This window comes from Anabrus simplex, chromosome 14 (assembly GCF_040414725.1).
Source record: "Anabrus simplex isolate iqAnaSimp1 chromosome 14, ASM4041472v1, whole genome shotgun sequence".
Taxonomy (NCBI): domain Eukaryota; kingdom Metazoa; phylum Arthropoda; class Insecta; order Orthoptera; family Tettigoniidae; genus Anabrus; species Anabrus simplex.
This window is the reverse complement of record NC_090278.1, coordinates 79,973,390-80,045,478: the sequence shown is the minus strand read 5'-3', so window position 1 is coordinate 80,045,478 and position 72,089 is coordinate 79,973,390. Positions and strand designations below refer to the sequence as shown.

The window sequence follows — 72,089 nt, the reverse complement described above, 5'->3', positions numbered from 1 at the left end:
CCACTGTCGGCAGCCCTGAAGATGGTTTTCCGTGGTTTCCCATTTTCACACCAGGCAAATGCTGGGACTGTACCTTAATTAAGGCCACGGCCGCTTCCTTCCCACTCCTAGCCCCTTCCTGCCCCATCGTCGCCATAAGACCTATCTGTGTTGGTGCGACGTAAAGCAAATAACAAAAAAAAAGTCTTCACTTTGCCGGACTTCATCATTTCAAGCCATTCCATAAACAGTATGGTAGATGAATTCTTACATCAAGTTTGGCCCTATTTCATTCAAATTTATACCTATGGATCCAAGACATCTACTGTAACAGGATACGCCTATTTCTGTCCTCTTATATCAACTACCGAACAGCGTTCTCTACCCGAACCAGCAACCATCAACACGGCAGAAATGATCGCCATACATTCAGATGTACAGTATGCATTTAACCAGAATTTTTCTAAAATCCTGATTCTTTCCCGTTCTCGTAGCACTCATCAGTGACTAGAACATCCTCGGCGGTCTATAAAAACCCCCACGTATATTTATGACATCCTACTCATGGTAACATGTGCAAGACACGATGGCTTCACGATGCACTTCTTATGGATAAAAGGACACACAGGAATACAACACAATAAACGAGCCGATCATCTTGCAAAGATCAGTATTACTGAAGATCTGTTTAACGGTATCCAGCTTCTCTATACGGACTTCCTTCCATCGCTACGTCAACGATCTGTCGTAAAGTGGTCGGCGGTGTGGACAGATTCACGGGCTCAAAGAAGACGACATTATGCAATCATCCAACCAAAAGTTCCCACCAGACTTTTGTTTTAATATTTGCGTCTTCAGAGGCGCCACCTTACATCCATCATCCGCATGCGTTTGGGACACGGCTGGTACCCCAGCCATTTATATTGAATCCGTGTGCTGAACTCTCCCATGTGTGACTGTAATCCGTCGTGTGTTGCAGATCTGCACCACTTAATAATGGCTTGTAAACACCATCAAGTTGCTCAAAACTGCCTAAATAAAAGACTCCACGAACTTTGAATTACCCTCCCTACCAGTGTTACAGTGTTCTTATCCCCTTTAAAGCATGAACTGTGTTTAGTTCTAGTTCAGTATCTTCGTAAAACAAATGTGACCATATGAACGTTTCTGGGACCATCAGAAAGTGTTGAATGTTTCTTTAGTATGTTTATAAGTGTTTTCTCTTTCAGTCGTGACTGTTTTATTTGTTTATCATCTGCTTCTCTTATGTATTTCATTCATTGTGTTATTCATGTATATGTGTATGGTGACTGCATGGCCGCAAGACCGAAAGCCAAGAATAAAAATGTATAGTATAGTCTGCCCTACACAAAGGTTATATTATGAATAAAGCCCGGATTTTGATGCAGTAACAGGTTAGATTGCAAAATAATTTTGTTAGTAGGAAGTGTCGACCACCCGCTCTTCCATAATGTAGCAAGAGTAACATAAATTATAGGGGATCTGATTGGCCGTATCCCTAATGTTTATGCAAACCCCATAGCATAATCGTTGTGAAGGTAGGCTATACTTGCTGTTCGCTTCAGTAAGTTTGCATTCTAATCTATTAATGTATAAAAATTCGGGCTCCAGTTATGAGTCTCGCATAAACCTTAGGGGTTGAGCCCATCAGAACCCCGAGAACTCATGTCACTCTTGAAATACTGGTGATGACTTCGACTGAATTTACGGACAGTGACCATGAAAGTGATGAACTTTTCGAGGCAAGTGATGTTTCAGAAAGTGATCGGTGTGATAATAGTAACGACAGCGATGCGTGTAATCTTTGGGGACGTGATAATGTGTTGCCGTGACACAGACCTCATTGGCATGTACAAACTTCTAATACTGCTTGGAGATCGAGCCGTACAAGTGATGGTAGGCCTGCCTAAATTCCCTCCTAGGTCATTAAGTGGATTTCTAAGCCATGCCAATAAGCCTTTTACAGAATCACAGTACTGACAATAATTGTTACAGACCAGCTACTAACCTCCATTACGAATGAGACTAACGAATAGGCGAAACTAAACATTCAGAGAAACACTCTACTTCAGAAGCGGTCTATATTGTGTTCAAGGAAGGAAGTCACAGTAAAAGGACTGCAAGTTTTGCAGTAATAGGAAAATTGCGTTGGGGAGGTGAGAAACCGTTGACTTCTCCAAAACCTGTGAGAAGCAACCAGGACTGTGCTTCGAAAAGTATCACACCCTCAAGAAATTCCGATGAAAATGTGGGAGACGCCTATCTTTGTCTTTCTTATGTCTTTGTGCACAATATTTTTGCATTTTTAACTTGTACAAAGTTGTAAAAATTTAAATAAGTGTTTCATTATACATCTCCCAGTACGACGAAAACTCAGTGAAATAATTACAAGTTGGGAGAAATTATGGGTAGGAAAATATTCGATGGCAAGGGGTTAGGGGTTGAGCCCATCAAAACCCCCAGAAGGTATGTTACTCTTGCTACATAATGGAATAACGGGGTAGACGACACTTCCAAATGACCAAATTAGTTTGCATTCTGAACTATTTCTACCTAAAAACCTGAAGTCAAAATTATCTCTGAAGGACCGAGCTATGCTGTGGTACATTTCACTAAACTTAGTTTTGAATAATAATTTCCACGGAATTGATATCAAAACTTCTTGACGCCATCTTTCCCAAAATGAGTGGCTGATTTGTGCGTCGAAAGGGAAATCTGCCTGCTCATTCACTCGTTTCCTACACCCACCCAAAAATCCACCAAGCCTTCGATACAACTCCTGCACATATTTTATTACGTAACATGAACCATTACAAAACTCACCTCATTGATAAGGTTTGAAATCATATACTTACGAAGCTCTATAGCGTTAGCGGACAATACCGCTACGCCCAGTACAATCAAACGCAAGAGATGCATCCTAGTTCCTTAGAGCTCTGCCTGCGACTGTCATGAAATACCCCGTTCAGTTCTTGTTTGCAGTATTTTATAGCGTGCAAATATGTTGCCAGGACAAAGCATTTCTTTGTATTCACAAGGTCGCCTACTTTTCTACGGAGATAATATTAATAATTGTTATAATCATTTGACCCAGTTACAGAGCTAATGAGAATGAATCTTTCTTTTTCGCTGTCGGCTGTTTTAACACGAAGAACTGGTACAGATGTTGCAATGTAGTACTTTTACCAGGATGATGATAATAACAATAATTGTTCCGGAGATATCGTGGACAGCGGAGTTGTAAGATGGTGCCAGCATGAATGGATGGATAGAGAAAAGATCAAATTTTAATATAAAACTCAAAAATTCTTAATTTTATTTTTTCCCTTAGTTTTTCAGACTTTAAACTTTGTTAAATAACAACAAATAATCAGGTACAATAAGAAGTGAGTTAGATACCTCAAACTTTACAGAGCGATCAATTACCAATCCAATCAATTATAAGTGAGGAGACCGAGCTACAAAATTTACAACATTAGAAAGAGCACCTTTGCTCCACACAATTACTCTCCAAACTCTACAAGATACAAAGCCTCTCCAAGGTACAATCTACCTTTTACCAAAAAACAGATATTAGACACTGTATTCTACACTCAACAGTCAAATTACCATTTCAATAGGAAACTAAATAATAGTAGTTAACTTTAACAGGGGGAATAAGTACCCATTCTACCTGGCCTCAGTGGAGAAGAAAAGGTTAAAGTTTTGGGCCCAAAATCAAAACGTTAGGAGGCGAACTCCTTTGAAATTCAGTTGAAAATACTTAAAACCCTATGTGGGCTTATGGTCCAAAGTTACAGAGGCTAAGCCTATACTACGGAGATGACTAGATGGAGAGAAGGTTTTTAAATCACAAAAGGAAAATTTTAAAATTTCTGAAATCATAGTCACCTCAGTACCAAGTTGAAGGGCAATACAAGAGGGTTTGCTGCTTTACACTCTTTAATCCCTAAGTTAGACTAAGGTCTTAGACCTGCTTGAAAATGTACATAGAAAACGTTATGTTAAGATTTACATTAAGAAAGAATCTTTGAAACCTTCCTCTCGAGTTACCTGTCTGAGATTATTGCATTAGTAAAAGACGTCTGCCATTACCTTGAGCTGGAGGGCGTCCCGGGGATGAGAAAGGCTAGCTCCATGCCTCCTCTACAAACACACTCTAAAACTTTTGACTGGAGCCATCGTAAGACAACATGGCCCGAAACGTCCCCAGATTTTATAGCGCAGAGGAAGGTTCCAGAATTCTTTGGGCCGAATCCCTGGACACATCCACAAATACCATTTCATATATTTCATTTTTGTTCCGAACTGAAGTGCAATTATAAGAAATAAATTGACAAGAGTGGCCACCTTTCCAATGCAATATCAAATAAATAACATTACATTAGTCTTGGGACTAGTTTCAGCCACTGAGTGGCCATCTTCAGCTAGGGGCTTTACGTCGCACCGACACAGATAGGTCTTATGGAGACGATGGGATAGGAAAGGCCTAGGAGTTGGAAGGAAGCGGCCGTGGCCTTAATTAAGGTACAGCCCCAGCATTTGCATGGAACAGATCATCTGATAACTAAAACATATGTGTGTGTAAGATAAAGATAATGTTGCAGGAATAATTATAACATTAAAATACATATAATAACAAAAATGATGGTTGTAATCTTCTTGTCATAATATGATGTTGTCTTTAAGTTGAGTTAGGACCTCAGGCAATCTGTGTCGTTCCGACGTAAAACATATACACATCAGTAAATACCGTTATGCCTTTCAGCTTTCAGTCTGCAAGCCTTTGTGAATTTACTAAACGTCGCCACAATCCTCTATTTGCAATTGGTGTTGTAGCCTCATTTAGTTCTATACCTATTATCTTTATATCGTTCAAAACTGAGTCTAACCATCGTCGTCTTTGTCTCCCTCTATTTCTCTTATCCTCCATAACAGAGTCCATTATTCTCCTAGGTAACAAATCCTCCTCCGTTCGCCTCACATGACCCCACCACCGAAGCCGGTTTATGCGTACAGCTTCATCCATCGAGTTCATTCCTAACTTAGCCTTTATCTCCTCATTCCGATCATCCTCTTGTCATTGTTCCCACATCTACGTACCAGCAATCATTCTCGCTATTTTCATGTTTGCTACATCCAACTTATGAATAAGGTATCCTGAGTCCACCCATCTTTCGCTCCCGTAAAGCAAAGTTGGTCTGAAAACAGATCGATGTAAAGATAGTTTCGTCCGGGAGCTGACGGCCTTCTTACAGAATACTGTTGATCACAACTGCGAGCTCACTGCATTAGCTTTACTGCACCTTGATTCAATCTCACTTACTATACTACCATCCTGGGAGAACGCACTTCCTAAATACTTGAAATTATCTAGCTGTTTCAACTGTGTGTCACTAATCTGATATTCAATTCTCTTGGATTCCTTACCTACTGACATCAAATCATTCGCTCATTTACGTGCCTAACAGAAACTATGTCGAGAGAAATACAATAGTATACCTGATGAACAGGGCTACCCCACACTCTGCCCTTCTCTGTCAAGTACACTATCTTTTCCTCATTACCTCCCCTTACCCGAATATCATTTACTCTTAGCACATCCAGATGCATCCTCCTTGCAGACTCAGCCAGTTCTACTTTCTTTCTTCCATAATATTGATAGCTCCCCATCGAATTCCATTGTGTTTGCCAAGTTGTTTCCAAAGGGTCCCTCGCCTGTCAAATGGGAGTGGGACTCCGTTACTCCCATAGGTCCGAGGCGTGCTTAAAATGGCCTGACCTCGCTCAGTTTTATGAAGCAAGATACTCCCCTTACTTACACATAGTCCAGTTGAGGATCTCTCCCCTAACGGTTTAGGAACCACCGATGGATTGTAAAGTCCTAGCAGACTGATCACAAGGAAGGCCATGACACAGAATATGTCCGAAGTGCCCACTCCCATGCCGTAGCAACTGGTATCCCGACTCTCAGGACCACTTACTAGGCCACTCAGCCGTTGCGCATTGTTCACGAACTAGGACGTGACTACAGTAACCCACACCAGAAACCAAATGGAGCATTTTTTTAAATTAATTCTACCAGACACTTTTTTTTTAATCCCATGATTTTGTAGTTCTGAAATATGAGCAAAATACACTCATTTTCAATAAATCATAATGGTCGTTGTATCAAATCGTAAGTTGACTCACTGAAAATGTTCACAAATTTCTTGTTATTTCTGTCACAAGACTATATCATTTCTTCCACCGGTTGCATTTGTCAAAAGCAAGGTTAATGGTGACCGTTTCATTCACAATAACGTAAGAAGCTGAGATATATATTGTAAAACTCAAAATTTAAACATTTATTTATGATGCAATAAAAACAGTTGTACCTAGTATCCTGCCTAAAGTGCCGTTTATTTAGGCAATTACGTTCGTTTCCTAAATACACTCGCTGGAGAATAAACCATTATGCAGGATGTACCCATGGTAATGTTCAGGGATGATGAATCAATTTGGGATAAGGATCCAAATTCCGGAAACGATCGAGTCAAAAGTTAAGGAAAATTCTACTCATATAGGTCCGTTTCTGGTTTCCGCCTCATGTTGATTCGCCACGCAAAGGAGGGGAGGTAAGCAAGTGCAAACTGGGTGTAGGTGGGGATGACATCTGACCCACGTGGAGGGGCTGGAGTAGTATCGTGGGTTGGGCGGAAGGCTTCCTTACCAGGGTATTACTGGACCGAGCAGTTTTTCTGTTAAGTAGATGTAGGAAGTAAACTAGTTAGCAGGTTAGAGTTGATGTAGTGGTGCCCTAACATGTGGTTAGGATTCCTCCCATGCTAGAAGCACCTCAGTAGATTTAGTGAAGTAGTAAGTAGGTTTTTTTTCCTTCCTTTTCTTACTTTTGCTGAGAGATAGAATAGATTTTGTTTGTTTATGTAATGGGTGCCGTAACATATGGTCAGGATATCCGCCTTGTTAGGGGCAGCTCAGTAGTTTTAGTGATGTAGTTAAGTAGTTTTTAAGAGATTTATAGTAGATATTGTATGGTTGCCTTTGTGTTTTTTTGTGTTTCTTCTTCTCTTTTTATTCACTCTGTCTTTATTGCCTGTAAGCCGAAGGTGTAAACTGGGGTGGGCAATAAAGAAATGTTCTATCCTAAATATAGGTCCGTTTACTTGTACAAGGTTCACAAAGCTGCTCCTTTTACAACAAATTTTCCGAATGGCGTCCCCCCTGCGACAATGCAGGCATGGCTTCGTCACACAAAGTTCTGTCGTACCTTTTCAAATATCCCCGGTGTTGTTCGAACAGCGTCGCAGGCAGCGAGAACTCTCGCCTTGTGTGTTAAGACACCTGTCGAGACTGAAGAGGATTTCTTTTGCTTTAACTTTAATGGTGTAGTGGATACGGCGTTTATCTACGAATCCCAAGTTAACGGGTTCAAACCCGACTGAGGTTAGTGGCTTTTAAGGGTGTTTAAAGGTTACAACTCCATGTCGTTGGCTTCCGGCACGTTAAATAATTTCGATTTTTTATCACTTCTGATTCGAACGTTTCTGGACTACTGTTCATTAACCCTGAAAGTTTCCAACATCATCACGGATATAGTGTTGGCTACTGAGTGTATGATTCGACACAACTCACACACGCTTCATATCGGCACAGTGAATATTCGGGGGGGGGGGGGCAAACTTCCGCTGCAGCGAAACATACAGAGCCATGGCACACTGAAAAAATCGTACGCTAAGCTTTCAGCTCATTTGAAAGTAATACCCATTTGCACTCACTGCCCTCTTCTTACGGGGAGGTTTACATAACATATGGAATTATTTGCAGTGTTAAAAAGGTAGTCAAAACATAACTCCAAATTAACTAGCAAGTAAATAGGTAGGCTATTAGGTTCTTCTATATATTAGCTTAAGGAATTCCTACTATAACTTAGTTGACATTCGACAATTAATTCAACTCAAATCTCTATTCCTACCTTACGACTATAAGTCATGCTCGTGACCAGTCGAAATTGTCTCTTATATTGGGAAGAACCGCTCAGTATTTTCTCAGTTCGTGTGCCACAACATTGCACAAGACTTTAAGAATCGAATCACGACATCACCGGTGTACGTGGACAGTGAGTAAGTGAGCCGACTGACGCAATAACTTAAATAAAAAGAATATCTATTTATTTTGCGTATGACGAATACAATATTATATACAATATACACTGACTGACAGAGCAAATGCAACACCAAGAAGGAGTGGTCAGAACTTTATGCCCATTGCAGGGTAGACTGACGTCACTGAGGTATGCTCATGATGTGAAATGCGCCGCTGTGCTGCGCACGTAGCGAACGATAAATGGGACACGGCGTTGGCGAATGGCCCACTTCGTACCGTGATTTTTCAGCCGACAGTCATTGTAGAACGTGTTGTCGTGTGCCACAGGACACGTGTATAGCTAAGAATGCCAGGCCGCCGTCAACGGAGGCATTTCCAGCAGACAGACGACTTTACGAGGGGTGTGGTGATCGGGCTGAGAAGGGCAGGTTGGTCGCTTCGTCAAATCGCAGCCGATACCCATAGGGATGTGTCCACGGTGCAGCACCTGTGGCGAAGATGGTTGGCGCAGGGACATGTGGCACGTGCGAGGGGTCCAGGCGCAGCCCGAGTGACGTCAGCACGCGAGGATCGCCGCATCCGCCGCCAAGCGGTGGCAGCCCCGCACGCCACGTCAACCGTCATTCTTCAGCATGTGCAAGACACCCTGGCTGTTCCAATATCGACCAGAACAATTTCCCGTCGATTGGTTGAAGGAGGCCTGCACTCCCGTCGTCCGCTCAGAAGACTACCATTGACTCCACAGCATAGACGTGCACGCCTGGCATGGTGCCGGGCTAGAGCGACTTGGATGAGGGAATGGCGGAACGTCGTGTTCTCCGATGAGTCACGCTTCTGTTCTGTCAGTGATAGTCACCGCAGACGAGTGTAGCGTCGGCGTGGAGAAAGGTCAAATCCAGCAGTAACTGTGGAGCGCCCTACCGCTAGACAACGCGGCATCACGGTTTGCGTATGATTCCACGTCACCTCTAGTGCGTATTCAAGGCACGTTAAATGCCCACCGCTACGTGCAACATGTGCTGCGGCCGGTGGCACTCCCGTACCTTCAGGGGCTGCCCAATGCTCTGTTTCAGCAGGATAATGCCCGCCCACACACTGCTCGCATCTCCCAACAGGCTCTACGAGGTGTACAGATGCTTCCGTGGCCAGCGTACTCTCCGTATCTCTCACCAATCGAACACGTGTGGGATCTCATTGGACGCCGTTTGCAAACTCTGCCCCAGCCTCGTACGGACGACCAACTGTAGCAAATGGTTGACAGAGAATGGAGAACCATCCCTCAGGACACCATCCACACTCTTATTGACTCTGTACCTCGACGTGTTTCTGCGTGCATTGCCGCTCGCGGTGGTCCTACATCCTACTGAGTCGATGCCGTGCGCATTGTGTAACCTGCATATCGGTTTGAAATAAACATCAATTATTCGTCCGTGCCGTCTCTGTTTTTTCCCCAACTTTCATCCCTTTCGAACCACTCCTTCTTGGTGTTGCATTTGCTCTGTCAGTCAGTGTATATAATTACCAACTCAAGTTCGTAACTAAAGTTCCAGATCAAAAGTTGAGAGCCAGAAAAGAGCTTCGCTTGAGACACAGTGTAAGTTGCTCATGTCCGTAGGTTTAACCCTAAATTACCCTACAAATGTTCCCGAGGTACTGCAAAGTGAGCAACATTAGAATAACACGACCTCTCGCTCAAGGAAAACGGAGAAGGATGGTTTGAATCCTACCGTCGAAAGCCGTTAAGATGGTTTTCCGTAGTTTCCTACTTTCACACCAGGTAAATGCTAGTGTTTTACCTTAAGTAAGACCACCGCAGCTTCCTTTCCACTCCTAGCCCATCGTCGTCATAAGGCCTCTCTCTGTCAGTGCGAGGTAAAGCACCTTATTTGATTTACATTTAATATGTAGGCTAGTTATTGCGAACACAGGTATTTTACATCTAATTCTATATATATATATATAACAGAGTTGTGACTCTCAGAGAACTGAGGGAAGACAACAAGTTAGTGTATAAATTTTGAGTTATGTCAGTTCTTGTTGTTGTTTGAGTCATCAGTCCATAGACTGGTTTGATGCAGCTCTCCATGCCACCCTATCCTGTGCTAACCTTTTCATTTCTACGTAACTATTGCATCCTACATCTGCTCTAATCTACTTGTCATATTCATATCTTGGTCTACCCCTACCGTTCTTACCCCCTACACTTCCTTCAAAAACCAACTGAACAAGTCCTGGGTGTCTTAAGATGTGTCCTATCATTCTATCTCTTCTTCTCGTCAAATTTAGCCAAATCGATCTCCTCTCACCAATTCGATTCAGTATCTCTCCATTCGTGATTCGATCTATCCATCTCACCTTCAGCATTCTTCTGTAACACCACATTTCAAAAGCTTCTATTCTCTTTCTTTCTGAGCTAGTTATCGTCCATGTTTCACTTCCATACAATGCCACGCTCCACACGAAAGTCTTCAAAAACATCTTTCTAATTCCGATATCAATGTTTGAAGTAAGCAAATTTCTTTTCTTAAGAAAGCTCTTCCTTGCTTGTGCTAGTCTGCATTTTATGTCCTCCTTACTTCTGCCATCGTTGGTTATTTTACTACCCAAGTAACAATATTCATCTACTTCCTTTAAGACCTCATTTCCTAATTTAATATTACTTGCACCACCTGTCTTCGTTCGACTGCACTCCATTACTTTTGTTTTGGACTTATTTATTTTCATCTTGTACTCCTTACCCAAGACTTCATCCATACCATTCAGCAACTTCTCGAGATCTTCTGCAGTCTTAGATAAAATAACAATATCAAATCTCAAGGTTTTGATTTCCTCTCCTTGGACTGTAATTCCCTTTCCAAATATCTCTTTGATTTCCTTTACTGCCTGTTCTATGTAAACATTGAAAAGGAGAGGGGACAATCTTATTATTATTAATTACGTAACTTTTTTTTTGCTATTTGCTTTACGTCGCATCGACACAGATATGTCTTATGGCGACGATGGGATAGGAAAGGCCTAAAAATTGGAAGGAAGCGGCCGTGGCCTTAATTAAGGTACAGGCCTGGCATTTGCCTGGTGTGAAAATGGGAAACCACGGAAAACCATCTTCGGGGCTGCCGACAGTAGGGCTCGAACCCACTATTACGTAAATTTTGTACTGTAATTCAACGAGTATGTATAGTACCGCACAAGTGCCTTTTTATCCCGCATTTCATTTTTAACTGATTTGTTTTGTATTTGTGTACTTACCGTAAATACAATGCAATGTCCTTGCTCTTTAAAATCATTTAAGAAAAGAGCAGGCAAACAATAGATAGGGAATCTCCCACCTGGGCGACAGCTCTAAGTGCAGATCCCTGATGATTGTGCGTACAGATAATAATTTAATGGAGTTGTCACTGTGGGGGAAAGGCTTTGTAAAATCAAAATTTGATGCGAAGAGGTGGCTGCCACGAGAAACCTGAATCTGAAAGCTAAATGACGCGTAGGAAAGCAGTTCATAGAATGAAGACCAGATGGCAGCAGCAAGCTTTGAATGTTGTTGATATTGCCTTATCAGTGGAAACTACACAGATGTAATAGGAACAGTGAATCTCATGTACCGTGAATCGGATCTCTGTATCGATTCAGTAATGCGAACGCAATCAATGAATCGATTCAGTAAAATGATTCGAATATCCCATCACTACACGGGTACACTCTGTGTAATGATTGTACTTCCATCCATATCCAAGGCCACCTGAGTGAAGGTTTCAAGGTCTCTTGCAGGGTCTTTCTGTAGTCCACCGGAATCCAAGTCACCTAGGCAAGAGAAGGCAAGAAAAATCGACTAATAATTTCTAACAGCACAAACTTTTATTATTACAAATTACAGGTATATTTACACGTTATTCAAGAAACAATTTATCCAGAGGAACTCCTTCAGCGACGTTGTTAATGATCCTCAGCTCCTGCGCAGCCAGCCCCTCCAGGAATGGTGGAGAAACCTCTTTGAAGACATCAACCCAGTTTTCGTTTAGGAACTTCACAGTAGAGTCAGCTGAAATAGTAGAAAGAGTTCACTACTAATGTTGTAAGTCTACACATAGCTGTTGATATGTTACATTGTACGAACTTAATTCTTGAAGTTCCCTTTGTTCATATTACTGATTCAGGTAGGTATTATGCATTAAGAAATGTTTTTTTTTCTTTTCATATACGCTGAGTGGCCAAAAGTCACGGGAAGGGGTGTCCCATTAGAAGATGTGCCGTGTATGACCCCCGAGAGTCGCGGCTAGCTGAGCAGTCTGTCACAGACACGAGTTAACCGGCTGTGAATGTGGGATGATCATCAGCGCACGGCACATGGGTCAATGAATTGAGGAGATTATACGCAAATTTGGGTTTCCAAGGTCAACAGTGTCGCGGGTGGATCTTCCATATCACAGAAAGAATGTTACCACCCGCGTAAACTGCCACCCGGGACACAGTCGTGCAATCTCCCCAAATCGCCCAGACTGTTAGCAAATAAACACAATCAAGGCGTGGAATCTCACATCACCAAGAATGCACACTTACCATAAACTGTGCAGGTGATGACTAATCCGTGGAACTCGGTCACTGTATAGGAATCTGAGTAACTACCCCAAGAAAAAGACAACACTATACCTTTAAAATAACCAAAGAAATTGTATCTAGATAATGTTAAAACTGAACATCCTCAGAACAAGAAGTAGACTTTAAAATAGTTTACCAATGCTTATGCAGGAATCGGCCGATTCCTCTAAAAGATTTAAGTTAAAAACTACAACTTCCTTAACCCTGGAGTGGTCTATGAGACCCGGGCGGACATACTTATTTGTGTTCCTGTTGTTGGAATGCACCGAGCGCTTCCCCATGCCTGGTAGCTTCTTGGCTCCCGACCTTCAACCAAACACAGTAGCCCGCTCTCAGTTGCATTGGAAACTTTGCGCGTACCGGCTGTTCAGGGTCTCGCAGACCCGGTGCGACTGTTAACGTTGACTTTTTTTGTCAAACTTCGCATTGTTAGTTTAGTAGACTTTTTCTTCCGTGTAACAATGGATGAAGCTAACTCTGCCTGGATTCGTTCCATATTGGAGGAATCTGAAGATGAAGAAGCTCTTAGTCATTTCTGCCCGACAAACAAAGAGGAAGACATCCTTCATCTGCCCCGAGGGCCAAAATTTCATTTGCGGAGAACATGGACAATTTGTCTGCAGAATGTGCATAGAAATTGATTAAAGTGATGTTTCACTGTAATTATATGTGTTTCTAAAACTAATTTGATTTTGATGTTATGAATTATGATACATAATTCACACATACCTAAAAAAATCCATATTTTTGTACCAATATTTCAAGTGTGAAATTCTCAAAAATATGTTTTATTATGACTGTGTAGAAAATAGATGAAAGTGTTGCTTTGTGCATGTAGATGCAGGAAAAAGTGAAAAAAATGTGTAATATATTTTACTGTTACCATGTTTTATCTTTCACAAGTTCACAGAAAACAATCAGTTTTTCAGTCTAATTATTGAAATACATTTTTGGTTAAGAAACGGGATAGTTAAATATTGTAGTCATGTAAACTGCATTAAAATAAACGAAATAATGTCCTATAATACTGTAATTGGAAATAAAGTATCAAAATCTAATAGTAAAAGTCTGAGAAAAAATGGGTCTGAGAGACCCGGTGCGACCATTAATATTGACAAAACCCATGCGACCACTCCAGGGTTAACAAATTTACTCGAATATCATAGACCTCGGTCTTGCATTCTTAGTAGCTTTTAACCGTCCTTCTTATTCATGGTATACCATTTCTAGAATTAATTTCAGTAGGATAAGCTAGTTTTACATCTTTAAGATTAGTTAAAAATAAACCGATTGGGAAACTATTTCTCGAGGAGTTCTCACAAGGAAAATCATTCCACATAACTGAAAGGGCTGTTTAAAATAAAGAGTCACACTACAACAGGAGTTAAAAGGTTCAAATAGGTGATAGCAACACCGAGGTACGGAATCCAAATAAACCAAAGAAATAATACCAGGCCAAACCGTCAAAACAAAACTTATCACAACGCAAAACAATAATCATCACCAAGATGACAGACCAACGCCATAACTACTCGGTTGACCCAATCACAAGGCACGAGCAACACAATGCAAAAAAAATAAAAACACAAGAAAAACAGGAGAGAAAGAAACCCAAAATTGAACATAAAATTGGAAAATAAATTAATCCACCGAAAGGAACAGGAGAAAAGATTTTACCAGTTAAGTCCTTGTGAAAACATCCTCGCTAGGTTACCTCACATCAAACAGTTAAAACTTTACCAAATATTGTGAGGTGGTTCCTGAATAATATAATCATAATGTAGTTAATACAACTGGACTAAAACATCAAAACCATTAACTTTATCAAAACTTAAACGTGTTGAGAAAACACATTGCGTAGTTTTTAGACTTCTGTAATTATTAGTGACCAAGTGAATATCAGTTCTTAGAAAAATCCAAGACTCGATTTTGAAACTGTTGGAATGCCAAACGCAAATCCATCCATTAAAATCAAGATCAAACACTGTTGAAAAGGGCGAGATGCCCGACGCGAAGAAGGCTCCCAGAATGATAAAATAGTGCAGAACTTACAATTTGATGACTTCGTACAGATATTTAATCCAGATGTAGTACTTACGACCAGGAATCTATGTCAGTATCACACAATTCAAACGATTTTTTTTTTAAAAATGGAGGATGTATCAGCAATGAAGAAAAATAAAACAAACGAAACACTTTGGGAAATAAACCCGGACGGATAGTTGCAATTATCCGTCGTCCATTTTACGGCGTCCTGCGAGCACTAAGCGCTGTTTACAGACAGCGACCTTCTCACCGCTTCTCCACAGGACACACAATTCTCATCTTACACACGCCAGGGGGATGCGCGTGCAGGATGCGCAGAGAACTAGAGCAGTGACCACGAAGTATAGGATTGCTACAACAGAGCGCAGCAGCAGACAGACCCACACTCAGAATACAATTCTAGTCGAAAATATAAGTAAAGCCAAAGCTGGTAGAAGTTCCATTTCAAGTACCAATATGAATAGTTCGCGTTGTGGGATCACTGATAAAATAAATAAATTAAATAATTAATAATTAAATTAATAATTAAATAAATAATGTTAGTCAATACCTTGGCAGGAAAGTTCAGTTCCACCCATTTCAATGGTAATAATACCAGATCGAAAAGGATTATAAAGGGGGCCTTATTCACATTAATTCCGTCACAGGTGTTTAAAGAACGGACATAACGTCGTCTCCGCAGAAACATACTGGGCGCTCGACGGGCTACTGTGAGTCAGATTACCGTCTGGTTGAATGTTGGGAGTCAGGAACCCAGGACTGTAAGGAGACAACTGCACCGCATAGGCTTCACTAGCCAACGACCAAGGCGTGTCCCTTTGCTGACAAGTCGTCACAGAGCTCAACGACGTGCATGGCCCCGCGAAAATTGGTAATGGACCATGGAACAGTGGCGGTGGGTGGTATGGTCCGATGAATCCGTTTCCAGTTGTATCGAGCTGATGGGCGCGTAAGAGTGTGGCGTATGCCCCATGAATCTATGGATCCTGCGTATCAACAAGGTTGTGTCCTGGTGGGAGGTGGCTCAGCTCTGGTCTGGGAGGCGCTCTCATGGTTGCAGTTAGGCCCCCATTGTCCGGCTGACAGATCCACGTTATGTGGACATTCTTTCAGACCATCTGCATCTCTGGCACTAGAGTACCCTAATGGAGATGCCATATTTCAACAGGACAATGCGCCATGTCACCGCTTTGTGGTGACACGCAGGAGGTTGGAGGAGCACTGCAGTAAAGTTTGACAATGTACTGGCCCTCAAGATCCCCCGATCTTAATCCAATCGCTCATTTATGAGATGCTGTCGATACTAGTGTACACTCCATTAACCCCGCACCAACTACACAAGATCAATTGTTGCTAGCAGTGCAAGGTGCGTGGATCCAGATCCCTCTCCAGAATGATTCCAGCACCTTGCAGAGCCGTACTGCTGCCGTCTTGAGAGCTCGCGAAGGAGCAACTCGCTGTTAACATCACATTCAGTGTCTTCCCATTACTTTTGGCTACTCAGTGTATATTTGTATTGAAAAACTCAATTACTTTCTAGACAATACGGCACAAGGAGAAAGTTTAAGGGGAGATGTTCACGAAAATTCATTTATATCCTAAATTTCCTGTAAAGTAGATGCTACTTCAGTTAGAATCAACATCAAACAAAGGTAATAATATTACGTTTGAATATGTAATACTAAAGACCATTCCATAAAAATCCTCAAGTTCCTTTCCCTCTGTAATCCACTAAATCTCCATAATAATAATAATAATAATAATAATAATGGAAACACAAAATCTGGGTTTCACTTCAAAGAAACTTATCATTCAACAACTCGTTCCGCTTTTCATAAAGGTTATATTGTAAATATTAACTTACACAAAGTTTTGTCACCGTTGAAGAGATTGGTGAAGTCAAAATAAGCCCTTGACAAACTCGTGGCCTCGAGCTTGCCATTTACCAACTTAATGTAGTCCTTGCCATCAGCTTTCTTCTCGGAGGCAATATCTGCTGTGAAGCCCAGCACCAGATTCTCTGCAAATAAATTTTAAAAGACTCTTTAATGGCAATATGATAGTAAGGCTCAAAACCATGTCATGGCCACCAAATTTTCCTGACCTTACACCAGGTCTCTTATCAAGTTATGAACATATAAACGTCCTTCAATCTATACATTTCGAGGTTTCGGGTAATAATTCGGTTCATCTAGGATTAGCTGCTTGCCTGCCATTATACGAGTATTCCGAACACTTAAAGTGATATTGTGATTTACGCCAGATGAGTGGCATCAGATGAGACAAGTCATAGTACTGTGATTAATCGTAGATTAGCAGAAATGCCTACCTTAGTTCCTGCTTCCTTCTAACATATTTCCAACTGACCACCCTTGGTGAATTTCTCACTTCTTCCCACTCTGTGATATTAGAATTATGTGAGTCCTAGGGTTTCTTTCTTATCTACCTCCTCTTTTACCACTCGTTTCTCCAAGATCATCGCTTCATACTCACCCTTCTTTCGATTGATGTCTTCTTAATGATCAATGCTGACGATTGCGTGTTTTTGCATTTTATGAAATGACAGCAGTTGACACCAAATGACGACTGACCAATATGTCTATGCTGGCGACTCTCTCCGTTTATGGAATCTAATTTATACAAGAGCAGGCACATGCGTCCCCTAGTGCACCGCCACTGCATTGTCCTAGATAAGAGGCTTGCAGTGGTGTCTCAACGGCGCACTAGCCGCCAGCGTCTGGGAAAAGCGTAGCTACCCTCTGCTACACTGGGGCGAAACGCCGGTAATTTCATGATTGAAAAAGCCTAAAGAGCTTAAGTGTTTTAATTTAAAGATAGCAGATATGATACTTAATGTGACTACAGAGCTAGTTACAAATAGAGGATTGTGGAGGCGTTTAGTCAATGCACAAAGACTTGCAGACTGAACGTTGGAAGGCGTTACGTATAACCAGTAAGGAAAGATGTTTTAGGCACGAATACCTTAGAATACAAATCGTATTTGAACAAGGGGCAGGTATCAGCTAGACACTCTACACTAGTGCAGGTGGGTTGCATACATGTTAGGGGTTCTCAGAGCTCAGATCACGAAGGGGTCGATTATTTAATAGTGGCAACTATGCTGTAACAAGCAGGTGGTGACAAGTGACAAAACTACCGCAATATTAATTGAGTATCTACACTTGCAAAATGTTAACGCGTATTACTGATATTTACAAAAGAATCGAAAGACAAGTTGAAACGGAGTTGGGAGAAGATCAAGTTGGCTTCAGAAGAAATGTAAGAACACGTGAAGCAATCCTGAATTTACGTTTGATCTTAGAGGATGGAATTAAGAACGACAATCCCATGTACATGGCGTTCGTAAATTTAGAAATGACATTTGATAATGTTGATTGGACCAAGCTAATTGAGATTCTGAAGGTGATCGGGATCTGATACCGAGAAAGAAGAATTATCTACAATCTGTACAAAAAAATTAGTCTGCAGTGAAAAGAATCGAAGGCTCTGAAATAGAAGCAGTAATCCAGAAAGGAGTTGGGCGAGGCCGCAGTTTGCCCTTTTTAGTTGTCAATGTTTATATAGAACAGGCGGTAAAGGAATGAGAATAATGGACTCGATCATGGAGGGTAAGAGATGTAGAGGCAGTTGAGGGTGGTGATGGTTAGACTCAGTTTATAACAATTTAAAGATAGCAGATATGAAACTTAATGTGACTACAGAGCTAGTTACAAATAGAGGATTGTGGAGGCGTTTAGTCAATGCACAGAGACTTGCAAACTGAACGTTAGAAGGCGTTACGTATAACCAGTAAGGAAAGATGTTTAAGGCAAGAATACCTTAGAATACAAATCGCATTTGAACAAGGGGCAAGTATCAGCTAGCTACTCTACACTAGTGCAGGTGGGTTGCATACATGTTAGGGGTTCTTAGAGCTCCGATCGCTAAGGGGTTGATTATTTAATAGTGGCAATTATGCTGTAACAATGCCGTTAAAAACAGCCAGGCAATATACTGTATACCTAAGGTAGCTGAGATACTCACTCTCCCTCAGCGCAAATGAACCCGACCTCAGCGACAACAAGAACGCAGTTTTGAGCGCGCGCTCCTGGAGTACAGCTGTAACGATTTCGAAGTAAGATCAGAGGAGCCGCTTGAAAGTTGAATGCGCTCGAGGTCGCAATGCAAGGTAGTGTTACGAAGGATTGTAAGAGGCTAACCGTACTGTATCACGATGGGTCAAGGCCGTCAAAGGCGGACAACAAATTGTGACATACATGCCGCGGCCTGGTCATCCTATAGTAAATGGTGAACCCACTGTGGGTGGGGACGCAGATGAAGAATACACCCACGATATCTCCTGCCTGTCGGAAGAGGCGACTAAAAGGGGTAACCAAGTGATTATTGAATTAGAACCATGAAATACTTGTTATTAACAATCACGCAGGGAAAACCATGAGTCGACTTTACTTGCGAATATGTTAGGTACATGATAGTTTTGTGATTAGTAGCAATAATGCGTGGGTCACTATGGTTTACAGTACCCGTGATTAGTACCACTATATACGGAACAGAAGTGAGGAACACCATGGGATAGTACGAGTCCTTGTGATTAGTACACCTACATGAGGGACACCACGGGTTTGTGTTGCCTACGAGTGACGCCATTATGTGAGAAACACCATAGGTCTGCATCACCTGTGCAACGATACAGGGCTGGCGCCTTTCGACTGTGCTGCAAATCCTGAAGAATCGGCTGGGAATGCGGAAAATCGCCCTCCAAATGGGTTCCACATGATTTGATCGAACATCAATAACGGCTGTGATATGATGTATCACGCACGCACTTGGAGCGCTGTGAACGCACAGGTGAAGCCTTCGTACGCTGGATAATGACTATTGACGAGACCTGTGCCGGAACGTATGAGCCGCCAATCAAACGAGTGGTGTCATCACAGGTCAGCGCGAAAAGTAACGGTTCCACGGACCGGAACCAATGTGAAAGCCATGCTGATCGTTCCCTACGACTGGAATGGTGTTATCATAAAGCATTCCGTTCCCGGAGGAATGTGAATATTGCTGTGCATTTTTCTAAACGAACCTGGTAGCAGCTCTAAGAAGAAAACGAGGACACTTCCGGAATAACCCACCCATCATTCTGCATGACAATTCAAGGCCGCGTGCACAGGAGCTGTGACTGAGTTGTTCAGTCGCTGGGGCTCGGGGGCTGCTTTACCACCCCTCATTCTCCAGATATCACCCGCTGTGACTACGATCTCATCCCTAACATGAAAGCAACACTTCGAGGGGTCCGCTTCCGCCAGTGGCCACCGACCGCTCCGTCCGTGACCTCCAGAGACCAGGCGCTCTCAGTGGCATCCAACGGCTTCCACATCGCTGGGAACGAGTGCTACACAACGGTCGTAATTACTTCGAAGGCTTGTAAAAAGGTCTAACGTTGTAAGTATCTAAATTAAAAATAGTGAATTAAAAAATCAACTCATATATATATGAAATTCTTACTGCAGTACCGTTGTGCGGGTAGCAGACATTTGCGCCTTGGTTAAAGACGTTTGCATTCTAATCTGTTAGTGCCTAAAATTGCTTTCCCTAATAATCGGAAATTACCATTGTAATCCGAAATTACCATTGTAATCTGTAATTACCATTGTAATACGAAATTACCATTGTAATCGGAAATTACCTTTGTGAAAATAAATTACCATTGTAATCTGAAATTAAGATTGTAATCTGAAATAACCATTGTGATAATAAATTATCATTGTAATCTGAAACCATTGTAATAATAAATTACCATTTTATTCTGAAACCATTGTAATAATAAATTACCATTGTAATCTGAAACCATTTTAATAATAAATTACCATTGTAATCTGAAACCATTGTAATAATAAATTAAAATTGTAATCTGAAACCATTGTAATAATAAATTACCATTGTAATCTGAAATTAAGATTGTAATCTGAAATTATCATAGTAAGAGGAAATTACCATTGTAATCTGAAATTACCAATGTAATCCGAAATTACCATTGTAATCTGAAATGACCATTGTAATCCGAAATTACCATTCTAATCCGAAATTACCATTGTAATCTGAAATTACCATTGTAATCCGGAATTACCATTGTAATCTGAAATTAACATTGTAATCTGAAATTACCATTGTAATCCGGAATTACCATTGTAATCTGAAATTACCATTGTAATCCGAAATTTCCATTGTAATCCGAAATTACCATTCTGATAATAAATTACCATTGTAATCTGAAACCATTGTAATAATAAATTACCATTGTAATCTGAAACCATTGTAATAATCAATTACCATTGTAATCTCAAACAATTTTAATAATAAATTACCATTGTAATCTGAAACGATTGTAATAATAAATTAACATTGTAATCTGAAACCATTGTAATAATAAATTACCATTGTAATCTGAAATTAAGATTGTAATCTGAAATTAGCATTGTAATAGGAAATTACTTTGTAATCTGAAATTACCTATGTAATCTGAAATTACCATTGTAATCCGAAATTACCATTGTAATAAATTACCATTGTCATCCGAAATTACCATTCTAATCCGAAATTACCATTGTAATAAATTACCATTGTAATCCGGAATTACCATTGTAAACGGAAATTACCATTGTAATCCGAAATTAAGATTGTAATCTGAAATTACCATTGTGATAATCAATTACCATTGTAATCTGAAATTACCATTGTAATCTCAAATTACCATTGTAATCCCAAATTAAGATTGTAATCTGAAATTACCACTGTAATAGGAAATTACCGTTGTAATAAATTACCATTGTAATCCGGAATTAAGATTGTGATCTGAAATTTCCATTGTGATAATAAATTACCATTGTAATCCGAAATTACGATTGTAATCTGAAATTACCGTTGTAATCTGAAATTACCATTGTAATCCGAAATTACCATTGCAATCTGAAATTACCATTGTAATCCGAAAGTACCATTGTAATCCGAAATTACCATTGTAATCTGAAATTACCATTGTAATCCGTAATTACCATTCTAATCCGAGATTACCATTCTAATCCGAAATTACCATTGTAATAAATTACCATTGTAATCCGGAATTACCATTGTAATCTGAAATTACCATTGTAATCCGAAATTACCATTGTAATCTGAAATTACCATTCTAATCCGAAATTACCATTGTAATAAATTACCATTGTAATCCGGAATTACCGTTGTAATCTGAAATTACCATTGTAATCCGAAATTCCCATTGTAATCTGAAATTACCAATTTAATCCGAAATTACCATTGTAATCTGAAATTACCATTGTAATCCGAAATTACCATTGTAATCCGAAATTACCAGTCTAATCCGAAATTACCATTCTAATCCGAAATTACCATTCTAATAAATTACCATTGTAATCCGGAATTACCATTGTAATCTGAAATTACCTTTGTAATCCGAAATTACCATTGTAATCCGAAATTACCATTGTAATTAATTACCATTGTAATCCGGAATTACCATTGTAATCTGAAATTACCATTGTAATCCGAAATTACCATTCTAATCCGAAATTACCATTGTAATAAATTACCATTGTAATCTGAAATTACCATTGTAATCTGAAATTACCATTGTAATCCGGAATTACCATTGTAATCTGAAATTACCATTGTAATCCGAAATTACCATTGTAATCCGAAATTACCATTGTAATCTGAAATTAGCATTTTAATCTGAAATTAGCATTGTAATCGGAAATTACGTATTTCAAAGTCTCACTAGGCTTTGTGCACTGTGACAAGCAACAATTCAGGTAAGCTTTGTAAATAAAATAAAAATGAAAAACGAGGGACACTGACTTACCAATGGTAATATTAGCTTTTCCTTTTCCACTAATAGGTAGCACAAGAATTTTTCCACTAATTTCGTAATCTCCTAGAATGCGACATAGTGGAGTTTCTAAAGTGTATGCGTACTTTTTCTGATCGACATCAAATCTGTAACATGAGAAGAAGAGATTAATTCACAATAATGTTGAGCAATTGAGGAGTGTTGAGCTATTTCCCCTGTCTTTGTCTTTTCCCGCTACTTTTCCACGTAACCTACCTATGATTCCCATACTGGTTAGCTGTCAGCTTGGTGCATTCCGTTGGATTGTTATTGCACTACGTCCCGATGTTTTCATATCGCCGTGCGGGGCATTTTGCATAAGTGATTTCGGAAAAATTTGAAGTACGAAATCGGGAACTAAAACGTATTTGTACGCCAATTTAACACACAATTTTAGGACATATTTCATTATTTCAGGTTGTCAGAGGTCCGTACCTTTCGGGACTCACAATGCTGCCACTGAACATATTCCTTCCCCTTTTCCCGGGCCCTAGTCCCCAGCATGATGTTTCTTGGCTTCCCTCAATAACCCAGGACCAGCTTACTGCAACAGTCCATAAAATCCTTCCAGGTCCGAAAAAACTTGACAATAAAGCAACTCCTACCCGATCTAAGTCCAAACCTTGTCATTCGATTCCACCTATATATATCGCCGCTCTTGGGGGGCGGGGGGGACGTTGCCTGACCACGAACAAAACTTTTAATAATAATGGCAGGAAAACTCTAATATCAAAGAGTGGTGAAGGTAAGCTCATCAAGAAAGCGCGAATTATAAAACAGCAATGAATGGAGCAACTACCTCCAAATGATCAAGAGCAACTTACGAATGAAGATGAGAAAAAGACAGCATTTGCATATTTTGTAATATGAGCTATTCAACGTATCTGTAAAAATGGGGGAATGGATTAGCTGCCATGGCTGCAGATTATGGTATCACGAACGATACGTTGGCGTTGAACAGTCCACTTATGCTCGTTTTGCTTGAGATTATGTTATGGCTAATCATCTGTAATTTGAATTATTTGTAATTGCCCCGATTTCTGTTCAACATGAACTCAAATACTTAATTTAGCATGTAAAGGAGAAATGATAAATACAGAATTCATTTTCAGTCTTATTCAAATTAGCCGGCGACATATCCAAAATTTATCGAATAAAAATTCCTTTGTTAAAATTGGAGGGGAAAATCGGATAGAGGCATTACGTCTCTGCATTTAAAAATTGTTTCATAAATTTTGCTTAAAAATGTAAGTTTTGAACAGACTCACCTCAATTATATTTGAAATATTTGCAGACGTTGTACGGAGATTAACTTTAATGTTTAAGAAAGTTCAACAATTTATTTATTTATTTAATTATTTCTAGGTCTCCTGAAACTTTTTATAATTTACATCTCTCTGTTTTTTCTCCCGGGTTCTTATTTTTATTTTTGTAGATAATGCACCTTGAAGCAATTTGAGATATAGGCTGAATGTTCTTCTTTTCATGAAAAGATATGAAATAGGGGGTCCAATTCCGTCCCCGGATGTAATCCCCTTGTCTTGTGAGAGTTGGTTGTGTGCACTATATTTAATATAATTCTGTGTACAAGGAGGATTTTCATAGTAGGAGCACTGGACTGCATTTCAGTCGTGTGGTGTAGTTCCTTATTAGTTTATTATTATTTTCAGGTGGGAAAACGCAAGTGGTGGGATAAGGAGGCTATGAAGGCTATTAGGGCAGTGAGGGACAAGATTATGGGTTACAAACGTGCGAGTAAAGTATTTAACATTCCACGAGCAACATTGACAAACTATGTTAAAAAGAATACCAAGAAAACATTTTTAATAAATGGCTTTCAAATAATTAAAGGGAAAGTGTTTGGCAAGGTTAGAAAGGAAAAATATGTTAAAATTAATTGCACTTTTCATAAATTTTGTGGGGGACAAAATTACGAACGCATTTTTGGCAGTTCATTTTTTTTTTGTAGTGTTTCTGTTCATTTCAAACATTGACTACCTTACGTTATAACAGGTTCATTGCAACTTGCCCATAAGTGGATAATATATTCAGTGGGGAATATACACACCTTCTCCATGATATTCCTGAATTTCTACAAATTCAAATCTGCTAATGGCACAAATATGGGCCCCTACCTTACACTTTTTAGGGTATATTTCGTCAGGTTTCGGCAGCATATCATTGTTGGAAGTACAAATACGTATATGAGTCATTAAGTTCGTGGACTGGCCGTCTAATGTCGCTGTGGTGCACTACAGCGGAGAGTTCGTTCCACAGGTTGTTGTCGTGACAGTTCTTCTCTAGTCCCAACAAGAGGCAGTTGCGTTCATACAGTATAAGCAGAACTACAGTCTCTGTTGTGAATGTCAGCGGCGGAACTTGAGAATGTCGTAGTTTGTGAGCAACGGGCAAATTTCAAGTTCTGTCACAAAATTAGGCAAATCCGCTAGAGAAAAGTTTGGGATGATAATGTCGAAATCGCCCGGATCACCATGACGGGAAAAAAATGAAAAAACACAGGTCAAAAGACTATGTTATCCTTGAACTGTTAGCGCCAATCCATGAAGATACTGACTGTAGTACGTTTACAGGTGTACACTGTGTTGCCTACACTGTAGGCGCCAGTCCAAGAAGTTATTGACTATAGTACATGAGTGTACACCGTGTTACCTACACTGTAGGCGCCAGTCCAAGAAGTCATTGACTCTAGTACATACAGAGGTGTACACTGTGTTGCCTACACTGTAGGCGCCAGTCTAAGAAGTTATTGACTGTAGTACATGAGTGTACGCCGTCTTGCCTACACTGTAGGCCTCAGTACAAGAAGTTATTGACTGCAGTACGTACATAGGTGTATACTGTGTTGCCTACACTGTAGGAACATGTCCAAGAAGTTATTGACTGTAGTACATGAGTGTACGCCGTGTTGCCAACACTGTGGGCATCAGTGCAAAAAGTTATTGACTGTAGTACATAGGTGAACATTGTGTTGCCTACACTGTAGGCGCCAGTCCAAAACTTATTGACTGTAGTTTATGAGTGTATGCCGTGTTGCTTACACTCTAGGTGCCAGCCCACGAGCTTATTGACTGTTGTAGTAAATAAAATACGACTAATACAATTTGAAGTTGTATCCTTACTCCAAAATATTTTCTATCGTAATGTGTCTTAGATATTAACTTACGTAAAGCTCGTGAAATTCGAATTATCTGTGAAGTAATGTTTTACGTTCTCCATTTTTATTTTCAGTCCTCCTTGCTCCACTTCTATCTTCTGTACGAGCAGCGGATTCAGAGGTGGGATCTTGTATTTCTTGTCTCCTGAAGAAAAGAGAATAAACGAATTTGAAAACAAGAACAATTCATGGAATTCCTAGCACTACACTCCTATTCCTTTATCCCTTAACTAGCGACCCCTTCCAGCTTCACACGAGAGCAATTTTGAATTTATGGTGACAGACCTTTTCTATATAGTAGACCATCAATAAATCATCAAAGATCTGCATTGATGATCCCCAACGAATTGTTTACCTAGAACTTTCTTGAACTTTTTCAAGGAACTTGGAAATTTGTTGGCCAATTCCCTTGATAGAGTCTCCGAGGCTCAGACAGCAGCGCGTCGGCCTCTCACCGCTAGATACCGTGGTTCAAATCCCGGTGACTCCATGTGAGATTTGTGCTGGACAAAGCGGAGGCGGGACAGGTTTTTCTCCGGGTACTCCGGTTTTCCCTGTAATCTTTCATTCCAGCAACACTCTCCATTATCATTTCATAGCATTTATAACCCATTAATAAATCACCTTGGGAGTGACGACCCCATTGTAATAACAGCCTTTATATGTTTCATTCATTACATCTCTGACCCGGTCAATGCCTGGGAAACAGGTTGTAGGTTTTCATTTTCGTTTTCAGTTCCCTTGATAATTTACTTCAGTCTCTTACTCATCGCCCTATGAATGAACATTTTCCCCAAACTGTTTATTCAATTGAATCCCTCCTCTTCCCCGATCCTGATTGTGGCTGAACTTGGACTTAAATATCATCCGAACTGTCTCTAATCATCTCAGCCCCCAGAAAACTATGGATTCAACATTAACATAAGTCGTTTGCGTGATTTTTACATGTCACTCCCTCCCAAATCCACCCCTAGGTTTGCTATGTGTGTCTTATTTCTCCAGATAGTATTGTCGTTATTGTGTACCAATTTTGGTTGAAATTGCAGATTTGCCTATAATGGACGTCATTTTATTAATTGTGTATCTTCGCCGATATCATGACGTGAAGATGTTGCTCCTTAAATGTGTGCAACCCGTTCAGTACACAGTTTATTGCGGGCTTGGGTAAGCCTTCGCCTGCAATTATTAGAGTGGTCATTTAATGCTTTGTTATTACGATGACTCAAACTACACTGATCGTAGAGTCTTATCAATTACATATGCTTCACCGGCAAGTAATTCCAGACAGAACAGCCTATTCTTCAAGGATCTTTGAGATTATCTTGCTCACTTTGATGCACGAACACAATCACATCAGGATGTTGCTCTATTGACACTGAAGGAGTGCCTCGAGAATCGAAGAAGTTTTTCCAACATTTGGCAGTAGTAAAATATATAAACTAAATCGTAAATATACCCCCTGTAATCTTAATCATGTGCTCTGTTAAGAATTGTTGACATAAATATATATTATGGCTGCGGGGTGATGCGAAAGTTTATGTCACGAAATTAGCAATACAAGATGTTTGACGCGATCTTACCTAGCAACCGTGCACATTGTGATGTGAAGTATTGATGGATGACCATGACAGAGAGATATATTATCAAAGAGGGGCGTTAGAGTACAGATGGTTGACGTGATTTCCAGGCTGTGATGTGAAGTATTGACGGATGGCCATACCTGAGAGACATATTATCAAAGAGAGGCGTTAGAATACAGATGGTTGATGTGATCTTGCAGGCTGTGATGTGAAGTATTCGTGGATGGCCATGACAGAAATTATATCCAAGTGGGGCGTTAGAGTACGGATGGTTGATGTGATCTAGCAGGCTGTGATGTGAAGTATTGTTGAATGACCATGACTGAGAGACATTATCAAAGTGGGACGGTTTCTTTTATAAAATGCTCTTTGTTCGGGACGTCGACGCGTGTGGATCTTTTGCCCCTAAGTGGGGCGTTAGGCTTCGGCCACAGTGCCAGCGGCGCGTCATTTTGGAGGGGAAGTTGGTTCAAGTACAACGCTAACCGTCGCTAGCTGCTCACTCCTGTTTGAGATTTCAACTGCTCCGTTCGCAATGACTGTTACTGAATTAACAAGAGAAGAGTTGAAAGTGCTCATTTCTGAAGTTCAAAACCGAACTTTTCTATCGAACGACAGAGAAGAACTTATAAACCTAATAGTGACAAGGGAAGCCTTGAAAGAGTTTGGAATGATTTTAAATATACCAGATAAATTCAGTTTAACGGTTATGGATATAAAGATATTGCATTTATAGCGTATTATTATTATTATTATTTTTATAGGTCCTATTATTATTGTATAATTAATATTATTATCTTTGTAATATATTGCCGATATGAAAACTTGTGTTCGGCATTACATCTGACATGTATGGGTCTGTAAGAAGTTGGTGACTTGCTTCTGTTGTCGCGCCTTAAGTTTTAGTAAGGAGTCCAAAGGCTGAATGGACGTATATGTATATTTGAAAAATCTTATCAGGAAATAAATTCAGTTCTCCATATAAATTATGAAATTCCCCATGCATTTCAAGTTATTTCTTTACTGGAAAATCACGAAATTCTCTCCTAGTCCTACGTCGAATTCTTCAGCTTAAATAAAAAATTCTGAAAGCAGAGACGAACGAGAAAAGTTTGAAACTGCCATTATTTAATCACCTCGTGCAGAGGAGACGCCGCGCCGCGTACTGACTCTCGCTAGATGTCCACACAGACGCTCCCTGCACCCCGCTCTTCAACTTTTCTATAGCGGCAACGCTCCGCTCGCCGCCTGCACTGTGACCGAAGCCATGCAGGCAGTGATGTGAAGTATTGATGGATGGCCATGGCAGAAACATATAGAAGACTCTCTTACCAAACATATCTCATCTCAACACACTCAAGAGAACTGATTACTTCATTCGTGATAATTTCATAGGCCCTGAGTCAGTTTCCCTCTTTCTATTCGTATTCACTGAATCCTACATTTGTCGACTCCAAATTCCATACATATGTCTCCCGAGGAAGATTTGCTGGAAGCAAATAAATTAATCGTTATGAATTTGAGTTTCATTTGTTAAAGATTAATTGAATTTCCCAAGTAGAAATTAGACACCATTGTTTTCTTTAAGTATCTTTTGAATTATTTTAAATTTGTTGCCCCCTAATGGTGATTGTTATCGAGATGTGCTCTCTGTAAATGAAAATATGTACACCAAAACAAGTCAACAAGCAGACCAGGACGTTGAATCTGTGGAGACTGAATGGCTGACTTCAGAATCTAAGAATTCATATGTACATTTCACATTAGGATCTAAAATAAGTAGTAAATATTTCCGCTATAATCTTAAACATGTGAATTATTAAAGACTTTTTGAACAGTATGCTTTGTCATAATGGGAACCCACAAATTGAGAAGAAATGTAATGGTATTAATTATTCATATCTTTACTAAAACTTGTACTTACCTTGTATCAAATGGGGAAGGGCATCATTAGCACTTTCTAGCACACATTTCTGATCTCCCCATTTGCATCGTTTTATGAAGGAAGCTGGAACAAAAAGAAAAATGTTATTGAAACACTTAGTTGTTGTATTCAATGTTTACAGTTTAAGAACTGAACAGTAATACCATCTGGTGAAGATTTATGGTGCTGGTTGCCTTTCCTAACGCCTACCCTATGTGGAGGGATGTATTCGCAAAAACGTGTTTTCTGTGAGAATTGCTATCGAAATGTGCCCTCCGTAAATGCGAAGATCTGCATTAAAACAAAACACCCAGTCCCAGAGCCAGGGATATTAAGTATACAAAGTTAAGATCATGGCGCGGCCGGGAATCGACCCCGGAAACCTCTGCATATAAGGCAGATCATTCACCCAAAGAGGCGGCCTCGTTCATTTTTATGTATTTACTCCAAAAATAGTTCCTATGAATTAGGAAATTAGGCTCATTTGTGCAAAATCTCACCTTCAATAATTGTGATCATTACCAAGCAATTATTTACTGAAATTTTGCAGAAAATAATTGTTCCTTTCAAATATATTCTGATAAATGTATGGATTAACATGTCGCACTATGGACGTGACGTACACGATTCCAACAGTCATTAGGATTGTTACCATCCAGATTATGGGTCCCGAAAACTGTGAAGTCATCACTAATCTCGGTCTGTTTGTGCATTTTCCTTCTCATCACTTCTCACTCTCCATGCCGAAGGAGGCTGAACTTGTACCAACAACGGCATCCAGCGTGTCATAATACATCTCAGCGATCCATTATATTATGAGTTCGACCTCAAGGGGTACTACGAGTGTCTCACCCTCAGAGCAATATTTCCGGATAGAAAGTTATATGTGTATCAAGTTTGTTGGAGAACTATGCTGGACATACATACGTAATCTCGGTCAATTTGTACGTTACTTTACAGTTCTTCTCAATCCAATTGGAGGTTGAACTTAAAAATTAAAGGGCGTCCAGAGTCTCATTATTACCTCACATCATCTCTTGTCACATAGTAAGTCAAATGTGTGCCAAGTTTGGTTGAGAGCTATCCTGGAATATTCATACAAAACTCTGTCATATTGGGCATATTGAGCTCATCCCCATTTCACTTAAATGACATCCGTAGTGTCACATTATTTTTCCATTATTAATGTTGAAAACTTTTCTTGGCAGACAATGTAGAGGTCCCAGTACTACGAAACACCTAAAATTAAACAATGTTCTCAATTGTGCCGAAAGTTGAAGGGCTAAAGGGCCCGGAGAAGTTTCAAATTGTGAGTCTTGGATAGCTCTATCAAACTAAAAATAAGTTCGAAAATCACTTCCGGCCCGGAAATTAGCCCTAAAATCGCTTGTTTCTTTCCTCGTTTTCTTTTTGATTCGATGTTAGGCCCCTTTAAACAATAAGCATCATCATCATCATATTATTATTATTATTATTATTATTTTTTTATTCAAATCCTAGCCAAATTATCTTACTTACATAATTCTTCCTGTAATCTGTTCCTTAGTTAAATACCCTCAGGGCTTAAGTGAAATAATGCACTGACTCATATTACCTCTCGTAGTGGTAGAAAAAAGGCAAACTGCTAATCCTTAAGAAGAGGATTATAAAACTTAGGAATAAATAAAGAATATATTCTCATATGTTATTATACATTTTTATTTTCCTGAATTTCGTAGTAATATCCTTGAGGATGTTTTCAACACTGAGTTGCTTTCTGGAAGAGCAACATGTCACTCCCTCCACACCCCTACCCTTAAGGGTGCTGGAGGTGTCTCTGCACGAACAGTATTTTTGTACAATGTTTGGTTGAATCTTCTCCAATGATTTAGGAGGAGATGTTTCCACTGGCAGCTCAGAACATGCCGCTTAGTCGAGCAGCTCGTCTCCTTACTCTGAAGTCTTCTCAGGCCAATTTACTAAAACTACTCTTTTTATCGCAGAGCACCCAGAACAAATCGTGAAACCTCACCGTCGGATGTCTTAGAAATGGTTTTCTGTGTTTTCCCATTTTCAACTCTAGGCAAATGCCGAAACAGTTTCTATTCATAATTCACAGCTGATTCTTTCCACCATTCATTTCATCTTCATTAGCACCTCAAATAAGCTTGGCGTCAGGAAGGGCATCCGGCCGTAAAACATTCCGTAACATTTCATCTCCCCTCATCCCAAATCTTGTATCAGGAAACTGGAGTAAGCCAGGACAAACACTGCTGCTGTTCCTTTGGACCATTTCCATTTCTCGTATTAAGTAATACGTCTTGTTTGGGTCCCATCAGATCCCTAAGATGGGGACGGCAGTTTGTAACACAGAACTAGGGGGGATTATATATGAATATTACCCTATAATCCTTGAAGAGAAGATGTGTGTTTTTCGCCAATGCTAGATTCCAACAACAAGCCACTAGAGGAAAATTATTTTTATACCCAAACCATAGAAAACTTGCACCGTTACTCATAAACCCCCCCCCCCCCCGATGGACTCTCACCACCATTCGACGCATAATTGCTAACTCGCTACGCAAATGCGTCCTAACAAAAGATTTACAACCTCAAATTTTGGGCCAGCGGCTGACACGACTGGCTCACTGCCTTCGAGAGATTTTATGCTAAACAACCTGACGTGTTGGACCAGTGACTTCTTGTCACCGAACAAGTGGCCGCGTGGCTGTCAGCTTGCATTTGTGAGGTAGTGGGTTCGAATCCCACTTTCGGCAGTCCTGAAGTTGGTTTTCAAATGGTTTCCCCATTTTCACATCAAGCAAATGCTGAGGGTGAATCCCCCGTCACAGCCATTTCCTATCCCATTGTCGCCAAAATACGTATGTGTGTTGATGCTAGGTAAAACAAATTCTAAGAAAAACAACGTTTTCTTGTCACTGGCCCGGACTTGCGGAAATCAATAAAGGAAAGTTGTAATCAACATCTAACCTCTTCAGTTTGTAACATATAATTATGCTCCTGTCGGCACTGTCCTACTCTAGCAACAACCCGCGCCGAACCTCCATCTCTACTTTCTATCCCTCCCATTCATAGGATAGGATTGAATCCTTGGGTCCCATACACGAGACTGAGTACCTCGGACGGCAGAACGCTGCATTTCTGAGACCAACTTGGCAGGTTTAATTCTGGCTCAGTCCGGTGGTATTTGAAGGTGCCCAAATACGTCAACCTCCTGTTGGTAGATTTCCTAGCATACTAAAGAAAAAATTCAGCCACCTCAGCGTCTCCGAAAACCATAAAAAATGTACTTAGTGGGACGTAAAATTATTTACATTATTATTAGACCTACACGCCCTCTCATTTAACATCCTTTAATACAACACCGAAATACGCTCATAACCTAGGAAAAGGATTCTTAGACACTAACAGGTTTTTTTTTGTTATTTGTTTTACGTCGCGCCGACACAGATAGGTCTTATGGCGACGATGAGGCAGGAAGGGGCTAGGAGTGGGAAGGAAGTGGCCGTGGCCTTAATTAAGGTACAGCCCCAGCATTTGCCTGGTGTGAAAATGGGAAACCACGGAAAACCATCTTCAGGGCTGCCGACAGTGGGGCTCGAACCCACGATCTCCCGAATACTGGATACTGGACGCACTTAAGCGACTGCAGCTATCGAGCTCGGTACTGACAGGTTTGAATGCAAAAGTATTTAACCAAGGCGCAAGTGTTTTCTACCTGCACAACGGTTCTGCAGAGAGAATTGCATAAATATTAGCGATCTGAACTATCAGGACCCCTAAAATGTGTTCTACCCGCACAACGGTTTTGCAGAGAGATTTGCATAAATCTGTGGCTTGGTTGTAAAAGGGCCAATGTCAAATAACCTGTTTTCGAGCTATGAGCATTTGAAGTTTTGCTTATAGTTTTCCAATTACTTTTTCAACAACTAACTTCAAATCACTTTATACTTTCTTTGTGGAAGTTACCTTATTAAACGCTAATTTTTTCTATCGTATTCTTTAAAAATCGCCAGGTCTCTAACCTTTATTGGTAATTATTGCCAAACGCTCATTTAATTAAACGTTAACTGTTCGTTTAGTACTTAACAGAGACATTGGCCCTTTTAACATGTTGCGAGCCAGGATAAAAAGCGTTTGTATCAGTTAATATCTCAATTTCGATTTTAAAAAATGACATTGGCTCTTTTAGAACCAAGCCACAGAAATATTAGCGATGAACTATCAGAACCCCTAAAATGTCCTCTACCCGCACAATGGTTCCGCAGAGAGATTTCCATAAATATTAGCGATCTGAACTATCTGACCCCCTAAAATGTCTTCTACCCGCACAACGGTTCTGCAGAGAGAATTGCATAAATATTAGCGATTTGAACTATGAGAATCCCTAACATTTATTCAATACACCTAATATAAGTGTAGAACAGGTAGATGATACTTGCGCCTTGTTCAAATACGTTTGTATTCTTACCTGTTAGTGTCTAAAAATCGGAACAGATCTGCAACCTTTATTTACAATCTCATGATTATCCGAGTGAATATCTTCCGTTATCGTAACACTAGAATTGAGTCGATCAGATCAACTGTTCGCTCACTGCAGCGGTTCAGAGCTTACTGAATCTTTCGCAATCAATGGTCCATAGTGGAGCATGACCTGATTGTCTGTGAAGCATGTAGTCCAAGGACCGGACAATTAAGTGCTATAACTACTGATTATTCTTGAATAGTAATTGTCACATATGTCCGCCTCTCCGGTGTAGTCGTTAGTGTGATTATCTGCCACACCTAGGGGCCCGGGTTTTATTCCTGGCTATGCTACGAAATTTGGAAAATGTTACGAAGGCTGGAATGGGGTCCACTCAGCCTCGGGAAGAGAGGGGAGTTTTGATTCTCACTTCAGCCATCCTGGAAGTGGTTTTCCATGGTTTCCTCACTTTTCTCCAGGCAAATGCCGGGATGGTACGGAACTTAAGGGGGTTCATACACCGCGAGATGTCATACTTTATGTTTTATTTCGTTTACATGAAATACCACACCTTTCATAGTGCATCTGTTAAGTTTCAAAGCTAAATCCGGCATTTTGGCAGAGATATAGTGTACTACACGAGACAATACGCACATCTGCAGATCCAAAGTGTTGAACTTTCAAAGCTGTTTTCAAAAACGTTTGGTGTTTTGGAGGGAAAACGCAATATATCTGGAACTATTTGAAAAACTTCATGACACTTGGCATAAATATCCCTATTAATGGTTTCTACCGGATAAAGCACGTTCATGAACTTATATTTTAAAAATAACTAAGATATATTTGGAAAATTAAGCAAAACTTGTTAAATTTTTGAAAGACAATTTAGATATTTTAAATAATTTCCATTATAACAGTCATAGTGCTTCATCCCTTAGATTTCAGCGTCTTCTTTACAGGAAAAAATAATCAATAAGTGCAGATCAGTATGTTTTGTTACATGGTGTTTTTATTTATAAAGTTAAAAAAGTTACGAATATGTTTTTAATTCCTCATGTAATACTTAATATACTGTTCCTCTCATATTTGAAATTGAAGCCCTATGTGTCTACTATAAGTAGGCCAGTTTTCTTAATTCTATGTTGCATATTAGTGAAGCTATAATGTAATATCTAACTATATGTGTAAATTACATCTCGCGGTGTATGAGCCCCATTGAGGCCATGGCCGCTTCCTACCCTCTTCCTTGTCTATTCCTTCCGATCTTACTGTTCCCCACAACGCCCCTGTTCAACATAGCAGGTAAGGCCGCCAGTCGTGGTACTGGTCCTCCTACCCAGCTTCATCCTCCCAACACAAAGCCTAATGCTCTAGGACAGGGATGGCGAACCTATGCCAGGCGTGTCACTAGGTGACACGCGAACACGATTTCGGTGGCACACCGCATGACCATAATAATATTTTATATATACGTCTTGCACTGCAGACAATACATATAAAGTTTCACGTGTAAGAAATAAATATCAAAAATCTAAATACTAGTTCCATTCGGACGTGCAATATGGCAACACTGCTACACTGATAGGTCGGAAAATCAAGTGAGATAGTGTCGTTTTCTGTTGGTTTTGTATACGGACATCGCAAACATGTTTTCGGTGCCGAAAAGAGCAGAAACTTGACAAAGGTGGTGACCGTATTTTTCAAGAACTCTGGCCAAGGGAATTCGGACTGATAAAAAGATGTATTGCCTGTGTTCGAAAACAATTGTATCCCCCACATTTAATGTAAAGCGCAACTTCGAGACTGATCATTCGAATATTTGTTCCATTTCAAATGAAGAAAGAAGAGAGTTCGTTTAACAAAATATCGAACATTGCACAAAACAAACTAATTCTTTTCGGCCAAGGAATAATATCAGTTTCCATCTGTCTCACTGCATAGTACAGCATGCATGGGAAACCGATTTCTGACGGTGAGTTGTTGAAACAAAGTTTCTTATTGACGTCCGACACAATTTGAAAACTTCCCTAACAAACAACTAATAATTAACAGAATTAAAGGAATGCCAGCCAGCTGAACTGCTGTCAAGGATAGAATATTAAAAATGAGTGAAGAAGTTTCGGAGCAGTTGAAAGCTAATTTGGATTACTCCCACATGTATGCAGTATGTTTTGATGAAAGCAGAATGTGACCTTACAAAAAAAGGATACCTGTTTTTTTTTAATTTTCCATTTCGTTATGGAAATGTGATGAGGGAGAAATTAGTTTAATTGTTGAGCATACAAACTACAACATGGAATGATAATGAAGCTAATGGAGGAAGTTAAGTCCATTCGAAATATTAGTACTTCTGAATTTTGTATCTAATAACTATTTTTTTTACAATTTGTTTTACGTCGCACCGACATAGATAGGCCTTGCGGCGAAAATGAGATTGGCGTAAAAGTGGGAAGGAAACCGCCGTGGCCATAACTGAGGCACAGCCCCACGGAACATGCAATCAAATGTATTTACCAGATATATGTATAATAAATAAATAAATAAATAAATAAATAAATAAATAAATAAATAAATCTGTAAATGAATAAATAAATGACATATTATGAAACATAATCGGGAATTTATAAAGGAAGTTCCGGGGGGGGGGGTTGAAGACATCCCCTAATGGAAAATAACAAGTGGCACAGTCAACAGATGATAGTAACAAACTAGACTTAAAATGGCACACTAGTTGGAAAAGGTTCGCCATCCCTGCTCTAGGATATTCCCCTATAGGGTAAACGGATTAAGAGAGGTTACCCCACTGTCGACTGTCCTGAGAATGGTTTTATGAAGTTTCCCATTCTCAATACCAGGCAAATGCAAGGACAGTTCCTATTCATAGGCCTCAGCCGATTCCTCACACTTCTTTCCCTTAATCTTCAATAGCTCCTTAAATATGGCTGGCGTCAAGAAGGAAATCCGACCGCAAAAACCTGTCATATAATTCCATCTCACCTCACCCCCCGATCCTGTATCAGGATAATGGACATACGTAGGCTACACTGGTCTGCACTTAGGGATATCACCCAGGTGACGGATTGCCTATCAATTGTTTGATTTTGAACAGCTACTTGTCTGTTAATGGTAGAAATAATAGAATACTTACGAAGATCTAGGCCGCTAGTGGACAACACAGCTACGCCCAATACAATGAAACGTAAGAGATGCATCCTTGTCGCTGGAAGCTCTGGCCACGACTGTCTCGAACTAGCCGGTTCTGTTTTGTCTGCAGTAACTGGGCGGAAGATTTCACTATATTCACAAGGCCGCCTACCTTTTGCCAAACAGATGTCGTTAGTCTGGAGTGCGTTTAATAAGGATAATTGGTACAGCTGCTCTACCAGTATGAAAATGATGATAATAATATCAACAATAATAATAATGCACAAAGAACAAATGTATTGCAAACGTATAAAATGCTTCAAAATTTCTTATAACTCCGCCTTTGGTGTAGTGGTTAGCGTGATTAACTGCCATCCCCGAAGGCGCGGGTTCGATTCTCGGCTCTGCCACCCAATTTGAAAAAGTGTTATGAGGGCTGTAACCGGGTCCACTCAGCCTCGGCAGGTCAACTGAGTAGAGGGTTTCGATTTCCTTCTCAGCCATCCTGGAAGTGGTTTACCATGGTTTCCAACTTCTCCTCCAGGCAAATGCCGGGATGGTACTTAACATAAGGCCTCGGCCGCTTCCTTCCCTATTCCTTGTCTGCCCCTTCCAATCTTCCCATCCCCCTGCAAGGCCCTTGCTCAATATATCAGGGGCTCGTCTGGGCGAGGTACTGGTCCTCCTCCCCAGTTTTATCCCCGACCTAAACTCTCACTCTCCAAGACACTGCCCTTCAGGCGGTAGAGGTAGAATCCCTCGCCGTGTCTGAGGAGAAAACCAACACTGGAGGGTAAGCATATAAATAAAATTATCAAAAACATTATTATTAGAGCCCGGATTTTTATGCATTAATAGGTTAGAATGGAAACTTACTGAAGCGAGTAGCAAGTATAGTCTACCTTCACAACGATTATGCTATGAGGTTTGCATAAACATTAGGGGTACGGCCCATCAGAACCCCTATAATTTATGTTACACTTGCTACATTGTGCAAGAGCGGGTGGCCGACACTTTCTACCAACCAAATTAATTTGCAAACTAAGCTGTTACTGCATAAAAGTCCGGGGTTTAATTATTATTAACATTCTTTTTTCTTTCTTTCTTTCTTTCTTTCTTTCTTTCTTTCTTTCTTTCTTTCTTTCTTTTTGTAATATATTCTGTTACAATTTTCAGATTTATTTCTAGAACTCACGATTGTAAATCATGTGGTTAAAATCAATTGTAATAGATTATCACGACGTCAGCAGTAAACGATGTTTACGTCATTGGGGCATGTGGCCATTAAAATAAAGCTCCCTAATTGGCTACTCCGTCCGACTCGTTGGCTGAACAGTCAGCGTACTGGCCTTCGGTTCAGAGGGTCCCGGGTTCGATTCCCGACCGGGTCGGGGATTTTAACCTTAATTGGTTTATTCGAATGGTACGAGGGATGGATGTATGTGTTGTCTTCATCATCATTTCATCCTCATCACGGCGCGCAGGTCGCCTACGGGAGTCAAAGAGAAAGACCTGCACCTGGCGAGCCGAACCCTTCCTGGGATATCCCGGCACTAAAAGCCATACGACATTTCATTTTCAGTGGCTAGTCCTATCTCACCTATCGACAGCCTAAGCTTTCCCCTGACCTCGAGTCAGTCGTCGTGTAATAATAATAATAATAATCGTATGGCCTCAGCTACCGTGTGCAGACATTTCGATTTGACGCCATCTGGCTGTCTGCTCGTCAATTTCGACGTTCCGTTTTACTCTAGGTCCGCTAGATGGCAGACAGAGTAAACCGGATCTCTCTTGGGCGTCTATGGCTGAGATTTAATTAATTTTGTCGGGTAAATACCAAATGGCCGCCTCTGTGGTGTAGTGGTTAGCGTGATTAGCTGCCACCCCCGGAGGTCCGGGTTCGATTCCCGGCTCTGCCACGAAATTTGAAAAGTGGTACGAGGGCTGGAACGGGGTCCACTCATCCTCGGGAGGTCAACTGAGTAGAGGTGGGTTCGATTCCCACCTCAGCCATCCTCGAAGTGGTTTTCCGTGGTTTCCCACTTCACCTCCAGGCGAATGCCGGGATGGTCCCTTACTTAAGGCCACGGCCGCTTCCTTCCCTCATCCTTGCCTATCCCTTCCAATCTTCCCATCCCCCTTACAAGGCCCCTGTTCACCATAGCAGGTGAGGCCGCCTGGGCGAGGTACTGGTCATACTCCCCAGTTGTATCCCACGACCAAGAGTCTGAAGCTCCAGGACACTGCCCTTGAGGCGGTAGAGGTGGGATCCCTCGCTGAGTCCGAGGGAAAAACCGAACCTGGAGGGCAAACAGATGATGATGATGACAGATGAAATACCAAATGTATCACCAGAGATCTTTTACATGCCGACATCGTACGACATGGAGTGTCGAATGGACTTTTTTCCGCCCTTCAAAAATCCGACTACCTCTGCCGGGTTTGAACCCGCTATCTTGGGATCTGGAGGCCGACACTCTACCACGGATCCACAGAGGCAGCTAGTCGTCGTGTGTATTATTTCTACTGATTATCTACTCAAGATGTTTCATACGTAAAACTTTCTTTCTTAGTCGGTTTACCCACCAGGGTTGGTTTTTCCTTCGAACTCAGCCAGAGATCCCACTTCTACCGCCTCATGCGTAGTGTCCTGGAGCGTGAGACATTGGGTCGGGAATACAACGGGGGAGGAGGACTAGTGCCTGGCCCAGGTGGCCTCACCTGTTATGCTGAACAGGGACCCTGTGGGGGATGGGAAGATTGGAAGGTATAAACAAGGAGGAGGGAAGGAAGCAGCCTTGGCCTTAACGTTAGGTACCATTCCGGCATTTGCCTGGAGGAGAAGCTCAAACCACGGAAAACTACTCCCAGGATTGTTCAAGTGGGAATCGAACCCCCCTCTACTCATACGACCTCCCGAGGCTGAGTGGACTCTGTTCCACCCCTCCTCCCACTTTTCAAAGTACGTGACAGAGCCGGGAATCGAACCCGATCCTCCGGGGGGGGGGGGTGGCAGCTATAATTATTATTATTTCATTACAAATTTCTCAGCATCGCACCGACACAGATAGGTCTTACGGTGACGATGGGATAGGAAAGGGCTACGAGTGGGAAGGAAGCGACCGCGGCCTTGATTGAGGTACAACCCCAGCATTGCCTGGCGTGTAAATGGGAAACCACGGGAAAAAACATGTTCAGGGCTGCCGACAAGTGGGTTAGGACCCACTATCTCCCGAGTGCAAACTCACAGTCAACTCGCTCGGTATTTCAGGGATAAACTCTATGAACGTGAGGGACCAAACTCTCTGAGTCATCCTTCCGTTTGTAGCGACTGTTAATGCTCTAATACGCAGCACCGATGTAGAGAGAGCTGACTTATTTACTACAACGAGCGTAGTCGTGTGGTTCCGTGGTGTAGCGGTTATCACGTCTGCTTTACACGCAGAAGGTCCCCGGTTCGATCCCGGGCGGAGCCATCCGGTTTTTATTTGGCCGTAGTTACTGTGATGCTGTGACTCGCGTGGTGACTCCCAAGATACCGGGGAAAGATGCATGGTTTAGAGTTAACAAGGTATTCTGTTCGGTACTTTTTTTCAATTGCAATGCTACCGGATATATTACAGGCGTACCGTTTTCTGACTGCTTCTACCTGAAGATGATGTATACATTTCCGGAATGGACAAATTGCTGCGTCCAGAATTTTGGCCAGGCGGTGATGACAGGAATGTTTCTTTCGTTTTTGTTGTTGTTGTTTGATTCATCAGTCCATATACTGGTTTGATCCAGCCCTCCATGCCACCCTATCCTGTACTAACCTTTTCATTTCTATGTAACTATTTCATCCTACATCTACTCTAATCTACTTGTCGTATTGATATCTTGGTCTGCCCATACCGTTCTTACCGCCTACAATTCCCTCAAGAACCAACTGAACAAGTCCTGGATACCTTAAAATATGCCTTGTCATTCTATATCTTCTTTCTTTCTTTCTTTCTTTCTTGTTATTTTCTTAAGAAAGGCCTTCGTCCGCCTCTGTGGCGTAGTAGTTAGTGTGATTAACTGCCACCCCCGGAGGCCCGGGTTCGATTCCCTGCCCTGCCACGAAATTTGAAAAGAGGTACGAGGGCTGGAACGGGGTCCACTCAGCCTCGGAAGGTCAAATGAGTAGAGCTGGGTACTGTTCCCATCTCAGCCATGCTGGAAGTGGTTTTCCGTGGTTTCCCACTTCTCCTCCAGGCAAATGCCAGGATGGTACCTAACTTAAGGTCACGGCCGCTGCCTTCCCTCTTCCTTTTCTCTCCCTTCCAATATTCCCATCCCCCAACAAGGCCCCTATTCAGCATAGCAGGTGAGGCCGCCTGGGCTAGGTACTGGTCATTCTCCCCAGTTGTATCCTCCTAACCAGAGTCTGAAGCTCCAGGACACTGCCCTTGAGGCGGTAGAGGTGGGATCCCTAGCTGAGTCTGAGGAAAAAACCAACCCTGGGGGGTAAAGAAAGAAAGAAAGAAAGAAAGAAAGGCCTTCCTTGCGTGTGCTAGACTGCATTTTATGTCCTCCTTACTTCTGCCATCCTTAGCTATTTTACTATCGGAAATAACAATATTCATCTACTTCCTTTAAGACTTCATTTCCTCATCTAATATTTCCTGCATCACCTGACTACGTTTGACTGCACTGAGACTTTCCTAAATCTCTGACTAACTTTTGAAACATATATAAAACTGCATTTAACTTGAAAAATCTGAAATATATGCATTTAAAATTGAAAATCTGAAAATTAATATTCATTAAATAAAATACACAATCGTCGGACCTTGTACTCTCACTTACTTGTTACCTGCTTACTTACACATACGTTATTTGAAGGGCGCCAGCTGCCACTCAGTGCAGCAATAATAGAATGAGACTCTTGACTATCTTCTCTAGGGTGTGGGGTAATAAGCTTACTTTTGACAACATACCATATAAGTTCTGGGAAAATGAGATTGGCGTTCGGTTTCCCCATTAATTTTGAGGTTAAGATATTTTACTTTCATTGAAATAAAACTATGAATTCGTTTGATAGAACAATATATATTCTTTAAATAATATATCAAAAAATAATGAGTCTTGTTGCGATAAAACAGATGAGAATATGAAATTATGACATTGCAACTGAAAGAAACTAGGCATGAATTTGAATTCTTCTTGACCGGACATTTAACAATTTATACGAAATATTTTCCTCACTGATTCACTTGACTGTACCTTCAACACTTTGAGTGTAATTACGACGTATTCCTTTGATCTGGTGTTTATTGTAGATGTGTCACGCCTAACTTGGTGATACATCATTGTGACTGCTTCTTCTCCATATCATCTGACTTCTTTGTAAGTCAATATGGTATCCCTCTCTGACTCCATGGTAAGCCCTTGCGTCCGTGTCTTCCACTAAGTGACGGACCAACTTTGTCCTCACTCTCTCAATGACCAATAATTAATGGCTAACTGAGTCTTCTCCATCTCTCGTTCACTCTTGTTGACTGACCGACTGAGGCCTCTTCATCTAGTAGACTACTTCACTGTTCAGCTTCCGTTTAAATAATGACTGACGCTACAGTATGCATCCTCCTTTTATAGACGTGCATGACACACCTACGCAATCTCCAGAAATAACAATGACATACTCCCACAACGCCTCAAAGTGTTGCATGTAATGGTGAAATCCCCGGGGGCGGCTGAGTCTCTGAGCGAATTTCTAAAAGATCACGATGACGTAGCCATGACGTAGCGATGACTTGACAGAATCGCCAGTAGTGCAAAATATAACGTCATATCCAACATCTGATATATAACAATTCTCACTGTACATGTATTGAGTGTTATTTTCCACACACGTATATATGCATACATCTAAGTACAATCCTGCAAGCGACAAGCATTGCAAATTGAATTGAACAAGAATTATAACAAAATAATAGTACTCTCACAGATAAAATAATAATAATAATAATAATACGGACATAATAATAATAATAATAATAATAATAATAATAATAATAATAATATCTTGTAACGGGATTTGAACCGTTACAGCACGCCATTGCTTTTGTTTAGTATTTATTAATTTTCATCGTGTACTCTTTCTCCTAGTCTGTGTGCATACCATTCAGCAATTTCTACAGATCTTCTGCAGTGTAGGGCAAAATAACAATATCATCGGCAAATCTCAGAGTCTCCTTGGACTGTGATTCCCCTTCGAGTTTCCTCTTTGATTTCCTTTAAACATTGAAAAGGAAATGAGGCAAATTGGATTCCTGCTTCTTTTTCATATCCCTCGATTCTGATCACTGCATACTGATGTTTTTTTTTTTTTACTGTTAGTGGATATTCCTTCTTTCTCTGTATCTACACCTGTTCACCCTCGCTATCTTGAACTACATGTCTCAATTCTACACTCTGCGCCACTGCGCTTTGATTATGTTGGAATCACACTGAAGCTACAACCTCAAATCAACGAACAATTACAGTTATAACAGAGGGCGGTGAACCGAGATGGGAAATATTTTAGAGCTGGAATTCTATTTTCCAACAAATAAATACCATAGTCTTTCGCCAGTCAACAACAAGACAGTATACTGTATCACTATTTCTACTTGGTCAAGGTTGGAGTAAGAACCGGTCTTCATCAGAGAGTTCTTGAATACTGTCAAGGTTTCACTCATTAGCAAAATCACAGACTACGTGTCCATGTAATTTCCTCCAGTTTTTGCTACAGCGTAATAAGGAGAAATAGACGTTCTGTAGAAGACATCTACCTAACTACAAGAATTAATTCCTGAATCTTTGTAAAATATCTACCAAGAAAATATAACAGAAAACTCTATAGAATCATACTTTCTCTTCTAGCATTTCGTAGATTAAGAGTTCTTTATTGGGTGATCATAGTGAACTTATATGTTTGGTGAGACAATATAGTCTAAACTGAGAAAAAGCAAAATGTGTGTTTAAGATGAGCTATTAGTCTCGGGATTATAGTTCTTAATTCAAAGAACGCAGTCTTTTTTCTTCATAAAAAAATTGTCGTTTCCCGATACGGTCCAGGCGCACTACATTTTCTCGTTTAATAATAATAATAATAATAATAATAATAATAATAACACGGGGCTGAGTGGCTCAGACGGTTGAGACGCCGGCCTTTTGACCCCTATTTGGCAGGTTCGATCTGGCTCAGTACGGTGGTATTTGAAGGCCCTCAAATACGTCTCGTGTCGGTAGATTTATTGGCACGTTAAAGAACTCCTGTGGGACAAAATTCTAGCACCTCGGCGTCTCCGAAAACCGTCAAAGGTAGTTAGTGGGACGTAAAAAAATAACATCTTTAATAATGTTATTCGTTTTATTATTATTAAGGAATAAGTACGCACAATGTTCATTACATATATCTATTTACATAATTGTGTTATCGACGACAACCTGTTAGAACACACAAGAGCCTGATATCTATCACATGTCTTTTTACATAATTTACAAATGCACTGTGGTGTGGGCACATGGAACACCTCTGTTTCACAAATCCTATGGTGAAAACCGTGCACCGCGAAACGGGTCACTGTGTGTCTCAGTTCATAGGTAGTGCCCTTCCGTTCTGTTGACGTCATGGCCGTTGTGGAGTAGAAATAAATTGGGATCATCTTCTTTTTTGCTGGTAGTTCTTGTAGTACCTCACTGTACTGTCTTGTGAGCGGTAGTTGGTGATCCAGTCGAAGTTCTTCGATAAAGAAAGTTCATATGCCAACCTCGAAGGTGTGTATTTCGATAGGCCAAGCAGTTTCTTTAAAAATATAGCTTTCACTTTCTCTAAGTCTCTCAGATTACTTTTGCTTAAATTATCCCATATTATATTCAACCCATACGCTGCGATAGGTGTATTTTCGCTTTAAAGAGTGTCATTGCCGATTGCAGAGACATGTCCCTGAGATGACTAATGTCATTCATTGATCTGACAGCACATACAACCTTATCTTTCACATGACGTGTGAATGTTTTCCCTTGCGTCTGAAGAGTAATTCCTAGGTATTTGAAGAGACAGGTTTGAATCAATGGCTCATCTCTGAGATGAAGAATGTCATCCTTGGCTGTTTTTCCGCCCTTTATAAAGATCATTGTTATTGTTTTCTTAAGATTTATTTCAAGATCGTTGTTTTATTGCTAATTGATTCAAGTTTTCCTGCAGATCCTCTTTTGATTTTGAGGTCAAGACCATATCATCAGCATATAGAACGACTTTTACTTTCTGAGGATGTAAGAAATGTACTACATCTGCAGTAGCGACGTTAAATAGTTATTGACAGACGCCGAAGTGCCAGAATTTTGACGTGCAGGAGTTGTTTTACGTGCCGGAAGCCAAGGACACGAAGTAGTTATCTTTAAAGCCATGTTGCTTGTTCAGTCCTCAGCCCGAAGGCTGGTCGGATCCTCAAGAGCTTCGCCATCAGCTGTCATGGGCTAGTCAACACTGAAGAGGCGTACTTGGGAAAATGAGAAGTGAGGTAGTTTCCCGTTGCTTTCCTCACCAAACCAGAAGTTGCTATTACATATCAGTCTGCTAACTCCACTGAAATGCATGCACCAACTGACCCTATGAGCAACATTTTCACACCATTCATAACAAGGACTGGCTGCATAAGGATTGGTATTACTAGCATCGCTCATACCTCAGTCACTTTCATATTGTCAAAGCCAAGGATGAGACTGAGACAGGTCAATGAAACCCTATACCAGAAGACATAGTGATCTGTAAACACTACGTCCCGCCAGCAAAGGATTTTACAGCCATAGTACAGCCTTTTTCATTGTTTTGAAGCTATTTTCACAGAAACAAGTATTTGCTTTACGTCGCGACACAGATAGGTCTTTGGCGACGATGGGATAGGAAAGGCCTAGGAAGTGGAAGGAAGCGGCCGTGGCCTTAATTAAGGTACAGCCCCAGCATTTGCCTGGTGTGAAAATGGGAAACCACGGAAAACCATCTTCAGGACTGCCGACAGTGGGGTTCGAACCCACTATCTCCCGATTACTGGATATTGGCCGCACTTAAGCGACTACAGCTATCTAGCTCGGTAGGTGCCATTAGTAACAGCACAGTCTACTCGGTCGAGGACATCTACAGGTACTGTTTCACACTCTTCCCTGTTGCAGTTTGCAGTTTTAATTATGTCATATGTACTTCTTTTTCTCAGTAATAGGGACTTATTCTCTGTGTAACTGTTGTGGGCAGGGGGTGGTCATATAAAATGTACGATATAACCTTAGCCACAGTGCCAGAGAGAAGTTCAGCAGCTTTTCTTACGTTTTGTCGTTCACCACCAGTTACTAGTAAATGTTGTTCGGTTGAGTGAATTTTAAGTCCCCAATTTTCTGGTGCTGTACTAAGTCTACAAAGATGGCTTGCTTGAGTGCTTGAGTGAAATCACTGACACCAAAGACAGTATATACTGATACTAGCGCGCCAAGCAATGCGTAGCGTAATGGGAGGGACGGACCAGTGACATCACGACCACGGCAGTCTCGTGACACCTACCGTCTCTCTGGCCGCCCGCGACGATAATCGTGCTTCCTGTGACTGAGTCACAGATATATTTGTGTCACAGTTCACAGATACGCCTGTCACCGATATTCAAAAATATCGGTTAAGTTCATGTCATATTCCCTTGAGAACTTTAGTATTTTGACTTATGTTATTATTTCCTGAGATGAGGGAAATTCATCAACAGTATTCTGCATTTGTCCCTAATATTTAGTTTCCTGTAATTACTGTGTCTTACCTTTGTATTTATATTTAAACATTTAGATGTTACTATTGAAAATGGTTAAGTGTAACAGAGGATCATGAGCCCTAACTTCGCCACAAATGTAAGTCAAGATTGAATAAATATATAAACAGATAAATAAATATTCTGCAGTACTCTAACGTAATTGCTAAGGAAGAGAGAAGAATGCGGTATAGTAATCTGTTAGAAAGAAAGATTGTAGTGTAGGGGTCAAGCGCTCTCTAACGTCCAAACTATAAACTACTACAAGTTAATACTAGTTCGTCTGCTCAACGCGTGTTTTACTAAGGCGCCACGGTCAACTGAGTTGTTGGATAGGAAGAGTGTAGCCGATAACAGGAGGGGGGGGGGCATCTTTGTTTCATCAAATAATGACAACCTTTCGGATGAGGATTAAACATGCTTATGACGGAAAACAAATACGGATGTCAACATGATATAGGTTTTTGGGCTTATGCCGTGTCAAGAAAATAAGGTGAAATTCTTTACGTTTGTTAATTTATTGCGCATCACGTTAACAGCCTTTCGTCTTATGGATCTACAAGGAGTGAACATATCCCATCTGAGACACCCATACTTTCTTGTGATTAAGGGACATTCTTTGTAATGTATTATAAAAGAAAGCTGAAACAGCCATCGCTTCGTTGCCTTCCCTCATTTTCCTTCTGTGTTGCTCTGGTACTAGGGTTGGGCACTATGTCCCTGTTTCGGCACACTGTGGTGGAGCACAGTTATGTTCCGCCGTTCCGGAACACCGAGGGTCAGTTGTTCCGAAACATTCTCAAGCGAGACCGAGACAGTGACTCGCTATCCCGTCAAAAGGGCCACTATGCTATGAGGATAATTTAACATATGAATTTCTTAATCCAAGTCCCTCTCAACATGTAAACAGAACTGTATGGACCTTTGTCCGTGTAGTCCTGTAATGTACTCTGCACGTATGGCTCTATCCCCTCCCCTTCTTGGTATTGCTGAGCGAATGCGGATGGCCTTGGTGAGTGTTGGGGGTAGCCATGTTAGTAGTTTTTGCCTGATCTTTCTACGAGACAGACGTGCAATGTAGTCTCCCGTACTTTTTCCGGGGTTTATCCCGGTTTCCACCCCCTTTTGGGGAGAATTTTGTTAAGGTTTTATTTTAACCATTATTAACCCTGCTGGGATGTAAATTTTATCCCTTTTTGGTTTGATCTGCATTCTCCTCCAACCTCCCATCCTATTCCGGTATTCCGGTTAGTATATACAGTATCATATTCTTAGATGTGTTCTTTTCTTAATTTCATTACTGACCCTTTTCTAAAACTCCTTTCCTTCTGGTTTGTGGACTTATTTACCAAGGTCGGTAATTTTCTGTACGCCTTTCCGTTTAGGAGACTTTCAAACTTGTACATTACCACTGAAATTCTGCATCTTTAATTTCGCAGGTATTTGTTCTGCTTATGACAGATACCACTCGTATTATATCATGTTTCATGGGAAATCTTACCCAATTCTTAGATTGAATTATTTAATCGTCACTTTAAATACTGAAAGGAGTTTCATGTATCTTACCCATCAGTTGGGGAAGCTAATCGTGAAAATGACTATCATTTAATGTAAAGAAGTACCGGTATGTAAAGAGAAAAATGAAACCACTTTATTGCGGTGATTTGTCACATGTTTTGTCCGCATGTTTTATGTTTTTTGGGGGGTCCCCCTTGGTGACTATTGTTTGATTTTTTTTTTTTTTTTTTTTTTTTTTTTTTTTTTTTTTTTTTTTTAAGAAGTTGGGGCTGATTGGACTTGGTGGTGTAACACGTAGGTCTCTATTTCATGTGATATCTACCCTGCATATACTGGTTTGATATTTAATTACCTGTTACTATTTTCATCCTAGTTTTGTTCCGGATTATCTGCGATAATCTCTGTGGTATTAATCCAGCCCGGGGACCACTACATCTGTAATGTTATAAGTGAGTGGAAATTAATGTAATTTTACTTGGAGAGCGTCTGAGAGGAGAGATGTGTTAATTGCGATGTCCAGGAACCCACCAACACGCCCCAAGAAGTACATTTACTTTTATAACCTAATTAAGATTATTACACGCCATATTCATTTCTCAGGTAGCTTCTTGTATTCCTACTGGCCAATGTAAAGTGGCACGTGATCTCCTTCCTGTGAAGGAAGTTAATCATAATGCGTTACCAACAGCAGCACAATAAAAGCGCAAGTGGCCGCGCTCACGAAACTAGAAGCAAATACAGTAGAGACAATACACGACACTGAGCGAGATATCAAGGGACAGCTATTGGAGCACACTCTAGCGGATAGACCTGAACGGTACTGATTCTGTCATAAGAGCACGTGTATTTTTGTGTGAAGTTTTTGGTGTTATTTATGCGTTTTCAGTGAGTTGACATAATTAAATAGTAGCGTGTGTCATTCCTTGATATCTCCTCTCAACATGAGGGGAAAGGTATGTGCTGTGTTTGGCTGCAGTAATTACGAAGTAGAGAAAAATGCGCGCTCGTTCTTCAGGTTCCATCGTGACAAGAACATGCAAGTAATATTGTGTTCGCATATATATTCTTCCAGTGACAGAGATTTTTATAGTACTTCCTAATCTTCTGACCTGCTCGACGCATGTTTTAACGGGCTTAAAATATAATACGCATATTTTATTGTATAGTGCAGCAGTTAACCTTCAATACCGATGTGTTGTTGTAGGTGTGATCTGTGGGTTTTGAAATGTCACTGAAGCGATTTGGATAAAGTGTACAAGAAAGAAGGGACGTTACGCTTGTATAAGAATTATAAGATCTGTTCAGATCATTTCCAGGCCAGCGACTTTAAAAATCCTCGACTATACAGCCAAGGGTATGTTACATTTTTACTCTAATTGTACGTAAATATTTCTCAAAGCATCACTATCGACAACATTTTCAAACTTTTCTTTCTTTTATCCCTCTTCTCAGATTAAAGCCGGGATTTTATAGATTTTCTTTCTGTTAGTAGGCTTCATGTTAAGAGGAAAATTGTCCAGCTATTAAATGTTAATTCATTGCATCATATGTGTAAGGAATGTGCCGATTTTTTTATTGACAAATGTCTTAATGTGATGATACATTGTTTTTAAATGAGGAAAAAAGACAAATCCAACCGTAAGATTTCAGGCAGGTATGCTAAAGCTAAAAAAGTAATGCATAAATGAAAGATCAAGCCATTTCACAGCAGTCCATTTCACACCTTGTTTATATGTCTAATTTCAGTCTTTGAATAATAACCTTTTAAATAATTCTTCATTCATTTATCCAGAATTGCTTTAGCAACTTCGAAGTTAATATCTCAATACCACTGTCTTTCTAGACGTAATTTATTTATCCATTTCCGTATATACATTTCCATTGATATTTGAATTTAGCGCGATTTGTTCAGGTCAAGTCACTAGGAGCGCCACCGTCGAATTGTCTCCCATTTTAGCTAGGCGAAATCCGTAAGTGTCGTGTATTGTCTCTACTGTATTTGCTAGAAGCCTAGGGCCGCTTCGCGGCTTTAAACCGTCCAGACCAATGGTCTTGTCCACGGCAAGAATCCTAACTATCCAGACCAATGGTCTTGTCCACGGCAAGAATCCTAACTATCCAGACCAATGGTCTTGTCCACGGCAAGAATCCTAACCGTCCAGACCAATCGTCCTTCCTCACGAAACTAGGGGCCTAACGCCGCTTCTAACCGTCCAGACCAATGGTCTTGACCACGGCAAGAATCCTAACTATCCAGACCAATGGTCTTGTCCACGGCAAGAATCCTAAGCGTCCAGACCAATCGTCTTCCGTCCAGAGGCAAGAATCTAATAATCACCACCACCAGCTAGCGAAACAAGCATAGTTCCTAACTACAGAGGTTGGCAGCACAAGCACTGCTAGAGAACATCCTTTCCGAGTAGGCCGTGCGAGCGAGGAAACAAACGACAGTCGCTACGCGTGAGTGGCCCCCGGGCTGGACTAATGATGGCGGAAATCCCGAAATTAAATAAAGGAAACCGGTGATTAGACAAGGACTGATCATAAGGTCATGCTGTGGAGTGAAAACACTCAATTACTAAACTACGTATTATTTCAAAATCAGCAGAATCAAAGACTTCACTCACACAGAAGGCCAACCAGAGAGGTGATATTCAATAACAACAGTATCACCTTAAAATCACCAGGCTGAAGTTCACAGGGAGTAGAGCACACGCCCTAATTCAACATTTTCATACGTAGAAGGTAAAGTTTATAACCCTTTATTTAATTTCGGGATTTCCGCCCTCTCTTCCTTGTACGAATTTCAACTCCTGTGATACTAAAGTATTTACTCCGTACTAAGGTTCTGGTTTCATTTCTCTCCTAATTTCCCTGTTAATTTTACCTTATACTTTCCTTATCAAATATGTTTCAAAAAAAGACAACGCAGATCATTTAACCTTGTAACCTTCATATACCTTTATTAAATTTTATGCTCCTAATACTGTGTTATCCTTTGAGACGACGTTGGTAATTATACTCTGAAATTTGTAAGTTGGTACTGATAATAAGATCCACCAAATACAGTACAGTAGAGACAATACACGACACTTACGGATTTTGCCTTGCTAAAATGGGAGACAATTCGACGGTGGCGCTCCTAGTGACTTGACCTGAACAAATCGCGCTAAATTCAAATATCAATGTAAATGTATATACGGAAATGGATAAATAAATTACGTCTAGAAAGACAGTGGTATTGAGATATTAACTTCGAAGTTGCTAAAGCAATTCTGGATAAATGAATGAAGAATTATTTAAAAGGTTATTATTCAAAGACTGAAATTAGACATATAAACAAGGTGTGAAATGGACTGCTGTGAAATGGTTTGATCTTTCATTTATGCATTACTTTTTTAGCTTTAGCATACCTGCCTGAAATCTTACGGTTGGATTTGTCTTTTTTCCTCATTTAAAAACAATGTATCATCACATTAAGACATTTGTCAATAAAAATATCGGCACATTCCTTATACATATGATGCAATGAATTAACATTTAATAGCTGGACAATTTTCCTCTTAACATGAAGCCTACTAACAGAAAGAAAGTCTATAAAATCCCGGCTTTAATCTGAGAAGAGGGATAAAAGAAAGAAAAGTTTGAAAATGTTGTCGATAGTGATGCTTTGAGGAATATTTACGTACAATTAGAGTAAAAATGTAACATACCCTTGGCTGTATAGTCGAGGATTTTTAAAGTCGCTGGCCTGGAAATGATCTGAACAGATCTTATAATTCTTATACAAGCGTAACGTCCCTTCTTTCTTGTACACTTTATCCAAATCGCTTCTGTGACATTTCAAAACCCACAGATCACACCTACAACAACACATCGGTATTGAAGGTTAACTGCTGCACTATACAACAAAACATGCGTATTATATTTTAAGCCCGTTAAAACATGGGTCGAGCAGGTCAGAAGATTATGAAGTACTATAAAAATCTCTGTCACTGGAAGAATATATATGCAAACCAGTGGCGGCTCGTGACAAAATTTTTAGGGTGTTCACAACAACATTTTTGTTCATGTCTCAAATCAGCAAAAAATTAACATAGGTACAAAAATTATTTCACTAACAGTTCCTTGTACGGTTCCTTCTTCACAAATAATTTGGTAGAACCCCTGTAACCGTGGATAAATTTTATACGAGACTAATTTGTTAGTGTAGAACTAAAGTAAAATGCACACTAACTTTATTACACTGCGAATATTGAAGGATGCGAGCACTATTCTTGGTTTTTAAATAGCACGAACTTCACCTGGGTGTTAGTGTAGAACCAAACAAAACCCCATGGTCTACCAGCATTTTTGACCACCATCTCACCGTCAGATAGCTCCTCAATTGTAGCGGACCTCGAACCAGCCCTCAGATCCAGGTTAAAATCCCTGACCTGGCCGGGAATCGAACCCGGGGCCTCCGGGTAAGAGGCAGGCACGCTACCCCTACACCACGGGGCCGGCAGAGTTCTACTGTGTCATATGATAATTATTCTCGTCTTGGAAATTATAGACAATACTACCGTAGGGAATTCAATACTGGCGTTTTTGTGTGCATGAGAATTTTCATGTTTATTTATTTTTGCACTCAAATGAGCACGGTCTGTGCACCCAGCTGAATTCCATTCACTTCTTTCTTTGTTGAACAATAAACAGGGCAAACAAAAAAAGCGCGTTCCTAGATCTACATCCACAGAGCCACTTGCGTGTTTCGTACACTTCTCTCTTAAACTTACGCCTATACTCGCGTTTGTCAGTTTTTGTAAATTTTTCGATAATCAAATCTGGTCTGTTCGGTCCAAGCCTTTTAAATTCTAGCTTATCCTGATAGGTTAATATTTCACAGGTTAAAATTACCTGAACCGAATTCATTTCCTCTTACACAAAGAATACCATGGCCACAAACCATACAAACACAGAAGCAGAACAGAACACTTAAATTAATTTGACTTGAAAAGATTTTCCAGTCACAAGGTAAAGCAAACTTCTTCCCGCGATTACAAACACCTGTTCACAACGAGCTAGAAAATGCCTATTCAGAATTAGGGTACTAGCGAAATCTGCCGGTAATGTAATGCAATAGTAGTTCCTGGGAGGCTGTGGCTAACCGTAAGAGGGGAGGTGGCGGACCCTTGTGGTCAACTGTCATACTGCCACTGGGTTGAGGGTGGCTCTAGACGAGAAGGCACGTACCTTGCCGTGCTCTTCGCTAATGGGAATATCAGTGCAGAAAACCATGACGTCATCTGCTTTGCGCATGCGTATAGTCTTCAGCACAATAGCGCATTATCCAGTGTGCTCGCTGCACTGTCAGTCAAAACGAACAACTGTCGGTGTAACGGAGCTTCGATATAAGTCGAGTGTTTTCGATCGATTGTCGAAATCAGGTCGAAAGAAAGGAAAGTTTTAAATTATCCAGGAATGCGCAAATATGTATTAAAACTGGGTGTTCACGTGCTCCTGTGCTCCTGAGAGCCCACCGCCACTGATGCAAACACAATATTACTTATTTAATTTATTTTCCGGGTTGAACCGTGTTGTACTTGTACGCATATCACGTACAGTTTGCCGACGTTTCGAATACATTGCAGTATTCATTGTCAAGGCGACTGAAATACCCCTACTCGATCCGAGGTAATCAGTCTCCCAGGCCGAATTACACTACTAGAGTGGCCTTGGTCTTGGCCTTTTATATCCTAGCCTATCTGGCTGACATAAGCCCTGGCTGTCTCGCGAGGCTTCTGGAAAGTTTATGTCACAGCCAGGTAGTGGGGGCTTGCCCGCGCTGTTATGTAATGGGGTTGCGGCCCGTGTGTTTATGTTGTGGTCTGTATGTCTTAAACTATGAATGATGGGCATCCAAGAATTACTGATTTTGTATCCTTCTTCTAAATTTATGTTATTCGGATGTTTCTTGATTTCGATAGCCTCGCGGATTTTTCTTTCCAGATTCCAAGGGATAGCTGCTAGGATCTTGGTCTTGTCAAATGATATTCCGTGCCTAGTTTCGTAGGAATGCTTGGCTACTGCTGAAATATCTGTGTTTTGGTTCTTGGTGTGACGGATATGTTCTTTTAGGCGGGTGGAGATCAGACGTTTTGTCTCACCTACATAACAAGCTCCGCAGCTACATTCAATGTGATACACTCCAGGGGCCTGTAATTCTATTGTGTCTTTTACTGGTGGTAGATAACGGGCTAGCTTACGGTGAGGTTTATAGATAGTTTTTATGTTGTATTTGTCCAGTATCTTGCCGATCCTGTCTGTAGTGTTTTTAATGTATGGCAGTATCGCTGTTTTCTGGCGGGTCAGTTCTTCTTTCCCGTTGTTTTCTCCTGCGTTACTATTACTAGTAAACAGGGCCATAGCGATATCTGACGCAGAGCACCTCGAGGAAGAAAAAGAACACCTCACGGAAACCCTTAGGAAAAATGGCTACTCGCTCAATAACATCCGACGAGTCCTTAAAAAATCAGGAGAGAAGAAAGAAAAGACCGCCGCAGGAGAAAACAACGGGAAAGAAGAACTGACCCGCCAGAAAACAGCGATACTGCCATACATTAAAAACACTACAGACAGGATCGGCAAGATACTGGACAAATACAACATAAAAACTATCTATAAACCTCACCGTAAGCTAGCCCGTTATCTACCACCAGTAAAAGACACAATAGAATTACAGGCCCCTGGAGTGTATCACATTGAATGTAGCTGCGGAGCTTGTTATGTAGGTGAGACAAAACGTCTGATCTCCACCCGCCTAAAAGAACATATCCGTCACACCAAGAACCAAAACACAGATATTTCAGCAGTAGCCAAGCATTCCTACGAAACTAGGCACGGAATATCATTTGACAAGACCAAGATCCTAGCAGCTATCCCTTGGAATCTGGAAAGAAAAATCCGCGAGGCTATCGAAATCAAGAAACATCCGAATAACATAAATTTAGAAGAAGGATACAAAATCAGTAATTCTTGGATGCCCATCATTCATAGTTTAAGACATACAGACCACAACATAAACACACGGGCCGCAACCCCATTACATAACAGCGCGGGCAAGCCCCCACTACCTGGCTGTGACATAAACTTTCCAGAAGCCTCGCGAGACAGCCAGGGCTTACGTCAGCCAGATAGGCTAGGATATAAAAGGCCAAGACCAAGGCCACTCTAGTAGTGTAATTCGGCCTGGGAGACTGATTACCTCGGATCGAGTAGGGGTATTTCAGTCGCCTTGACAATGAATACTGCAATGTATTCGAAACGTCGGCAAACTGTACGTGATATGCGTACAAGTACAACACGGTTCAACCCGGAAAATAAATTAAATAATTCTTCACACCGTGGAAGCTTCACTTCTAAGATACAATATTACTTACATGTTCTTGTCACGAGGGAACCTGAAGAACGAGCGCGCATTTTTCTCTACTTCGTAATTACTGCAGCCAAACACAGCACATACCTTTCCCCTCATGTTGAGAGGATACATCAAGGAATGATACACGCTACTATTTAATTATGTCAGCTCACTGAAAACGCATAAATAACACCAAAAACTTCACACAAAAATACACGTGCTCTTATGACAGAATCATTACCGTTCAGGTCTATCCGCTAGAGTGAGCTCCAATAGCTGTCCCTCGATATCTCGCTCAGTGTCATGTATTTGTATTTGGATCACTGATTTGGATCCACTCCTACATATTTACCCATTGAGGTACGAGCCCAAATCAACTTCACGAACAGAACAGAACCCATTGAGGTAAGTTGTTTACATAACGAGCCCAAATCAACTTCACGAACAGAACAGAACAGGTAAGTTGTTTTTGCATGCTAATTTAATACTGCCTTTGAATTACCTTGTGCTTGACGACACCACTGTGGAAATTGTGTTGTGGGTGTAAGTGTATGATGTGTCATTCTTAACCTAACCTGAAACTTGTACTGGGTACCTTATCTTGCTTACCTAGCCATCGTAATATCCTGATTTTAATCTTCTGGGGCTAGTGTGTTTGTGTTATATTTTTAAACGGGTGATCCAAATGTCACAGTGTTTTTGAGTTAACCTGCACGTCTCAGGATTATGTTGTTTCAATTATAACTCGCCCTTGTATAACAGTACGTCACAGTGCTTCTGTGGAGTGACTCTGTAAGATTGGGGCTTAAATGATTCCTGTGCTCTGAGCCCCCTACTTCTGCTTGAGTTGTGTTTGTCACCCAGTTGGTCGTTGTGGCATTATTTGATTGTACTTATTTGTGCCGCTTGTTACTACGTTACTGTGTCTATACTTAATTGTGTCCCCTATATGCTGCAGATTACTGTCATTATTTGATGTATTGATATCTCTCCATGTATAAACGTGCGCCACTTATCACATAGGTATGTGTTATTACTCCCCCAATACTAGCGCAGCATCACAGTGTTGTATTTGATCCCATTTTATATATAACCGACAGTCACTGAGTATCATTACCCTAACCTAACCATAACTGTATATCTAACTGTATCAAAAACAGCCGTCACAGTGGTAGCAGAAAATTGCAATCATGACCCCTTCTCAAATTAAAAATGCATGATTGTAAATGTTAACATTTGTGTATGTATCTAATCGTTTAACCCTGACAGTAACACGTCTATAAATATCGCTTTAGTTACACCACACGTTTCGAAGACGTGTCACTCAAAGCCTATTATTTAAAGTTACATTAAAGTTACCAGATGGAATGAACAAGGAATAGAGGTGGTGGAGGGGATAACTCTCCCCTCCTTAAGAGGAATAGATGGCATTCATTCGCACAACACGTCAGAAAAACGTATGGTGTTACTGTCAGGGTTAAATTGTACTAATTTCTGTCATTATTTATGGGAGTATTGTAAATTCTAAATTCCTTATTTGTAAATGTATGTTACTTATTTGTTATCCTGGTTAGTGCATTCTATTAATGCTATTTGTTTTATTTTCATGTTCTGTCTTGGGTTCTCCACCTACTAACATATTGCATGGAGTTGAATGTTTTACGGTTGAAGCATCTTGATTTAATTCAGCTGGAGATTGTTTGGTGGGCATCACATGTTTAAAGGGTTTGCTATTAAATTTGATTCTTCCCTGGACTGTGGATTCAACAACCAAGTAAGTCTGTGCTCTTAAATTTTAATTTATTATTAGTATTAAATTTGTAAATTGTGTTTTTATATCTCCTTGTTACCTTAACCTTGTTTGGGTGTTTTTCTTATTGAAACACTATGTGGATCTAACCCATGTTATTCCTTTATTTTACCAGCTTGGTCAGTGTGTCATCTATGCAGTCTGGTGAACATCTGGAAATATCTCTCTTATTGAAGTATATCATAGTGTTTTATCTTAACCTAAAACTCACATTATGTTTCCTTAGCAGCTGCCTGAATTTATGTCGAGATGCCCTTACTAATTTAATTTATTTACCATGCCATTTGTTTCAGCATTTTGATCCATGCTTATTTTGTTTTGGTAAATTTATATTCCTTCTCTCTCCTTGTAATGTTGTCCTTGAATCATGATATATTTTGCAAAATACTCCATTTTCAGTGTCCTACTAGTTATGCCTTGTCTTATGAGGTTGTGGTTTGAACCTATCCTTACCATCTGCATCTATATGTTGGTAACCTTGGTTTTAAATCTGTTAAGGGAATGTATTGAGGATAATCACTCCTTTTACCTGTGAATGGTTTGGTACACGTTCCTAATGTTACTGTTGGTTATTTGTGGTTTTTGGTTTTATTGTGGGTGATGCGTTTAACACTCTGGTGGGTTTCATTACCTTTTTTTCCTCTTGTGTCATGTTGGTAAGGTACCTGGTTGATTGGTTGCATGTATAGGTGTGTAATCTTGTAGTGACCTGAAATTATCCTTGTTAACTACTTTGTGAATTATTATCATGATTTTGGGTGTGGTTCTAGTGGTAAATTTTGCTCATGCCCCTGTGAAATTTTTGTTTTCATTTTTATCTGTGGTCTGTTATCCTAATTTAATTTTAAACATTTATTAAAGTTATCTGTTACTGGTATTTTGTGTTAGTGTTATTGGTGTTGGACCCAGCCTTAATTGTACTGTGTTTGGTGATGTTCTTGCCTGGACATGATCATGAGTTATGACAATCTTTGAAAATTTTTCCTGAAATCCTTGTCTCAGTGGGTAGTAGTTCCTATGGCTTATGGTGTCTTAAATTTTCTTCTCTTAATGTTCTGGTGCTCAGTAAAGTGTTCTACCTGCCTAATTTTTCTGTTCTGCACTCATATTCTGTCATGAAACCAACTTTGTGTTGGGTTATTTCATTTAATTTCATATCATGGTACTGGATGTGGTTTTTGGGTATGTTTTATTTTATCTGGTGTGCACCTTGGAAGGGGGGAGGGTTCGGTTGATGTTAGTCTTGTCGGTTATGGGATCTTCAATACTGACTCTGATATTTTTCCTTGTCTTGCCATTTGTCATCGTTTACCCATGTCATGGCTGGTATATTTTATCTAACCTTGGTGCCTAGTGTTAGGCAACGTTATTATGGACGGTATGGGACGTCTCGTATGTGAGGTAATTCACTTTAATTTTAGTTAAGGGCTTCCCCTGTGTCTTCCTTAGGGCATTTGTCGTTTCTTGGGTATGCATTGGCCTCCGACTTCATTTCGAATTCGGTGTGTTTCGGTATGGAACATTATGTTCTTTCTTAAATTGTATCGGATCGCCTGGGTTTTTAATGTAGTCACTTAGTTCATTCGATTTAGTTAGGAGAATTCCAACCCTCCCATTGCCTTCATTTTCCATCTGAACCCTTGTTTAAAACCCTTCGCTGTTTCTGCTTGTCCTGTCTCTCCATGGATTAATAGCTCCTGTATCCCTTAATCCTGGCCTGCCTGTGGTATCTTATTCAGGTAATAGTTTTTTTTTCATCATTATGTCTGGGATGGTGATAGTTGTAGTAGATTTCGTGTGGATTAATCATTGAGTGCTCTTGTACACGTATGGAATTCCAAATATCCCCACCTAATCTCCTTCTGTTTTCCTTCCTGTATATAATTAGACGTACATTGCTTACTTATGGATTTAAAATTGCTTTCCTTCTCATTTCTTCTACCAATTTGCTGTTATCAATGTTCTTCCTTCTTCTTGCACCCCTTCTAACCACCATTTGTGTGTACCAGTTACAATTATCTGTGTAAATGTGACATGGTAAAGTGGTTCCTACCGTACCCATGCCAATAGGTAAGAAATATCACATTCGATCTGTACTATTGATTTCTCTCTGTGAAACTTGTATTTGCATATTTTGGTCCTTTGGATATTAATACCAATAAAATTTGATCAATTTTTGGGCATCTTGGTATTATAGCTTATGGTATGTAGTGGGTATTTTCATCCTATTTTGGGATCTGGCATGTTCCGATGAAGGTTATAGCTGATATTCTTGAAAAACGACTGCTGGTGATGTCCATTTCTGGGTTACATGAGGTTACATGACATGTGCTATTTGGTGATATTCTTCAAATTTTCCATTGTGTTAATTCTTGATGTACTACTTACTTCATGATTACCCATATTGTTTCTGAGGTTGTCCTTGTGTGTTCTTGTGTGAGATTGGTATTTTGGTGGTTTCCTTACCCTAGTTGGTATTTAATGTATTAGGGGGAGTTGTGCTGAGGATTTGATATCCTTTAAGAGGTGTGGTTCAAAGTCTCTTCTGATTGTTTTGGTTTTGAAGGTAAGTCATGGTAGATACCTATGATACCTATGTGCATGTCTGTGATCTGTTTGGGGTTCTTGGAGTAAGCGTTGTGTTCATGATGTGGATTTGAATCTTATTTAAAAAAAAAAAAAAAGGTTTTTATGGTAGAAATTTTGACGTTCTCTTAAAATTATGTGCCATGTTGGGGCTCAGATTGTGTCATGTCATGTGGTATAGTATGAGTGCATGTCTCTTTCTGTCACCACTTATGTTATCTTGCCCAATTACCTCCTCGCATATCTTACTATTCTTGTGGAATGTGTTTTGGTCTGGTCCCCTTATTCTTGTGGAGGCTGTCTGTTGAGCCTCGTTTGATCATGTACTTGGTGAGGTCCATACAGTGTGGATTTGCATGTGAAGTATTTCTAACATATTTTGTGGTTGTGCATTTGCTATGTCGTGAAGACACAGACTTGCAAAGTTGTTGTGTATGATTAAATATTTTGGGCTATTGTTGGCTCTGATATATGCCAGCCAAACCTACTCCATGCGGTTGTGAAATTTATTTAAATTCTTACATCCAGGGGTTACCCTTGGTAAATATTATTATAGAATGCAACGTTCTACGGGGAAGGTACTGTTTAATTGACTGACCTCATAAAAGATAACCTTGCTTTGAAAACTGGAAAAAAAAAAAAAAAAAAAAACAATCCTTCATTTGTGGGCATGTACTAAATTATGTAAACCTATTTCTTGCTCCTTCTAAAATTATCCTTGCAAATATTTGTAACAGGATACTGGTGCTTCCGTAATGGTGTATTGTATTTCTAGATAATTTTGCTGTAGGTGGATTATGGTTGTGCTGGTGGTGCTGAGGCCTTTCCACTTTTGTTTCAGAGTTGCTCTGGAGCTCTACGTTTGCCACACTAAGAGACTTTGACCACGGTACACCACATCTGTGTTCTTGTGGAAGTCAACATCTTCCCTGTTTCTTCATCTGTATGACTGTGTGTGATAGGAACTTTGGCCAGATGATGTACCGACTTCGGAGGCTGCATAATGTTTAAATTAATGTTACTCTGGTATACTCTTTGCATTCCCTGGTGGGAGGGACTTTAGGGGGAGAAGAGTTGTGAGGATAATTTAACATATGAATTTCTTAATCCAAGTCCCTCTCAACATGTAAACAGAACTGTATGGACCTTTGTCCATGTAGTCCTGTAATGTACTCTGCACGTATGGTTCTATCCCCTCCCCTTCTTGGTATTGCTGAGCGAATGCGGATGGCCTTGGTGAGTGTTGGGAGTAGCCATGTTAGTAGTTTTTGCCTGATCTTTCTACGAGACAGACGTGCAATGTAGTCTCCCGTACTTTTTCCGGGGTTTATCCCGGTTTCCACACCATTTTGGGGAGAATTTTGTTAAGGATTTATTTTAACCATTATTAACCCTGCTGGGATGTAAATTTTATCCTTTTTTGGTTTGATCTGCATTCTCCTCCAACCTCCCATCCTATTCCGGTATACTGGTTAGTATATACAGTCTCATATTCTTAGATGTGTTCTTTTCTTAATTTCATTACTGACCCTTTTCTAAAACTCCTTTCCTTCTGGTTTGTGGACTTATTTACCATGGTCAGTAATTTTCTGTAGCCTACGCCTTTCCGTTTAGGAGACTTTCAAACTTGTACGTTACCATTGAAATTCTGCATCTTTAATTTTGCAGGTATTTATTCTGCTTATGACAGATACCACTCGTATTATATCATGTTTCATGGGAAATCTTACCCAATTCTTAGATTGAATTATTTAACGTCACTTTAAATACTGAAAGGAGTTTCATGTATCTTACCCATCAGTTGGGGAAGCTAATCGTGAAAATAACTATTATTTAATGTAAAGAAGTACCGGTATGTAAAGAGAAAAGTGAAACCACCTTTATTGCGGTGATTTGTCACATGTTTTGTCCGCATGTTTTATGTTATTTTGGGGTCCCCTTGGTGACTATTGTTTGATGTTTTTTTTAAAAGACGTTGGGACTGATTGGACTTGGTGGTGTGACACGTAGGTCTCTATTTCATGTGATATCTACCCTGCATATACTGGTTTGATATTTAATTACCTGTTACTATTTTCATCCTAGTTTTTTTCCGGATTATCTGCGATAATCTCTGTTATAAACTTTACCTTCTACGTATGAAAATGTTGAATTAGGGAGTGTGCTCTACTCCCTGTGAACTTCAGCCTGGTGATTTTAAGGTGATACTGTTGTTATTGAATATCACCTCTCTAGTTGGCCTTCTGTGTCAAGTCTTTGATTCTGCTGATTTTGAAATAATACGTAGTTTAGTAATTGAGTGTTATTTAATTTCGGGATTTCCACCCTCTTTTCCTTGTATGGATTTCAGCTCTTGTGATACTTTAAAGGTATTTATTCCGTACTAAGGTTCTGGTTTCATTTCTCTCCTTATTTCCCTGTTAATTTTACCTATTACTTGTTCCTTTCCTTATCAAATATTTTTTCAAAAAAAGACAACGCAGATCATTTAACCTTGTAACCTTCATATACCTTTATTAAATTTTATGCTCCTAATACTGTGTTATCCTTTGAGACAATGTTGGTAATTATACTCTGAAATTTGTAAGTTGGTACTGATATTAAGATCCACTCCTAGCTCGCTCTCCACTTATTTACCCATTGAGGTAAGTTGTTTTTGCATGCTAATTTAATACTGCCTGTGAATTACCTTGTGCTTGACGACACCATTGTGGAAATTGCGTTGTGGGTGTACGTGTATGATGTGTCATTCTTAACCTAACCTGAAACTAGTACTGGGTATCTTATTTGCTTACCTAGCCATCGTAATATCCTGATTTTAATCTTCTGGGGCTAGTGTGTTTGTGTTGTATTTTTAAACGGGTGATCCAAATGTCACAGTGTTTTTAAGTTAACCTGCAACTCGGTACGTCTCAGGATTATGTTGTTTCAATTATAACTCGCCCTTGTATAACAGTACATCAGTGCTTCTGTGGAGTGACTCTGTAAGATTGGGGCTTAAATGATTCCTGTGCTCTGAGCCCCCTACTTCTGCTTGAGTTGTGTTTGTCACCCAGTTGGTCGTTGTGGCATTATTTGATTGTACTTATTTGTGCCGCTTGTTACTACATTACTGTGTCTATACTTAATTGTGTCCCCTATATGCTGCAGATTACTGTCATTATTTGATGCATTGATATCTCTCCATGTATAAACGTGCGCCACTTACCACATAGGTATGTGTTATTACTCCCCCAGTACTGGCGCAGCAGCACAGTGTTGTATTTGATCCCATTTTGTATATAACCGATGGTCACTGTGTATCATTACCCCAACCTAATCATAACTGTATATCTAACTGTATCAGAAACGGCCGTCACAATGCACTGCCCTTCCTTCACGTTCTAGCTGACTATCGATACCGGCAGTATGCCGCCACGTGCTGGAGTGTTCCGTGTTCTGTCATATCCTCTTTGTTCTGTGAGTTCCGTTGTACCGGCAACTGGCCTTCGGTACATGCGAATAACTTAATGTGTTTTCACTGAAGCCCAGTAATATATACCGTACAAAAGACAGTAAACTTTGCATAATGTTGCACCGGAGTCCTGTTTAGGACTTTTTTACTAGAATAAAACTGGACAGAGTGAAATGCAATTTATGCTCTCCTATTTTGTCTGCAAAGGGATCTTCATCTGGCATAATGACAAAACATTTCAAACTTAAAAATCCCACAATTTTTATTTTCGTGTTCTGCTAGTACATTGTGTTTAAGTTTTATTTTCATGTTCTGCTTGTATAGTTTTATTTTTAATCTCATCTTCCACTTGTATATAGTGTTTAATTTTTATCTTCGTGTTTTGCTTGTATGGGTTAGTATTGTGTACGGAAATAGAGTACTGACGAATCTTTCTTCAACTCTGTGAGTATATTCTTAATTGGTGAAAATAACATTGTGACATTTGTAAACAGGTGTATTTCGCAATGAATGAAAACATTTTTATCCTAAAAACAACATTTAGACATGATATTTTGGGTGCGTATTTCAGAGTTCCGACTGCTTTTTCACGTGCCGTGAAGATTTATCCTTACAATACAAGCCGATACATTCAACTGGAGAAAATAACATTGGAGTAGTTACTTTTAAACACCTGTACTGCCATTGTAATCATGTTATGTGTATTTCATATTGACCGAGAAAATCTTAACTTAAAAACAGCCTTAAAGGTAATTATTGGGCGCGAATTTCAGTGTTTTGAATGTTCTTTCACGTTCGTGCAGCTTTATGCTGGCCGTAACTACACAGAGCACGTCCAGTACGCGGAGCATGTCATGTTGCATCACGTTCTCTCTACCGCCCAGTTACAGTACCGTGTGCCGGCGAACTGTACCGAAACACTCCACCTCAAGCTGATAATGTTTCGGACCAACTGACTGTTCCGGTCTGACCAACGCTATCTGGTACAAGCATCGTGTAGTCCCTCACTCTGCGAACCGCAGGGAGTTCACGTCTGTAATGATGGTTGTATATTGCATATAGTATTTGTGTGTGTTCTATTATTTTCTTACTGTACAGAGGTTGTTATTGAAGATTTTGATGTTGTGGTGTGCAGCGATATGTTATGGCATAACTTGTACTGATAAAAAATATTGCCTTGTGTTTTAATTTTGCTTGGTTTTGTTATTTAGCTGTTCTTTCTTAAGCGAATTTTAATTTTACCACATTTTCACGACCGCATTTACTTTTTACTATTATTTTTTGTGAGCGATACGACAGCAGAGTAGTACCCCGCGTTGCCTGGAACAATTTATTAAATGCAATTAAATGAATCCCCCTCCCTCCAGCCCATTATAATTTATTACGGGTATGATGTGCATAGGTATCACCCAAATATCACTATAAAATTTGTCACAAATGGAACATAACAATTGCTTTTACACATATCAAGTGAAAAATCTCTGACAAATTAAGAAATACTGTCGTTATTTGAGAAATATGAAAACATACTTAAGGCTTGTAGACAGGACTGGTTTATGTCGTATTCCGCTGCTGGTGCCGTCTTTTGTTACTTTCTTCAGGTCCAGGGCTAGCACCGTGGAATGGGAGTGCTATGTCTGTGGATTCTCATTATCTTTGTCCATTCGCTGCTGGTGCCGTCTTTTGTTACTTTCTTCAGGTCCAGGGCTAGCACCGTGGAATGGGAGTGCTATGTCTGTGGATTCTCATCTTTGTCCAGATGACTAGAGCAGCCAGTTCAAACAGCAAAATGGAGGTCAACAGAAAAATAGCATGATCCCTGGACCAATAAATATTTTTATTTCTGTTCAAACGAAAGTAGCTCGATCCCTGGACCAGTAAATCACTAGTCCACTGAACTTTTCTTATGTACGTTGGCCATACCATTTTGTCGCCTATTAAATATTGCATATCGCGATACAATTCATGAAATGATGTCATTGACAAGTGAAGCAATGAAACGAAAGCAAAGAACTTCAGTGACCACAGATATCACACACGAGATTGTTGAAAGTGTAAGACAAAAGACATACGTGTGTCACTGTGAGCGTAACACCAAATGTACTTGTAAAGTGGTAAAGTACGCATACATAATATACTCCAAAAATGAAATATTTCTTAATTTACCAGAGATTTTTCTCTTGATATGTGTAAAAGCAATTATTATGTTCCATTTGTGACAAATTTTATTGTGATATCTGGGTGATACCAATGCGCATCGTACCCTTTATTACTTTTCTATTTTCTCCCCAAATTCACCTTACACTTCAGTGCTGAGGTTTTTATGTGCCATAGTTTACCTCTGATTCTGTACAAACAAAAAATAGCCTCTTTAGTTAATAAAAATAATTTGCAGCTTAGTTTCTTCCACTTTTTATCTTGAACTTAAATACTGAATTTCAGAAATTTATGTGCCGCCGTTTACCCGTGATGGTGTTGAGCAGAGTCATCCTATATGGCAACACTGTTGTCATAAGTGCAATACTGTTTTCTTAACATGGAATGAGCTATAGGTGCAACGACGATTGCGAATTTGAAAGCGTGTTGAACAAAATACCGCAAGGAGTATAATAATGAATTAAGAACGTTTTCTAAGAAATACATACAAGCTGAAGTGCAACACCTTTTTACAAATAATACAGAAACTGGCAGGGAAAAGTTGATATTGCAATAACTGAGGTGTTCTACTAAATTGTTCCTTTTGATAGCGTGTAGTGGACAAAAGAAAATTAAATGAGCTTCTGTTCGTTCTGATTGGCACTTACAAAGGTATCCCTCCAGTGATTGTATTTTAGACCATTGAAACAAAAACTTCTAAATTTACCATGTCCAGTAATAAACTGTGTAAGTATAAAAGTGGATTCAGAGAATTTTGAAGTTACACGTTGATGAACGGTTGGTAGGAACAACTCCTGCGTGGCATGTCCCTTCATGCTATTTGTCCATACAGAGTTTAAAGTCTCTTCTATTTCACTTCTAAATATCTTCTTCACATGAGATACGGGACATGTGGATAAGCTGACATCTGTATCCCATCGAGGTGAGGATCTTCCTAACATGTTCGCCCTCCCATTTCCAACAGTCAAGCTTGACCTTTTAACCAACTAAAACACTTAACGAAAGTTTCTGGATAAGATGAATTTCCTAATGTTTGAGGCCAATGAGTGTAGAATATATTTGTCGCTAATGGCAGTGATAGATGATTGAGAATCTCAGTTTATATTATATTATATTATATTATATTACTAGCTGATATACCCGCGCTCCGCTACGCAATTCTACATTTTATACAGTTTACTACGTTAGGTATTGTACACGTTGTGAGTAAGACTGTCTGAAATTGCATAGCTCTTAATGTTACCCCCAGAAACACGACGGGAAGTCACTTTGTGGTATGTCTTTTCTCATGTGAACACTGGGTTAGGAAATGTTCATTGCAATGGTAGGCCTTCTTGCCTACCATCAGTCATAATAAGGTTCCTGGAATTCCCTCCCGGCTGAAATTAGAGACATAAGCAATCTAAGGTTATTCAGAAGAATGTGCAGGAAATTTTACCCAAATTGAGATTAATTTACTCTAAGAAGCACCCTCAGATGTTAGATTATTAAGTTGAATTAATAAAATGTAAGAGTAAGGTTAGTAACATAATAGTATAAATTTTTCGAGTATAGCTTTAATAACAATAAATACTATAAATTCACTCTAAATGTTAAAATTATTTTTTGATACTTTAAATTTCAGTTAAATTACATTTTTCCTCTGCTTTAAATTCTATTAAACTTACTATAAATTTTAAGTAGTTATAATGCTCAGTATATTATGTTCATGCAGGGGTATAAGTATATGGTTTAGCATAATAGCAGGCTGAGCCCCACTATTTACAGGAAGTCATTAATAAATTAAATAAATTAACCAATTTGGGGAGTTTTCATTATAAAGGCAGACACTCACTCTCCACCTTAATTTTTTGCATCCTTAGAAAGACTGTCTCAGAAATGTCGCGATCAAACCAATGCTATCATATGAAATACTCGATCAAATGAAAAACCACACACTTTTAACGAAGAGTACTAAGCTGCCGATCTAATATTACTACGTCTTAGGGCTGGAATGACCAGGCCGCAGACAGCCCTAAACACTCCTCTGTCATTATTCAGTTAAGTGTGCACACTGCTCATTCCAATCAGCGCCTCAGAAGGGATTGAATAGCTGGAATACTGTGATGGAGCAGTGCGTTACGTACCAGCAGTATCAGAAAATCTATGAACCAGAAGAGTGGCATGCTAAAGAAGAAAGTTGTCTAACTCGCCAGCTATTTCCCACCAATACTCAGGCGGGCTATTATACCTGGAACAAAGCAGTAATCCTATCTATCAAAGATGTAAGCCTGTCTATCGGAGATGAGTGGCAGCAGAAGACACAAAGAACGTCATAACAAATAATGGTCAATGTAATTTTATTGTTGAACAATTTTATGAGCTTTCGATATTGCAGATCTTCATGTTTAGTTTTCGTCCGACTCTAAAATACCACACTTATCATACTCGGTACGGTAAAACTGAATAAAATATAAATGATCGGAAATTGTATTCTCTATAAATTTTTTTATGTAGTACTTTTTGATAGGACCAATAATATGTTGTTGTTGTTGCTGTTGTTGTTTGAGTAATCAGTCCATATACTGTTTTGATACAGCCCTCCATACCACCCTATCCTGTGCTAACATTTTCATTTCTACATAACTACTGCATCCTACATCTGCTCTAATCTGCTTGTCGTATTCATACCTTGGTCTACCCCTACCGTTCTTACCCCCTACGCTTCCTTCAAAAACCAACTGCATAAGACCTGGGTGTCTTAAGATGAGTCCTGTCATTCTATCTATTCTTCTCGTCAAATTTAGCCACAACGATCTCCTCTCACCAATTCGATTCAGTATCTCTTCATTCGTGATTCGATCTACTCATCTCACCTTCAGCATTCTTCTGTAACACCACATTTCAAAAGCTTCTATTATCTTTCTTTCTGAGCCAGTTATCGTTCATGCTTCACTTCCATACCATACCACACTCCACACGAAAGTCTTCAGAAACATTTTTTTAATTCCTATATCAATGTTCGAAGTGAGCAAATTTCTTTTCTTAAGAAAGACCTTCCTTGCTTGTGTTAGCCTGCATTTTATGTCCTCCTTCTGCCATCGTTATTTTACTACCCAAGTAACAATAATAACCACTTCCTTTAAGATTTAATTTACCGAGTTCGATAGCTGTAGTCGCTTAAATGCGGCCAGTATCCAGTATTCGGGAGATAGTAGGTTCGAACCCCACTGTCGGCAGCCCTGAAGATGGTTTTCTGTGGTTTCCCATTTTCACACCAGGCAAATGCTGGGGCTGTACCTTAATTAAAGCCACGGCCGCTTCCTTCCCACTCTTAGCCCTTCCCTGTCCCATCGTCGCAATAAGACCTACCTGTGTCGGTGCGACGTAAAGCAAGTAGCAAAAAAAAAGATTTAATTTCCTAATCTAATATTTCCTGCATCACCTGACTTCGTACGACTGCACTCCATTACTTTTGTTTTGGACTTATTGGTTTTCATCTTGTACTCCTCACCCAATATTCCACCCATACCATTCAGCAACTTCTTTAGATTTCTTGCAGTTTCAAATAAAATAACAATATCATCGGCAAATCTCAGGGTTTTGACTTCTTTCCGTTGGATTGTGATTCCCTTTCCAATTTCTTTTTTGATTTCCTTTACTGCCTGTTCTATATAAACACTGAAAAGGAGGGGCAGAGACAAACTGCAGCCTTGTCTCACCCCTTTCTGGATTGCTTCTTCTTTTTCACAGCCCTCGATTCTTATCACTGCAGACTGATTTTTATATAGATTGTAGATAATTCTTCTTTCTCGGTACCCGATTCCGATCACCTTGAGAATCTCAAATAGCTTGGTCCAATCAATATTATAAAATGTCTTTTCTATATCTACGAAAGCCATGTATGTGGGCTTGCCCTTCATAATTCGATCCTCTAAGATCAGACGTAAAGTCAGTATTCCTTCACGTGGTCCTACATTTCTTCTGAAGGCAAATTGATCTTCTCCCAACTCATTTTCAACTCGTCTTGCCATTCTTCTGTAAATAATACGTCTTCGAATTTTGCTGGCATGATATACTAAACTAATGATGCTGTAGTTTTCACACAGTTGTCAGCACTGGCTTTCTTGGGTATAGGTATAACATTATTTTGCCGAAAATCGGATGGCACTTCTCCTGTCCCATACATCTTGCACATTAAATGGAATAACCTCGCCATGCTGGTTTCTCCTAAAGCAGTCAGTAATTCAGAGGGAACGTCATCAATTCCAGGTGCTTTGTTCCTATTTAGGCCTCTCAAAGCTCCGTCGAATTCTGACCTCAAAATTGGGTCACCCATTGCATCAACAGCCTCTTCTTGTTCCAGAACCATATTATCTACGTCCTTACCTTGATAAAACTATTGGGTATTTCCTGCCATCTTTATTCCTTGTCTTCTTTCCCTCGAAGTGGTTTTCCATCTGAGCTCTTAAATTTCATACACCTAGTTTTCCTTTCTCGAAAGGTTTCCTTGATTATCCTGTATGCAGCATGCACCTTTCCAGGGACTATACTACTTTCAACTTCCTTGCACATCTCCTTCAGCCATTCTTCCTTAGCTGCCCTGCACTTCCCATCCACTTCATTCTTAATTCACCTGTATTATTTCTGCCCTGTTCATTTTTTGGATTCTTGTATTTTCGTCATTCATCGATCAAGTCCAGTATCTCTTGGAGTTATCCACTGATTCTTAGTAGATCTTTCCTTTCTTCCTAACATCTCTTCAACAGCCCTACTAACCTAATTCTCCATGACTGTCCATTCTTCTTCTGCTGTGTTTCATTCAGCCTTTCCATTTAGTCCTTGAGCAACTTTTTCCCTGAAACAATCCTTCACACTCTTTTCTTTCAACTTGTCTAGATCCCAGCTTTTTGCATTCTTTCCTTTCTTCAATTTCTTCAGCTTCAGATGGCATTTCATGACCAACAAGTTGTGGTCAGAGTCCACGTCTGCTCCTGGAAAAGTTTTGCAATCCAACACCTGGTTTCTGATTCTCTGTCTAATCATAATGAAGTCTATTTTATACCTTCCAGTGTCTCCATGTCTCGTCCATGTGTACAGCCGTCGTTTGTATTGTTTGAACCAAGTATTAGCAAAGATTAAATTGTGATTGGTGCAGAATTCAACCAGCTGACTTCCTATTTCGTTCCTTTGTCCCATTCCGAATTCTCCTACTGCATTACCTTCTCTTCCTGGGCCTACCACTGCACTCCAATCTCCCATCACAATTAGATTCACATCACCTTTTATATATTGTATTAAATCTTCTATCTCTTCATATACTATTTTGATTTCCTCATCATCCGCTGAACTAGAAGCCATGTAGACCTGCACTATTTTAGTGGGCATTGGTTTGGTGTCTATCTCGACAACAATAATCCTGTGCTATAGATGATGATGATGATGATTCCCATAGGGAATCAGAAATATTTGTCCTGAATGAGTAAATTTATAATACCAATGAAAATGGTCCGTTATTGGACATTATAAATTTTCCAGCTAACTCATTCTTGGTTGCCAGCGTTTCGCCCTCGTGTGCTAGGGTGGGCTCATCAGTTGGTACCTAGCACACCTACCAATACGCTGGCTAGTGCATACCGTGGAGGCCACTGCGTAGGCTAACTGGAGCCACCGGCAGTGCCAATGCACTAAGAGACTTTGTCTCATCACTAAAAATTGATGCCTGCTTGGCCATCAGATGATATAGATGATGATGATGATGATTCCCATAGGAAATAGGGAAATATTTCTGATTCCCCATGGGAATCATCATCATCATCATCTATATCATCTGATGGCCAAGCAGGCATCAATTTTTAGTGATGAGACAAAGTCTCTTAGTGCATTGGCACTGCCGGTGGCTCCAGTTAGCCTACGCAGTGGCCTCCACGGTATGCACTAGCCAGCGTATTGGTAGGTGTGCTAGGTACCAACTGATGAGCTCACCCTAGCACACGAGGGCGAAACGCTGGCAACCAAGAATGAGTTAGCTGGAAAATTTATTATGTCCAATAACGGACCATTTACATTGGTATTAACAATAATCATTTCACTATGCTGGTCGTAATAGCTTACCCGATGCCCTATTTTCTTATTCATTATTAAACCAACTCCTGCATTTCCCCTGTTTGATTTTGCGTTGATAATTCTGTAGTCGCCTGAGCAAAGATCCTGCTCTTCCTGACAACATACTTCACTTATACCAACTACATCTAACTTTGCTCTATCCATCTCCCTTTTCTTATTCTCTAACACACCACAACGATTCAAACTTCTAACATTCCACGCTCTGACTCGCAGAATGTCAGTATCCATCTTCCTGATGATCACCCCCTCTCGTGTAGTCCCCACCCGCAGATCCCAATGGGGGACTAATTTACCTCCGGAATATTT

General features: G+C 40.1%; 1 protein-coding gene and 1 non-coding gene across 2 annotated transcripts; one reads left to right on the top strand and one right to left on the bottom strand.

Moving 5' to 3' along the window:
* Positions 1 to 11,939: 11,939 nt before the first annotated feature.
* Positions 11,940 to 37,065, bottom strand: LOC136885449 (circadian clock-controlled protein daywake). Its single transcript, XM_067158010.2, has 6 exons — positions 36,965 to 37,065; positions 29,352 to 29,435; positions 25,857 to 25,992; positions 22,646 to 22,779; positions 16,613 to 16,768; positions 11,940 to 12,145 (listed from the first exon to the last, which is right to left on the bottom strand). The coding sequence occupies exons 1-6, from the start codon at positions 37,026 to 37,028 to the stop codon at positions 11,994 to 11,996; spliced, it is 726 nt and encodes a 241-aa protein (XP_067014111.2). The 5' UTR covers positions 37,029 to 37,065; the 3' UTR covers positions 11,940 to 11,993.
* A 3,298-nt stretch (positions 37,066 to 40,363) lies between these two features.
* TRNAV-UAC (transfer RNA valine (anticodon UAC)) lies at positions 40,364 to 40,436 on the top strand. Its single transcript has one exon. It is a non-coding gene; the product is annotated as a tRNA-Val (tRNA).
* The last annotated feature ends 31,653 nt before the right edge of the window (positions 40,437 to 72,089 follow it).

Coding starts and splice junctions, on each gene's coding strand:
- LOC136885449 (XM_067158010.2), bottom strand. CDS start 37,028: ATGCATCTCTTACGTTTCATTGTATTGGGCGTAGCTGTGTTGTCCACT. Junction 22,780..25,856: donor TCGAATTTCACGAGCTTTAC/GTAAGTTAATAT, acceptor CTCATGTTACAG/ATTTGATGTCGATCAGAAAA. Junction 16,769..22,645: donor AAAAGCTAATATTACCATTG/GTAAGTCAGTGT, acceptor ATTTATTTGCAG/AGAATCTGGTGCTGGGCTTC.